The sequence below is a fragment of the Cannabis sativa genome, chromosome 9 (assembly GCF_029168945.1).
Source record: "Cannabis sativa cultivar Pink pepper isolate KNU-18-1 chromosome 9, ASM2916894v1, whole genome shotgun sequence".
Lineage (NCBI taxonomy): Eukaryota > Viridiplantae > Streptophyta > Magnoliopsida > Rosales > Cannabaceae > Cannabis > Cannabis sativa.
The window spans coordinates 29,358,752-29,430,840 of record NC_083609.1 but is presented as its reverse complement, the minus strand read 5'-3'; the positions used below and the strand labels follow the sequence as shown (position 1 = coordinate 29,430,840).

At 34.2% G+C, this 72,089-nt stretch overlaps 2 protein-coding genes across 2 annotated transcripts; both read right to left on the bottom strand.

The window, feature by feature from the left end:
- Nucleotides 1–32,224: 32,224 nt before the first annotated feature.
- LOC133031134 (uncharacterized) lies at nucleotides 32,225–33,458 on the bottom strand. The gene has a single exon (XM_061104506.1). The coding sequence runs from the start codon at nucleotides 33,333–33,335 to the stop codon at nucleotides 32,394–32,396; it is 942 nt and encodes a 313-aa protein (XP_060960489.1). The 5' UTR covers nucleotides 33,336–33,458; the 3' UTR covers nucleotides 32,225–32,393.
- A 15,745-nt stretch (nucleotides 33,459–49,203) lies between these two features.
- LOC133031346 (uncharacterized) lies at nucleotides 49,204–51,016 on the bottom strand. Its single transcript, XM_061104831.1, has 5 exons — nucleotides 50,668–51,016; nucleotides 50,287–50,532; nucleotides 50,140–50,235; nucleotides 49,664–49,924; nucleotides 49,204–49,544 (listed from the first exon to the last, which is right to left on the bottom strand). The coding sequence occupies exons 1-5, from the start codon at nucleotides 51,014–51,016 to the stop codon at nucleotides 49,204–49,206; spliced, it is 1,293 nt and encodes a 430-aa protein (XP_060960814.1).
- Between the last annotated feature and the right edge of the window lie 21,073 nt (nucleotides 51,017–72,089).

The window sequence follows — 72,089 nt, the reverse complement described above, 5'->3', positions numbered from 1 at the left end:
CATTCACACATTCTATATAAATCTCCGTAATTTATAAATTACGCTTATTTACTCACTGATAGTAAAATTTAAATTTTATGCTGAAATAAATTAGTAGGATCATAATCCCACTTATTACCTGATTAACACATAATATAAATATAAACCCTAATTAATTACCATTAGACTTATCGGGATATTACATTAATTGTAAACATAGTACTGTTAGAGAGTTCCTCTCTAACGGAGCAGTAAGAGTGGATCATGTACGCATTGATGAAAACATACTTGATCCATTAGCGAAAGGACTAGCTAAAGAGAAATTCCTTAAAACCTTAAAAGGAATGGGACTGTTGCCCTTAGAATGATGAGATACTTATAATGGTAACTTGATCTATAGACTAGAGATCCCAAGAAATAGGTTCAAATATGGTAATAATAAGTTATGATGTGATAAGAATGATATCGTGCTATTGTTATAAAAAATGTGAAGCATAAATTTCTGAAGCAATAAAAGGTTGAGATAATAGAAACTCTTAATGAGATCTACACTCTATGTGGAGTGGAGTACCGAGCAACAAGAGTACTCTTTATAGACTCATCTACGCGAATGTGGGAATGGAGCCACTTCCTATGAAATTTAGGTAAATTTTTAGAGCATTCACTACACTAAAATAGATGTGCATGGCCATTAAATCACAAGCTTTTCGACTACACCCTAGAAACGTTGTGCGTGGTACATCGTAAGAGATATAATTTAAGATTACGAGTCACTCTAGTATATTCTAAGTTGTATTCACAACGTAAATATTCAAATTGAAAGATACCTTTGTCTATGCTCAATCTTATTTCTTAGACTACTGCTCAAGAAAATATTGTTAAAAAAGTTTCAAGTGGGCGATTGTTGGAACTTTAGTGAAATTTGACAAAATCTTTGTATAAGAAGTGAACTGTGTGAGTGTATTGAGTCTCACATGGAAGAGGAATACTTCATTAGAAGTGTATAAAATGTGCAACTTTGGCACATGGGTTGGGACCCCAATGGGTACTCAGTTTTATGCGAGTGGGTGAGGACTCACACAACAGACCACCACACGCGCACGCGCCGCCGCTGCCATCCGACTGTGCCAACCCAAGCCGACGGGCAAGTGTGGACTCACTTTATATTTTAGAGAAAATTTATTTATTAAATTATTAGTTTTTATTTAATTAATTAAAATAGTTTTTAAACGAGTTTAATTAATTAGTAAGCAGACAACAGAAGAAAGACATAATTTTTCTCTTAAAAAATTATATACAATTTTATACAATTATATAACAAATGTATTCCGAGCAGTAGTATTTTATTGGGTGTGATATTTTGAAATTTCTCTATCATTCAATAAAGCTTCGATATAGTGTTGCAACTGGGTTATTTTATCCTGGGGATGATGAGGCTGCTAGTCTGCTTGCACAGTTCTGGACACTGTCGCGAACGTCTTAAAGAGAGCAACCTAGTCCACGAATTAACCCAGACTTTATTTCGGTAAACTCGTTCCTCTTTTTTTCTGTAACAACTATTTTCCACATATATATATGTATTTTACGACTTTAATAAAGTTAAAATGTAGTTATTGATAAATTAAGTACCTGCCAATAATCAAAAGAGGTGGCATATCGTTATTGATAAAAATTGTTAGAATATTAGCTGTATATTAGTTGTAAAAAATTAGGGTAACTTGTATTTAGTAATTTCCTATTTTGTAATTAGTAGTTTCCCATTTAGTCTCCTAGCTTTGTATATAAATATATACTATTTTATGGAATACAACACATAATTCTATTCACCATTCTCTACATGGTATCAGAGCATTAGGGTTAGAATTATAATTCGAAATTCGAAATTAGGGTTAAAAAAGATAGGGTTTGAGTTTAGGGTTGTTTTTCAAAAACCCTATTTGGAGTGAAATTTTTTTCTTACCGCCCACATAGAAGGACTGCCTAGCCCCCGCACTGCAAAACCCAAAATTTTGGCATCTAGATTCACCGCGCGTGGGCCCCACGCGCTGCCGTTTCCTGCTATCCAACATATCATGCGCCGACACGTGAGGGTGCATTCAGCATCGTCTTCGGTGACGGTCGACGCCCGTCACACTCCTGCCCCTTCCCTGTCCTCCTTGCATCGGTCTCTGGCGGTTCTTGGCATTTCGTGGCTTGATACTTTTGCCTTCTTTGTGTTTGGGTATCTATTCTTTTGAGTTTGCTCTCTTCCTTTTCTCTTTCAATTGTTTTTGCTTTCGAGATTATGGTAGAGATAAAATCAGATTCGAAATCAATCGTTGTTTCTGATGTGGTTCCCGTGATGTCTAAAATCATGGACCATAAATTGATTGGTTCGAATTATTTGGAATGGAGTAAGACAATTCGACTGTATCTGAGGAGTATTCACAAAGATGATCACTTGACTGATGATCCTCCCAAAGAAAAAGACGATTCAAGAAAAATATGGCTCCGTGAGGATGCTCGGTTGTTTCTTCAAATTTGAAATTTTATTGAGAATGAGGTAATTAGTTTGATTAATCATTGTGAATTGGTTAAAGAACTAATGGATTACTTGGAGTTTTTGTGTTCTAGAAAAGATAACATATCTCGCATATATGATGTTTGCAAAGCATTTTATCGTGCGGAAAAACAAGTTAAGTCTCTTATGAGTTACTCTATGGCATTTAAAAAAACATATGAAGAGCTTAATGTGTTATTGGCATTTAGTTTTGATGTGAAAGTTCAACAGCGCCAGCGAGAGCACATGGCTATTTTGAGTTTTCTTGCAGGACTCTCATCTGAATTTGACTCTGCAAAGTCACAAGTTCGCTCTGGTTCTGATGTCTCCTCTTTACAAAATGTGTTTACTCATGTTCTTCGCATAGAAACTACCTCTTCAGCTCCTCTTAATAGCGCCCTGGTGAGTCGTAACAATTCTGCACTGGGAAAAAAACTCTACTCCAAGTGGATACAAAGGAGGTAATTCACAAGGACCTGATAATCGAACACCAGATTCTGGGAGCATCATGTGCAACTATTGTATGAAACCAGGTCACACCAAGTTTGAGTGTAGGAAGTTACAGTTCAAAAATCAACAATAACACTCTACTAATGTTGCAAGCACTAGTGATGCATCTGACAAATCAGTCTTTATTTCTGCTGATGAATTCGCCAAGTTCTCAAGGTATTAGGAAACAGTTAAGTCTTCATCTCCTTCTGTCACTGCGATTGCCGATTCAGGTTACTCTAAGGCATGCCTTCTTTCCAAATCCTAAAAATGGGTCATTGATTTTGGTGCCACAGATCATATGACAGGTAATTCCAGTCTCTTTTCAACTTTTCAATCTCATAGTCCCACTTCCATTGTTACCTTAGCTGATGGATCACCATCTTTAGTTCTTGGATCTGGACTGTTATTCCTACACCTCTGCTCACTTTGTCATCAGTCTTACATTTACCTAATTTGTCTTTTAATTTGCTTTCTGTTAGTCAACTCACTCGTAATCTAAATTGTTGCATCTCATTCTTTCCTGATCATTGTGTGTTTCAGGATCTTATGACAAAGAATATTATTGGTAAAGGACATGAATTTGGTGGCTTATATGTTCTTGACCCACTTCTACCAACCTCTATTGCTTGTTCGAGTGTTGCTTCCGCTTTTGAGGCTCATTGCCGTTTGGTCATCCATCTCTTCCTTTGCTCAAGAAACTATGTCCCCCATATAGTAAGTTGTCTTCATTAGATTGTGAGTCATGTTAATTTGTCAAACATCATCGTGTTAGTTTGAGTCCTCGAGTCAATAAACGTGCTAGTGTTCCTTTTGAATTAGTTCATTCTGATGTTTTGGGTCCTTCTCCTATTTTGTCTCAACCTGGATTCATGTATTTTTTTACTTTTGTGGATGATTATTCTCGTGTAACTTGGTTATATTTAATGAAAAATTGTTCTGAGTTGTTTTCTATATTCTGTGCTTTTTGTGCTGAGATTCAAAATCAATTTAATGTATCTATTCGTACTTTGAGAAGTGATAATGCCAAAGAGTATACATCTGGTCAATTTCAATCTTACATGACCTCTAATGGCATGCTTCATGAAACTTCTTGTGTTGATACGACACCTCAAAATGGTGTCGCATAACGTAAAAACAGACATCTTCTTGAAACGGCACGTGCCCTCTTGTTTCAGATGAAAGTTCCTAAACCTTTTTGGACCGATGCAGTTTCCACGACATGCTTTCTTATTAATCGCACGCCATCCTCTGTTCTTAATGGTGAAATCTCATTTAAATTCTTTTTCCTAATAAGTCATTGTTTCCAGTTGCTCCTCGAGTATTTGGCAGTATTTGTTTTGGTCGCGATGTCCGCCCATCTGTCACCAAATTAGACCCTAAGGCACTAAAGTGTGTCTTTCTTGATTATTCTCGTCTTCAGAAAGGGCATAAGTGTTATTGTCATGATCTCAACAAATATCTTGTTTCTATTGATGTTACCTTTGTAGAAAATACACCTTATTTTTCATCTTCCACTACTCCTACTAGTGAGGGGGAGGATGATTATTTGTTGGTTTATTCTGTCACATCCTCTGTGCCTGATATATAATCTGAGGAGTCTCTTATTCCTTCACCTGCCTCGGTCATAACCCCCACAATGTACTTGATTTGTTAACTTAGACAGGAAAATTAGGAGCAAAACCTTGTAATGTTCCAATGAATCCAGCTGTGCATCTTACACGTGACGGGGAACCATTTGAAGATCCTGAGAAATATCGTAGATTGGTTGGAAAGTTGAATTATCTAACTGTGACTCGTCCAGATATTGCGTTCCCAGTTAGTGTCATTAGCCAGATTATGTCTTCTCCAATGATTCATCATTGGGCGGCACTAGAGTAAATTTTATGTTATTTGAAAGGAGCACCAAGACGAGGTATTGTTTACAAGAATCATGGACATACCCAGATTGAGTGTTTCTCTGATGCAGATTGGGCAGGCTCCAAGGTAGAAAGACGATCCACTTCAGGATATTGTGTATTTGTTGGGGGCAATTTGATCTCTTAGAAGAGTAAGAAATAAAATTTTGTGTCTAGATCCAGTGTTGAATCAGAATATAGGGCTATGGCAAAATCTGTGTGTGAGGTAATATGGATTTATCAGCTTTTGACTTAATTCGGATTTAAGACTTCTATTCTAGCAAAATTGTGGTGTGATAATCAAGCTGCTCTTCATATTGCCTCGAATCCCTTGTTCCACGAGCGAACTAAGCACATTGAGATCGATTGTCATTTTGTCCGTGAGAAAATTCAACAAGGTCTGATCTCCACAGGTTATGTGAAGACTGGAGAACATATAGGAGATATTTTTACAAAGGCTTTGAATGGGGTGCAAGTTGATTATCTTTGTAACAAGCTGGGCATGATTAACATCTATGCTCCACCTTGAGGGGGAGTGTTAGAATATTAGTTGTATATTAATTGTAAAAAATTAGGGTAACTTCTATTTAGTAGTTTCCTATTTTGTAATTAGTAGTTTCCCATTTAGTCTCTTAGCTTTGTATATAAATATATACTATTTTATGGAATACAACACATAATTCTATTCACCATTCTAAATTAATATCGGGTCCCACATAATTTGACTTAATAAATTATATAAGAAACTGCTAACCAATCACAATGAGCTATATTGGTATGGTATTGGGTATCATATGGTGTCTAATAGCAATATTCTTTTATTAGTAAGCAAAGGTTCGTTTTTTGTCAATAATTTTTTTAAATATATATAGATATATTATTGATTTCAATTACACACATAGTATTTAATTACTAAGGTAGTCTTTGGTTGGAAGTAATAAAAATATAAAAATAGAAATAAGAATTAGAATAAGAAAAGAAATGGTATGAAATTAAATTTTAAAATGTATAAAAAATTGACAAAAATATTATCAATTTTTTCTTCTATTTCGAAATAGAATAGCCATTTCACCAAAATGATAGAAAATGCATTCTATTAGAATGACATTCTAATACTTTAAAATATAACAAAATAAATAAATGGAATACAAATTGTTTTTTTTTCTTCATTTCATTCCATTTATTACCTCCAACCAAAGACCACATAAAATTTTATTATGGTGTTAAGACTTGGTAACTATAAGAAAGTATATGAGCATTGCTCTAGTACCTAACACCACCTTGAGGTAACATCTTGTAAATAGTTAGTAATATTCTATAATAGTTATTAAATTAAATTATCTGAGGTCGAATACTTAATTGCACCAATTAAAAGTTTTAAATATTTGTCTGTTTTACAAGTATAAATAATTTTTTAAATAGATTTCAATCACACAAATAATATTTAATCAGTAAAATTCTATTATAATGTTAAGACTTTGTAACTATGAGAAAATATATGAGCATTTCTATGGTGCTTTTGTTGAAATTATATTTTACCAGGAACTTAGATCTACTCACAAGTATGTTGATTTAACAACCTAAAATTGAACTTCTAAGACGATGAACTAAACACATAAAAGTTAAAAATAACTTACAGTGATGGCAGCGGGATTAAGTGTCTCCTTCCACTCAGATCTCTAACCCTTGATTCCTATCTGTAGCAGAGTATAATCAAGATCTGAGCCCGAAAGTTCTTCAGTTGGATGTGATCCTTCATAGTCTTCCAAACTATGATTGAGTTACTGAGTGATGTGTGTGGGCACTTCTCTTTACTAGGAATTTCCAAATTCTCTCTTGTTTTCTCTCTTGATCTCGTGTATAGTGATTGCACACAAAGACCTTGAAAAAGCATACCAAGAGTAGAGAGAGGGGGCGGCTATAAATAGGAAAAGGGAAGAGCACAACTTTCCTAATAAGCAGTTTCCTCTTTTACTGTGTAATTGATTAACTGCCTTATTTAGTGTGATCCACCACTTTCCTATTTTTGCTAGGCTTTGATTAGCAATTGCATGACAATTTAAATTGAAAATAATAATTGGGAAACATGCAAAGGGTGGCCGGCCATGGTGTGTATGGGCCTCACTGGAATTTTGCAGTTTCCTCAATTTTATTTCTATTTCTCCAAAAATGCCATTTTTCCAATTCTAATCATTTAAATGCCAAAACTAATTATTTAATAACTAAAATAGATTATTCAATAATACTACCATTTAAAAAATAATTATTAATTAGACATGCAAAGTCTCTTAATTAATAATTAAACCTAGAAACCCTTTTATTTATAATTTCATCCTTAAACAGTGAGAATTCACAAATTAGACATAGTCTAATTTTTATAATTATAATTGATTAATCATAAATCAATTATAGAGTCTTACAAACAGTATAGTCTCAACTAGAATGGGAACCATGGATCTATATGCTGAGCTTCCAATAAGTTGAACCAATTTACCAAGTAAATCCCTAACTTATTAATTCCTTGTTGAATCCACTCTTAGAACTTGGAATTGCACTCTCAGACTTATATAGAGCATATTATATGTTTCACGATATCAATATGCTGTCTCATTTAACCATTGTTATAATCTTAATGTGATTAAGAGATCCTCTATATAGATGATTTACATCGAGATGGGACCAATTTACCGTTTACACCCCTCAATGTATTTTGTCCCTTTGAACACTTAGTTACCTGTAAATAATGTTTTAGTGATCTAATATATAGTCACTGAAACAAGAGCTCATCCATTTACTTCTATTTAACTAAGCTCAAAGGGAATCATCACTTTACTTCTATACACCGGTAGAAGCTATAGATTTCCATATTTATGTTCAGCACTCCCACTCATTTATGCTATCATTTTCCCAAAATATACGTATCACCCTGACTCAAAAGTAGGCTTAACTAATAAATCGAAGAACATGAATAGCACTCCTGAGATTGAGCCTAAGCATATCAGGATTTAGATTCTCTTAATCTAAGATCAACTTCTGACATTGACTTGGAAAGATACAACGGTAAGTTTAAAATATCTTTGACCAAGTTCAATATCGGTCCAGTCCAATGTATACTCCATACATTCGAAACTAGTATACTTTGCCAATGTTCTGGAAAGAACATAACACTTACTCCAAGTGTAAGTATACTTCATCGCTGATTATCACATCAGTGTAAATCCAAAACACTGATGAACAGGGACCAAATCTTTTGAATCATATAATCACAATCACATTCCACTGTACTGACAATACTGTAATTGTGAATAACTATATGTTCTGGATTTAATTGATTTTGTGCATATATCAAATATATATATTAAACCATAAACATGTAACATACATGTAATCATAAATCACTTCAAAATTCTAAATTGATAACTAATCAAATTATAATAGGTTTTATTTAGGGCACAAAACTCAACAGCTTTCTAGTACCACCTTGAGGTGTGTGTTGTCTTGTAAATGGTTAATAATTTTTTTTTTTAAAGAAAGATAAATTTCATTAAGAAAAATCTGCTATTACAGAATAACTTAAAAATCATGGACAAGCATCTGTCCAAACATAATCTCCTAAACTAGTAGCAGAGGTTGCCAGAGTGTGGGCAACACCATTCGCTAATCGCATAATGGTGCTGCAAGAACCACCACCACCAACAGCTAATAAAAAATAGATATTTACTAAAATAGACTGAATACTACAATTAATATGAAGCTTATTAATCCAATCAATCGCCATAGTAGAATCACTAGTAATAAGGAATATATTGAAACCAAATTGATGTGCAATAGTCAAACTCAAACGAATAGCAAGAAACTCCACCACATTAGCAGAGAAATCACCTAACACGCATGATGACCACGCCAACCAAACCACACCCTTTGCATCCCATATCACTCCCCAATCTAACAAAGCCCCTCCCCAGCACTACCAAAGCATCCGTCGCTAAAGTAAAAGATTCAGGAGGAGGTGTCGTCCATTGAGTAGCTCGGTTTACAGCTAGATTGCATGGTCCAATCCCAAATGAAGACCTCATTGACCATACTCCTTCAACTCCACCAGATTGTTATTGGCTAAATTTAGAATAACATCCAATCTTGACTGCTTGCTCCTAAATAGTACTGAGTTCCTATCATACCACAACCACCAAAGAGTTGTGATCATCAATTTAAAAACCTCATGGGGTATCCTATCAAAGAGAAATAGGAGAATTTCCTACATTGGTTCATATACACATTGACAGAGCACCAACCGCACCCCAACTGATGCCGCTCTGGAATCAAGCCAAAACAGGAAAGTAGAGCATGCTCAGGAATTTTAGATTCTTCTCCGCAACGAGAACAACATAGAGAACCCAAACTTTTTGGGAGATAAGTTTGTGTTTCTACTGGTAAAGACAAATGGAACATACGTCAAGCAAACACTTTCACCTTTGGTGGCATATTAAGATTCCATGCTCTATTCCACCAACAAGATAACTTGGATGAATTTATGACTTTCTCCTCAACCTGGAGCGACCACGCCAAAGAGTAGCCACTCTTGACATTATAAACCCCATCTCTATTGTAGTGTCAGCACCAACCATCTTCTGTCGCACGCCTCGCTAATGGAATAGATAAAATCATGTCCACATCCATTGGTAAAAAATCTGTTGAAGCTTCCCCACATCCTAAGTACAAGATGGAAGAATAAATTCACTCACACGACAATCATCATTTGTCCTCCTCGTGATTGGCTGAAACGACATTGGACGCGGGAGCCATGGCTCCTTGAAAGCCCTAACTTTTGTTCCATTGCCAATGGACCTCCGAAGCCCGCATTTAAGTAGCTCCAATCCCCATATCAAACTCGACCAAAGATGGAAGTGTTAGCCCAAGATATGTTTCCAAGAGGGGGGGTGAATTGGAAATTTAAACTAATTTCGGAAAATTAAAACTTTTAACACAAAATTATGCAATTAGTCAATTAATCAAGTAAAAGCAAGTAGTATGGCAAGCAATATATTAAGACAAATAATTAAACTTGTAAAGTAAAGAGTTTAAGGATTAGAAAATGCAAACTCTCGATTTTTACAAGGTTTGGTAGAACTATGCCACCTACGTCCTTGGTCTTCAAAGCTATGGACCTAGCTTTGAGTTCCAATATCGAGCCAAGTTAACGGGCTTGACTAACCCTTACAACCGGGAAATTTTCACCAAGGTATTTCCAAACCTCTTACAATAGTTTCGCACCCCCGAGGACTATTAACCTCTTCTCAGTTGTTGAAGTGCCAATCTCACTATTACCGGTTGTTTACAAAACCTATACAACCTCACCTCAATCACAATATGGAAATGTGTTTGATATACAAGCTAAAATCACTCTAGAAATATGATGATACAATGGAAACCTAGAGTGAAAAGCAAGCACACTTAAGATGAATAAAATCAAATTTTGGCTCAAAGTGTGTGAAAAGTGTTTGTTTGGATTTCAAACTTGGAAGCTCCTTAATCTCACTTAGATAGGTTAGATATTTGAAATAAATGCTCAACCAACTTAATTTTTTGAGTGAAAATTGAGTTTATATAGTGTTTGAGTGAAAAATAGCCGTTTATAGCCGTTGGGCACGAAAAACGAGACTCCCTCTGGGAAAATCAGTTCACCGGTTTACAATAGGGTAACCGGTTCATGGAGAACCTAAGTTTACCTCTTGAAACCTAACCTAAATCCAGCAAGGGGAAAAAGTTCGATTTTTCACACTAAAACGGCCATAACTCTCTACTCGATTATCCGATTTCAGAAATTCAAACTTTGTTCTCTTAGTTAAACAAAATGTGATTTAGAAATTCAATCAAAAAATTTTTGAACTATCGTGTGAGAAAACTTGTTGCACAAGTTAGTGAATGAGCCAAAATTCAAATTTATAAAAACTTAGTGTGCTATGCAAATCACTTTAACAAGACTAAAGTAGATTTATACCATTTAATTTTGAGTAGTCTTGATGTAGATGAGCCTCCTAGCTTGATTTGCATGTTTTTGATCCCAAGTTGACTTTTCCCGAGAGTTGACCTTGACTTTGACTTTGACTTTGACTTTTGGGTTGACTTTTTGACTTTGGGTTTTTGAAGACCTCTTTTGAATAGGGTCTTGAGTTGTTGATCCCTTGATGAATCTTTTGCTCTTGATATGCTTGTTGAATCCATTTAGTGTTGCTTTCAAAAGTTTGGTAAAAATACCAAAATATTTATTTTCTCTTTTAAATTTGCTACAAAATCAATAAATCATTAGTAACAAATAATAATCAAATATTTGTTAATCATCAAAACAAGGAGATCTAAAAGTTTGAGTTAACAATCTCCCCCTTTTTGATGATATCAAATATTTGATTATTTTGAAAGGGAAAGAAAAATTTAAACAAGGGCTATTTACAAAAATATGGGAAAATAAAGATAAGTTTTGATATATATGGCATAAAAACTTAATTACACTAAATATGGCATTTTTTTAAAAAACTTACAAATATGGGAAAAATTCTTGAGGAATGCCATAAAAAACTTAAAATTTGTGTTTCTTTTTATTTATTTTTTCTTTTTTAAAAAAATAAAATACTAAAATAAATAAAAAATGATCTCAACTATAGATATTATTTTTTTTTACAGAAATTAAACTTGTTTTTTTTATTTAAACTACTATTTTTTTTTCTTTGTTTTTTTTTGTTAAAAACTAATTATTTCATTAAAAGCAGCATAAAAAAAAAAAAATAAAACCAGTTTCATCAACATCATCCTGAAGAAAAAACAATATAAAAAATTATAATCTAAAGATAATATAAACTTTAAAAATCAGTTTCATCAACATTGAAAGAAACTATTAATTTCATTAAAAGAATAAAAAAAATAGTTTCATTATGTTATTAGAATTTTTTTTCAAGTTACTTTTTTTATTATTTTGTTTCTAGGTTGGAAACTTACACTTATATTTTGTTATTAAATTATTGGTAGGCATTATGTGTTGTTTTGATTATATTTGTGATTAGTATTTTTTTTTTTTTTGTATATTTGTGTGTGTATGTTTTTATTTGATTGTCTGATGAAACTGGTTTCAATTAAATTTATTATTAACATTTGTATTTTGTTATGATTTTTTATAACGTCAAAACTGGTTTCACATGTCGAAACTAGTTTCACATGTTTTAACTATTCTGTAATGGGGTTGCTCAATTTTTATGATATTATTATATATTTTTTCGTTTGTATAAAACCAGTTTTATTATTGTATGATATTTTAACAATTTTTATTTTATTTTAATTAATCAGTTTCTGACATACATATTATTTTATTATTTTCATAACTGGTTTTTTTAAGTAATTAATTTTTTTTTATTGTTGTTCATAATTGAGTTTTATTCAATTTTTTATTAATTTATCTCAAGAAACTGGTTTTTATTTGTTTGTTTTTATTTTGGTTGTTTTACTAACTGGTTTCTCACATTCCACTGTTTTTTTTTTTTGTTATTCTTTTATGGTTTTTATTGCACTTTTGTCTCTTTAATTTTCTTTGTTTCTTTTTTTTCTCTTTGATTTTAATTTGTGATTCTCTTTGTTATATTTGCTGCATATTGTATGTTTAAATTAACTCTAATTTTTGAGCAAGCAAATAAAAAATTAAATGCCAAAATAAAGAATGAAGTTGGAAGTTTGATTATTAGGTATTGATATAAATTTTATATGTTCGAAACTGGTTTTTAAATTTAGTATCGTTAATTTGTAAAAGTTTAGTTATTAGGCATTGTGTATTTTTTATTATGTTATTGTTGAAACTATTTTTTTTTTTGCCTCTTTTAATGAAATAATTCGTTTATTTTAATATTGATGAAACTGGTTTTTAAAGTTATTATCGTCTTTAGATTGTAATTTTTTTCATTATCTTGTTGATGAAACTATTTTTTGTATTCTTTAAATGAAATTATTAGTTTCTTTCAATGTTGATGAAACTAGTTTTTAAAGTTTGGATTCTTTTTATATTATGATTTTTTATATTGTTTTTTTTTTCAGGATGATATTGATGAAACTGGTTTTTTTTTTTCTGCTGTTTTTAATGGAATAATTAGTTTTTAACAAAAAAAAAAAAAAACGAATAGTAGTTTAAATAAAAAAACAAGTTTAATTTTTGTAAAAAAAAATGAAATATAAAAATGTACACTTATTATATATATATATTAAGAGAAAAAAATTAGGTTGAGAAAAAAATTGAAAAAAAAAAAGAGAGACACAAAGAGAAATTAGAAAAAAAAAAATAGAGAGAGATAAGCAAAAGAAAGAAAAAAAAAGTAGCAACTGACTTAAAAGTTGAAAAGAAAAAAGAGAGCCAAAATTGACTAAAAAATATATAAAAAAGACAAAAAAAAAAAAACTTTTTGAAGTTTCAATAAGTAAAAAAGAAAAAAAAAATAATAAAAGTATAAAAGTAAAATGTTCTTGTCAAATTAAAAATGTAATGTTTGAAAAAAAAAATGTAGTATTTGGTGTAAATTTTTCAAATAAAAAGAAACCCTAAAATGTAAGTGTAAAATAAATTAAAAAAAATAAATAAAACTAATTAAGCTAAAAACAAAAACATAAAATATGGGATTGGATAATAAGTTTATAAAAATATGGCATATCAAATACCATAAAAAACTTAAATGTGAAAAAATGCCATAGAAAAGTGGCAAACCTAAAAATGCCATATTTTTCTAACTTTGTTATGAAATCCCATATTTCATGTAATTTTCACTTTAAACAAAGTAAATTGGATTAGCTCCCCCTTAATGTGTGCAAAAAAAAAAAAATTACCTTTTAATTTTACCTTGCATGAATTTGTAAACTCCCCCTCAATTTTTACTTATGATAAATGAATTAGATACCAAAAAAAAATTTGAGGTGATGCCAAAAATTAATCAATAGTTGTTCTCCCCCTTTTGATTCATCAAAAAGGGTGGCAAGGAATTCACAAAATATAAAAGAAAAGAGAAAAAAAAATAATAATAAAAATAAAAACAAAGCAACAATCCAATGCATTAAAAAAAAAACATAATATCCAAAATAACATTCAACACAACAAAAAAAATAAAACAAAGAAAAAGACCAACTAACACAAAGTCAAGAGGCATGAAGCCTTTGCACACAACCAAAAAGCAAAAAAAAAAATAAAATAAAGATGCAAAAAGAAAAAAAAGATATGCAAAAACTAGTTTGGTGGGGGGCCAAAGCGATCCATGTATGCCCTCCATTGTGTCATTTCCTCTTGCATGTTGTCAAACCCTTGCTCCATGTCTACTCTCAATGTGGTAATATCACTCCGTATGGTTGTCATCTCATGTTGAAGAGTTGAAAATTGGTTGTTCATTTCACCTCTCAAGGTGGTGAAATTGGAAGTCATGGAAGTGGTAAGGTTGGCAAAAGCTTCTTCAAGGTTAAAGTGAGGAGCTTGGGGTATTGGAGGCACTTCCTCTTCGCCTTCCTCTTCATTTTGAGCTTGGACATCTTGCTCTTCCCCTTCATCTTCACTTGGGACCAAGTGTTCATCCTCATGGACATGGGACATTGAAGTGGTGGGAATCCACTTCTTTTCCTCTTCATCGAATTTGTAGCGCATGAATTTGAATGTGATCTCACCAAGAGTGTCGGAATCCTTGGGTTCATAAACATCAATTTCATCTTCTATTGGGATTCCTAGAAGTGGGAATAAATAGCTAAGGAGATAACCATAGGGTAATGCCCTTTTTAGGGAAGGTTTAAACACTTCATGCATGGTTTTAAGGATGAGATAGCCTAGGTTAATTTGGTTTTCGCCCATTATAAGATTGTATAGGAGAACTTGATCAATGGCACTTACCTCATCTTGATGGCCTTTCCTAGGAATAAGATTAGAGCATATAAAGGCATGGACTATTTTCCCTTGAAGGGTGAGGTAGGTTCTTTTTTGTTTTAACCTAAAGGAGTTACCTACACACACATGATTATTAAAAGAGGTTAAAATTGAAAAAGGCATTATTTTTGAGGCGAGGTCTATGGTCAAGCAAGAGGCCATCTTTAGGTGCATTTAGAAAATCATTAAGCGAGTCAATAGTTAACTCAAAATGTACTCCTTTGAGATCTCCCCTAACGCTATATGGATCACATTGAAACTCAATGCAAGCATAGAAGGCTCTAACTAACCTAGGATATATATTTGTTTGAATTTCTAACAATTTTTCCCATCCCATACGCTCAATAAGAAAATTAAAGTTGACATACTCAAGGGCTTGGAGATCACATTGCTTACCATTGATGACATCCCTTTGAGAATAATCTTCCTTGAACTTCCTTGCAATTTTTCCATGTGAGAAGAGATCATGCTTTGCCTTAGTCCTTTGCTCCTTTTGTTGCATTGACACTTTTTGCCTCTTTGGTCTTGAAGAAGAGGCCATGGTGGTAGGAGGTTGAAGAGAATAAGGAGATTAGGTTTAGAGAGTGAGAATTTGAGAGGAAAAGGGTTTGAGGCTCTATTTAGGGTTAAGTTATCTGAATGGGGGGTGAGGAAGTCGTTAGTAGGGTTTTTATAGCAAAAAAATCTTTTTTTGAAAAGACTGAAACAGCCTTGGAATCGGGCCCAGCGACAAAACCGGTTTACCGGTTTATCAGGCATATGCAGAACCGGTAAATCGGTTTCTGCAGCAGGCCGATTTCCTGAAAATTGCTTGAAAACCCGTTTTGCCCAACCGTTTGACCCCAAATTTTTTTACCACCTCAAATATGACAAAACAAAATTTCTCAAACAAGAAAAACTCAAAAATGATGAAAAATGACGATTTACGGTAAGCTTTTCGAAAATTGCCAAGAAAACTAGAACCGTACCAAAAATGAGTTTTATGCAACGAAATTGAAAAATTCTTTTTCCAGCAGTTTTATAAAATAAAATGTGAGGTGTACAAACTTACGGAATCGAAAAATGTTGAAAAATGAGAGAGTTTGGCGAAAAACACTCTTTTAGGCCTAAAAATCTAAAAATTCAACAAGTGAGGTACCAAACATTTGTTTCATGCATATTTCAATCAAGATAAACCTATAGGCATACTAAATACATTCAATTTCACATATTCAAGCATATAGACACATAAGAAAATCAAATATGCAAAAATTCACATGTTCACTTGTTTAAAGACAAGTCCAAAGTTCACTAAAAATCCACATTATGACCTATAATCTTGAGTTTTCAACAAGTATGGTTCATATAGGTCAAGTATCAATAAACTTTCTCATATATGCATATAAATCTCATTAATATCACATTTGGAACAATTATGCATAAATAAGTAAGTAAAGAGATATGAAATTTTTTATAGCTAACCAACCTTATATTTCATTTAAGTTGGTCATGCCTAGCTCTCTTCTAATGAAACTAAATCTCTCATCACTAAGAGGCTTGGTGAATATATCCGCTAATTGGAATTCGGTGCTTACAAAGTCTAGCATAATATCACCTCTTTGGATATGATCTCTAAGGAAGTGGTGCCTTATGTCAATATGCTTGGCTCTAGAATGCAATATTGGATTCTTAGAGAGGTTAATGGCACTAGTGTTATCACACTTTATGGCTGTACATTCAAAATCAATATCAAAATCCTTAAGAGTTTGTTTCATCCAAAGTATTTGTGCACAACAACTACCCGCGGCTATATATTCGGCTTCGGTTGTGGATAGAGCTACCGAGTTTTGTTTCTTGCTAAACGATGACACTAAGGAATTTCCTAAAAAGTGACAAGTTCCACTAGTACTTTTTCTATCCGTCTTACAACCGGCAAAGTCGACATCCGAGTAGCTAACTATTTCAAAGTTTGAGTTCTTGGGGTACCAAAGTCCTAGATTCATTGTGCCTATCAAGTATCTAAATATTCTTTTAACGACACTTAAGTGGGATTCTTTAGGACAAGATTGGTACCTAGCACAAAGACCAACACTAAACAAAATATCCGGTCTACTAGCGGTTAAATATAATAAAGAGCCAATCATACCTCGATACTTGGTGATGTCCACATTCTTACCGCTTTCATCTTTGTCCATCTTTATGGATGTGCTCATGGGTGTATTCATGGACTTTGCATTTGCCAAGTCAAACTTTTGAAGGAGATCCTTGATGTACTTAGTTTGACCTATGAATATGCCATCCTTTTGTTGCTTGATTTGAAGTCCAAGAAAAAAGTTGAGTTCTCCCATCATGCTCATCTCAAACTCACTATGCATACACTTAGAAAATTCTTCACAAAGAGCATCATTAGTAGCACCAAAGATAATATCATCAACATAAATTTGTACTATAATAATGTCTTTGGATTTTCTTTTTATAAAAAGTGTATTATCCGCTTTTCCCATTGAAAAACCATTTGAAATAAGAAAAGTGCTTAATCTTTCATACCAAGCTCTAGGAGCTTGCTTTAAACCATATAAAGCCTTTTTCAATTTGTAAACATGGTTAGGGTATTTATGATTTTGAAAACTGGGTGGTTGAGAGACATAAACCTCTTCCATAATGTACCCATTTAAGAATGCGCTTTTTACATCCATTTGGTACAAGATAAAATTCTTGTGGCATGCAAAAGCTAACAACATTCTAATGGACTCAAGTCTTGCTACCGGGGCAAAGGTTTCCTCATAATCAATTCCTTCTTCTTGATTGTAACCTTGGGCCACTAATCTAGCCTTGTTACGCACAATGACCCCATGCTCATCTACCTTATTTCTATAGACCCATTTTGTTCCAATCACCGATTGATGTGACGGTCTTGGAACTAACTCCCAAACATTATTTCTTATAAATTGATTTATTTCTTCTTGCATAGCTAGAAGCCAAAATTCATCAACTTCGGCCTCTTTAAAATTCTTTGGTTCAATTTGAGAAATAAAAGCAATGAAATTACACAAGTTTCTAAGGGAGTTTCTAGTAGTGACACCTTGAGAAGGATCACCTAGAATTTGGTCTATAGGATGAGCACTTTTGAATTTCCACTCATGTGGAAGGTTAGAGTTCATACCTTGGCTTTCATTTACCTTTTCCACGGGTGGTTCCTCTTTGGGAGTTTGTGAAGGAGCATTGGAAGTCTCTCCAATTTCGAGATTTTGAACCTCATCTCCCAAACCTACAACATCATCATCTAAACTTTCGCTTGTAGGCGGGTTAGTCTCATCAAAAGCAACATGAATAGATTCTTCAACAACATTAGTTCTTTTGTTATAAATTCTATAAGCTTTACTATGTGTTGAATACCCTATAAAAATTCCAACATCGGATTTCGCATCAAATTTTCCAAGGTTGTCCTTGGTGTTTAAAATGTAACATTTGCATCCAAAAACTTTAAAATAGCCAATGTTGGGTTTTCTTCCTTTCCAAAGCTCATAAGGGGTTTTATTCATGTTGGGCCTAATGAAAACACGATTCAAAATATAACAAGAAGTATTGACGGCCTCGGCCCAAAAATATTTTGGTAATGAGATTTCATTTAGCATTGACCTAGCCATTTCTTGAATTGTTCTATTCTTCCTTTCGACAACTCCATTTTGTTGTGGAGTTCTTGGTGCCGAAAAGTTATGGTTAAAACCATGTTCATCACAAAACAATTCTAAGGCATCATTGTCAAACTCACCACCATGATCACTCCTAACGGAGGTAATAGAATATCCTTTTTCATTTTGCACATTTTTACAAAATTTGACAAAGTTTTCCAAAACATCACTTTTAAGAGTCAAGAAAATAACCCAAGTAAATCTTGAAAAATCATCAACAATTACAAATGCATAGTATTTACCACCAAGACTAGCAATTCTAGAAGGACCAAATAAATCAATATGAAGCAATTGCAAAGGTCTAGTAGTTGAAATTTCTTTCTTGGAATGAAAAGATGTTTTAATTTGTTTTCCAAATTGGCATGCATCACAAAGTTTATCTTTAACGAACGGAATAGATGGCAAACCAATAACAAGATCTTTTCTAACCAATTTTGAAATAGAATCCATACTAGCATGTCCTAATCTTCTATGCCACAACCAAGAATTATCATTCATAACGGTTAAACATTTATTTTTACTATCAAAAGAATCAACATCAATAACATACACATTGTCCTTCCTTACTCCAAGGAAAATAACTTCATTGGTTGAAACATTTTCAATGGAGCATTTTGAGGATTCAAACACAACACGAAAACCTATATCACATAATTGACTAATACTAAGCAAGTTATGTTTAAGATTATCAACAAGAAGCACATTTTTAATACATGGAGAGTATATGTTACCGATATCACCAATGCCCAAGATTTTTCCTTTTGAATTGTCTCCAAAAGTGACAAAGCCACTTTCCTTGCTTTTAAAGCTTGAAAATCTTGATGGATCACCGGTCATATGCTTTGAACATCCACTATCCAAGAACCATAAGCTTTGGCTCTTTCTTGTTGATTCCTACAAAAACAAGTTCATTTGTTGGCTTTTGGTACCCATATAACTTTGGGTCCATTTATGTTAGTTCTAGAACCCTTTGGTACCCATTTAGTCTTGCCTAGATATGCAAATTTCTTTACATGACAATAGGAAATAGTATGACCATCTCGGTTACAATATGTGCATGTAAAGTGAGGTAGACTAGATGATTTCACAAAGAAGTTTCTCAAAAATTTTTGTTTCTTACTAGGATCATAACCAATACCATTTTTTGAAAAACCACATGATTGGTTTCCCACCATGAGATCATAGCCTTCCTTACCTCTAGTGAAGGTATATATGTCATTTTTTAGGCTTCTCACATGGGCTTTCAAATCAATAATTTCTTTCTTATGTGAAGCACATGTAGCACATTGAGATTTAGCTATAAGTTCTTTTTAATTTATTTTCAAAATCTCAATTTCTTTTAAAAGCATGTTGGTCTTCTCTCTAAGGGTTAGGTTTTTAACAAGCAATTTACCAAAATCATCAAATAGTTCCTTAAATGAATTAGACAACTCATCATATGACATATCTAAGTTATCATCATCATTTTCGCTATCACAATCATTTTGGTTAGAAATGCTTACCCCATCATCAAGTGCCATCATGCACATGTTTGCCACTTCATTCTTTCCTTCTTCTTCGGAGTCCTCTTCGTCACTATTGAGCCAATCCGCCAACATTGCCCTTCCTTTGTATTTGTTCTTCTTTCTCATTGGACAATCCATCTTCATATGTCCGGGCTTCTTGCACTCAAAGCAAATTGGTGGATCATCTTTGCTTTTTCTTTCTTTTGAGTCACTCCCTCTTTGTGGCCTCTTCCCAAAGTTCTTTTTGAATTTCATGAACTTTTTGTATTTCTTAGAGAAGAGTGCCAAGTCTTCCATGTCACTACATAAGCTTTCCTCATCTTCTTCACTAATGGCATGGGAGGAGGAAGACTTGAATGCAATAGTCTTCTTTTTCTTCTCAACTTCCTCTTCTTCTTGAGCACTCATGAAAATTTCATGCTTCATGAGTGAGCCAATTAGTTCTTCCAAGGGAAGTGTTGAGAGATCCTTGGCTTCTTGAATGGCAACCACCTTTCCTTGATAAGCCTTGGTGAGACTTCTCAAAATCTTGGTCACCATATCCTTTTGAGTAAGTACCTTGCCAAGAGAGTTCAAACCATTAGTAATTGTAGTGAAATAAATTTGAATTTTAGTTTCCTTCATAGCACTAGTTCCTTGATGAGTAACTTCAAGCATTTTCCACATATCATAAGCGGTAGAGGCTTGTTCAATATTTTTAAAAATATCTCTATCCAAACCACATATAAGAGCATATTTAGCTTTAGCATTTTTAGAAAGCATTTTCTTATCATTTTCATCATATGCTTCATAAGTCTTAATTACTTCAACACCATTTATGACATGTTTAGCAACATAAGGACCACTAGACACAATATGCCACAAATCATAGTCAATAGATTGAAGGTAAGTTTCCATTCTAATTTTCCAATAAGGAAAATCTACTCCATTGAAGTATGGTGCTCTATTTGTGCTAAAACCTTCTAACATGTTATTTTGTGAATTACTTGGAAACGCCATGCTCTAGATTGTGAAATCTAATCAAATAATTTGAGCCCTTGCTCTGATACCAATTGTTAGCCCAAGATATGTTTCCAAGAGGGGGGTGAATTGGAAATTTAAACTAATTTCGGAAAATTAAAACTTTTAACACAAAATTATGCAATTAGTCAATTAATCAAGTAAAAGCAAGTAGTATGGCAAGCAATATATTAAGACAAATAATTAAACTTGTAAAGTAAAGAGTTTAAGGATTAGAAAATGCAAACTCTCGATTTTTACAAGGTTCGGTAGAACTATGCCACCTACGTCCTTGGTCTTCAAAGCTATGGACCTAGCTTTGAGTTCCAATATCGAGCCAAGTTAACGGGCTTGACTAACCCTTACAACCGGGAAATTTTCACCAAGGTATTTCCAAACCTCTTACAATAGTTTCGCACCCCCGAGGACTATTAACCTCTTTCTCGGATTGTTGAAGTGCCAATCTCACTATTACCGGGTTGTTTACAAAACCGGTGCCAACCTCACCTCAATCACAATATGGAAATGTGTTTGATATACAAGCTAAAATCACTCTAGAAATATGATGATACAATGGAAACCTAGAGTGAAAAGCAAGCACACTTAAGATGAATAAAATCAAATTTTGGCTCAAAGTGTGTGAAAAGTGTTTGTTTGGATTTCAAACTTGGAAGCTCCTTAATCTCACTTAGATAGGTTAGATATTTGAAATAAATGCTCAACCAACTTAATTTTTTGAGTGAAAATCGAGTTTATATAGTGTTTTAGTGAAAAATAGCCGTTTATAGCCGTTGGGCACGAAAAACGAGACTCCCTCTGGGAAAATCAGTTCACCGGTTTACAATAGGGTAACCGGTTCATGGAGAACCGGTTTACCTCTTTGAAACCGGTTAACCTAAATCCAGGCAGTGGGAAAAAGTTCGATTTTTCGCACTAAAACGGCCATAACTCTCTACTCGATTATCCGATTTCAGAAATTCAAACTTTGTTCTCTTAGTTAAACAAAATGTGATTTAGAAATTCAATCAAAAAATTTTTGAACTATCGTGTGAGAAAACTTGTTGCACAAGTTAGTGAATGAGCCAAAATTCAAATTTATAAAAACTTAGTGTGCTATGCAAATCACTTTAACAAGACTAAAGTAGATTTATACCATTTAATTTTGAGTAGTCTTGATGTAGATGAGCCTCCTAGCTTGATTTGCATGTTTTTGATCCCAAGTTGACTTTTCCCGAGAGTTGACCTTGACTTTGACTTTGACTTTGACTTTCGGGTTGACTTTTTGACTTTGGGTTTTTGAAGACCTCTTTTGAATAGGGTCTTGAGTTGTTGATCCCTTGATGAATCTTTTGCTCTTGATATGCTTGTTGAATCCATTTAGTGTTGCTTTCAAAAGTTTGGTAAAAATACCAAAATATTTATTTTCTCTTTTAAATTTGCTACAAAATCAATAAATCATTAGTAACAAATAATAATCAAATATTTGTTAATCATCAAAACAAGGAGATCTAAAAGTTTGAGTTAACAGGAAGAACCAACCTTTTCTTGTGGCCTCAAGGATAAAGCAATTTAGGAAATATTTATGTTTCAAAATTCGAGCAGGCAATGAATTTGGATATAGAAATAACCTCCATACTTACTTAGCCAAAATAGCTTGATTAAAGAGTTGAAAATCCCAAAATCCAAGCACACCCATCGCCTTAGGCTAACATAATGCTTCCCATTTCACCCAAAGAATCTTCCTTTGATCACCAGATGAACCCTACAAGAATTGTCTCACAATAGACTTTAATTTTTTACAAGTTATTGCTAGGAGCTTAAAGAACTCATCATATAAGTTGGAATATCTTGAAGAATAGATTCGGTAAGTACTTCTCGCCTGCCAGCTGAAGAGAAATTCTGCTTTCATCCCTGGACACATTTCCTTACATTCTTACAGATCCCCTCAAATACCCGCTTTTTATTTCTACCAATCACCGTAGGTAATCTAGTACTTGTCATGAGTAGCAACTTATGTCAACCCCAATACTCTCAAAACCCCATCTTGGTCCACAAATTGCATATTCGAACTAAAAGTAATAACAGACTTCTCAAAGATTATCTTCTGACCAGATGCAGCCTCATAAGTTAGAAGGATATGCTTTATAGTTTTAGTATCACCTCATTTGCCCTACCAAACACAAGACTATCATCTACAAAGAATAAATGAGTAACATGTGGTCCCGATAACACCTAAATCCCATCAGTTCAGATCTGGCCTTTGCAAGGGAGAACAATGAAGACAATGATTCTGTACAGAAGAGGAATAAATAAGGAGATAATGGACATCCCCATCGTAACCCTCTTGCTAGAATCACTCGGCCTTTAGGTTGCCCATTGATTAAAAAATTATACTTCAGGGTCATCACACAGTCCATGATAACCCTAACCCAGCCCTCAGCAAAGCCAAACTATCTTATTATACTGGCTAAGAACCTCCATTCCATCTGGTCATATGCTTTACTCAATTAAAGCTTGAGTGCCACAAATCCCCTTTTTCCATTATTTCTTTTAAACAGTGAATAAAGTAGCTCAAAACTAACCATAATATTTTCATGTATTGATCGTCCTGGAAGAAATGTACTTTAGAAAGATGAGATGAGGTGACCAAGAACACTTTTCATCCCAATGATAATGCTTTTGCAAAAATTGTATACATTACATTAGATAAAGCAATAGATCGATACTTTTTAACCAATTTTGGTTTTTATACTTTTGGTATCAACACTACGCTTGACTTATTAAGTTGTCGCACTAAAACACTATCAATTAAGATTTCAAGGCACACTTTGCTGATCCTTTCACCCACAACATCCTAAAATCTCTAAATAAATAAAGCATGATATCAGTGTGGCCCCAAAGCTTTCTTGGTACCAATGGCCTTAACAGCTTGGTGCATATCCTCCTGAGTGAACGGTTCCATTAGACGCTCATTATCAACCATCGAGATAAGTGAATTAATAACCTATTTACCACGCTGGATTTGCTCATTTTTCGGATTGGTTGTTTGAAAAATATCTGTAAAATACTACTCCACTTCACCATCAATATCTTCCTCAACACATAACTTTTGTCTAGATTTTGTCATAATCTCTGTAATAGGATTTTTCTTCTTCCTCAACGATGCTTTATTGTGAAAGTATTCCATGTTTCTATCATCCACTCTAATCTCGATCTCTGCTTCCAATAAAGCTCTTCTCTATTCATAAGGTCGTCCAATTTAAGTTGTAAAGCTTTCACCTCATCCATTCGAACATCGAGAGCATTAACATCCATGACTTTATCTATCTCTTCCCGAGTTTTCTTAACTTGCTTAGGTAGTGACCCAAACCTTTGCATATTCCAAGTTGAAAGACACTTTCCACAGTAATCATGCGACTCCCAAAGTCCTAACGGGTCAGCCACATCTAACGTACATTTTTGCCAAGCATCAATCACAATAGAACGACATTCCTCTTCATTAAGCCAATGTGGTTCAAAGCGAAACTGCCGCTTAACTTGCTCCTGATTGCGTACCACAACATTCTCTAGTTTAGCGACTATAGGACGATGATCAAAACAAAGAAAATCACCATGGGACACTTGGATTGAAAGATAGAACTCAGACCAAGCATGATTACACACAAATTGATCTACCTATTCTTGGACATGTGAAGTGCCTTGTCTTTCATTGATCCAAGTGAAGGTCGGCCCTTCGTACGCTAAATCATCTAACATACAATCATCAAGAGCTTTTTGAAATTCACTCATCGCCAAACCATCACGGTTCATCCCGCCCTTTTTTTCTTTCATAGATAATATTTCATTGAACTCCCCCACAAATTCAGAGTAGATTAAAGAAATACTTTATACAACAAAGAAGTAGCCAAGACTCCTTGCAGAGGTGAGTTTTTGGGTTGCCAAAAAATCTCGTGAATCGCCACAACTCACTCCCCGGACATTGTACTGTTGGAATTTATTTTACCAGGATCTTAGATCTACTCACAAGTATGTTGATTAACAACCTAAATATGAACTTCTAAAACGATAAAAAGAAAACACATATAAAGTTAAGAAAACCTTACATTGATTGCAGCGGAATAATATGTCTCCTTCCACTCATATCTCTAACCCTTGATTGCTTTCTGTTGCAGAGTATAATCAAGATCTGAGCCCGAATGCCCTTCAGCTGGATGTGATCCTTCACAGTCTTCCAATCTATGATTGAGGTACTGTTTGCTGTGTGTGGGCACTACTCTCTCACTAAGTATTTCGAAACTTGTATCTCTCTTGTATTGTTGTGTATTGTTCAAGCATACAAGAGGAAGAGAGTGGGCGGCTATATATAGAGAATAGGGAAGCTCAACTTTCTGAAAGAGGCAGTTTCCTGAATTACAGAGTAATTGCTTAATTGCCTTATTTAGTGTGAGCCACCACTTTCCTTTTATAGATAACTGATAGGTTTAGGTTAGTAATTATTTGACATTTAAAAAATAAAAATAATAATTGGGAAATGCAATACAAGTGGCCGACCATGGTGTGATTGAGCCTCACTTGGATTTTGTAGTTTCCACAATTTTATTTCTATTTTCCCAAAAATACCAATTTTCTAATTCTAACAATTTAAATGCCAAAACTAATTATTTAATAACTAAAATAGATTATTAAATAATATTGTCATTTAATATAATTATTAATTAGACATATAGAGTCTCTTAATTAATAAATAAACCTAGAATCTCTTTTCTTTACAATTTCATCCCTGCTTAGTGAAAATTCACAAATTAGACATAGTCTAACTTTTAGAATTATAATTGATTAATCATAAATCAATTATTGAGTCTTACAAACAGTATGGTCTCAACTAGAATGGGGACCATGGATCTATATTGCTGAGCTTCCAATAAGCTGAACCAAATTTACCAAGTAAATCCCTAACTTATTAATTCCTTGTTGAATCCACTCTTAGAACTTGGAATTGCACTCTCAGACTTATATAGAGCATTCTATATGTTCCATGATATAGATATGCTATCTCATTTAACCATTGTTATAATCTTAATGTGATCAAAGATCCTCTATATAGATGATTTACATCGAGATGGGATAAATTTACTGTTTTCATCCCTCAATGTATTTGGCCCCTTAAAATACTTAGCTACCTGTAAATGATGTTTTAGTGATCTAAGATATAGTAACTGAAACAAGAGCTCATCCATTTACTTCTATTTAACTAAGCTCAAAGGAAATCATCACTTGACTTTTATACACCAGTAGAAGCTATAGATTCTATATTTATGTTCAGCGCTCCCACTCAGTCATACTATCATGTTCCCAAAATATACGTATCACCCTGACCCAAAAGTAGGCTTAACTAATAAATCAAAGAACATGAATAGTACTCCTGAGATTGAGCCTAAGCATATCAGGAGTTATATTCTTTTAATCTAAGATCAACTACTGATATTGACTTGGAAAGATACAACGGTAAGTTTATAATATCTTGACCAAGTTCAATATCGGTCCAGTCCAATGTATACTCCATACATTCGAAACTAGTATACTTTACCAATGTCCTGGAAAGAACATAACACTTACTCCAAGTGTAAGTATACTTCATCGCTGATTATCACATCAGCATAAATCCAAAACACTGATGAAACAGGGACTTAGTCTTTTGAATCATATAATCACAATCACATTCCACTGTGTTGACAATACTGTAATTGTGAATAAATATATGTTCTGGACTTAACTGATTTTGTGCATATATATTAAACCATAAACATGAAAAATACATGTTAACATAAACCACTTCTAATCTCTTAAATTGATAACTAATCAGATTATAATGGGTTTTATTTAGGGCACAAAACCCAACATGTACAAGAGCATCAATATGTCTAGTAAAGTAGCTTTTAATAGTAACATCCCAATCATCATTCCACATCAATAAAAGTCCACCACTACTCCCTACACAATCAACATGAAAGCTATTAAAAAAATTGATGTCTTCAAATTCCTTCTGCCCAATTACCACTAAGCTTAGTCTCAGACAGGAAGACCAAGCGTGGGGAATGCTTACACACAATAGTCCGCAACATTGCACCTAAGTTCCCTAGTCCCCGGGTATTCCAGCATAAGATACTCATTGGGGCTGTCGAGTCTGCTCCGCAGACTGCGCCACTTCATCCTCAACCACCATAGGACTAACAATTGGTGGAATATTTTGTTTTACTCTTCTCTTTTCTATCTTACCATCAGTAACATTCTTTCTTTTCACACCACTAGGACACCGTATATCTTGATTTTGTTATGTAGACATCCCATCAGCTAATGAACTACTAACACCATATCCATCTAGGGAGAGTGTATGCCTCTTCCAAGTTTTCTTCTTTTGGGCTTTCACCAATGACTCAAAAGTGCTTTGAAACAACTTTCCTACCACCATCTCAGAGCAGACAACAACTTTTCCTTTATCACAACTTTTAATTTCATCATTCCCATGGGATTCGCCAATTCGATGTACCTATTCAGGAGGGCAAGGGTGATGCACCCCTAACAGTGGTGATGTATCAGCCCATAATTCATCATCAGATTACTGTAAAATTGCAGTTGAACATCTTTCGATGGAGATACTGTAAAAATAATAGGTGTACATTCCTCCTCAGTATTACGCCGAGCAGATGGCACCAAAGGGGCGCCAGGTCTCATAGTTTGGACTGAAGGGATCTCCCCAGTTACTGTCTCACTGCCCAAAGTAATGCGTATCTCCTCCTCTCGTTCACGTCTTTTTAAGACAGATGTTGTAGCAACCTTTTCCTCCGTGTTTCTTCTTGGCATAGAACTTTTAATAGCCTCCACTAATCTGCCCACTTCTCTCATGTTCATAAAATGTGACTCATCCCCAAACTTAGTTTGTTTACTTCCACCCCACTGTCTCTGAATTCTAGGCGAAGAGCTTGGAGCACACCACGACCCATAGCGTCCACTCTGAACTAGTCCTGTTTCATTAGCTTGAAAGTCTTTAAGAGGGCAATCCAAAGCTTTATGGCCAATGATACCACAATCATAACAAAATTTTGAGAGGTGCTCATATTGAAAGAGTAGAGATACCTCAGTCCCCTTCTCATCAGTGGCCACTGTTAAGCCACGTTTAAGAGGTCTAGTAATATTGATTCGCACACGAACTTTCATAACTCTATTAGCCACTCTTACATCCTCAACCTCCCCTATCAAGCTCTCCCATTCACGAGCAAACACCTCAGACATACATGCAAGCAGAACATTGGTAATTGAGATCCAAAAAGATGCATGGTCAAAAGTCATCTTAGATACCTGTCCTAATTTCATTGGCTTCGCAAAACATAATAGTTGCTTCTCAAACGTCCAAGGTCCACCACTAAAAACATACTGTCAATCCTCTTTGCTTCCAAAAAAGAATTGAAAGACATTCTTCGCACTCAATTCCTCAACCTGAAATCAATGCTTAAACTTCAAAATACTCTTCATAGCGTTCTCAAGTCTTTCTCCACTAGCCGGCTTAGGACCAATGACCTTCCCCACCAAACACACCTCCAATCTCCTTCTCCTATCTTCGAGACTATCCTTATTCAATTTGACCACAAGACCATCAGTTTCATACAAATGTAATACTTCTATCAATTTGGTCACTAACTCCAAATCCATACTTGGCTACAATCCCTTATCACACTCACCAAACACCTAACCCCGCTCAGCCCCAATTGGCCAAAATTTGCACAATTGCAACACACCCAAGTCAAACCCACACCCTTATTCACCACCGCCTACAATCCTACCCACACCATTACCATAAATTGCCACATAGCAAGCAACCCGTCAACACCCATAACCAACAGCCAAACAGACCCCCACCAACCTAGAGCCAATCAGCTATCACAACCAAATCCAAACAAAGACTCAGCCAAACAACCCGTACCTAACCAAACACCACTTCTCTAATAGAAACACAATCAAAACCCAACAAAACACTACCCAGAGCAAGGCAATCAACCCCAAAATCTAGAAATTAATGCCACGCCCCTCCAATCGGACATCCAATTGCACCTATTAACTCCATTCGTCCCTCCAATTAGATCTCCAATCACTCATCCGACCGCACCACTGCTCGCACCACTAATCGCACCATTGATCGCGCCTCCTTTTGCACCCTCTACCAACCAGAGCTCTGGCTTGCCACTCGCCTCACTAAACTAGAGCAACTGCCCCAGCCAACTTTGAGAATAGTCCCTCATCGAGAGGACCAAATTTGTCGAGATGTTGTTGTTGTCGTGGAGGAGATGTTGACGTCGAGAATGTCGTTGTCCTTCCCATAGCCGCACTAATGAAAACTATACCCTTTCAACATAGAGACGTAACCTAACGTATTCCTTTCTCAAAAAGAGATAGAAACCCTAGGAATATAAGATGGTGTGACTTTTATTAATGGTTAATGATATTGTATAATAGTAATTAAATTAAATTGTGCAGAATTCTATATTTTATTACAACAATTTAGTTAATGCTAGTCACCCCTCTTATTAATGTTTCTCTAAATACATATCTCTTTGTTTACTAAAGATAAATTAATCGTGGTCTCCAAAAAAGTAAGTAATTTTGTTATAGTGATCGGTGACTCGTTAATTTTAGTATGACCAATAAAGAAGTTTGTCTGTTAATATAAAATAGTAAGTGATTTTCTTTTTTCTTTTTTCTCTTTTATATGTAAAGAATTGACATGAGTTTGGGAAACACAAACTACCTGCATACATAGAGACACTAAAAAAAATTTTACTTTTAGTCACACTAAAGTTTATGACTAAAAGTAAAAAAGTTGTGACTAATTATAAATTATCATTTTTATGTTGTGACTAAAATATTTGTAGCTAATGGTATTAGTCACAAAAATTACAATTTGTTGTGACGAAATGTGTTTTTATTCACAATACTTGTTGTAACTAAAAGTAAATTAGTGACAACTTGTATGTCAAAAAACTATATTTTAGTCACAAGTAACTTTTTGTTGTGACTAAAAGTCATATTTAGTCACAAAAAATCTATATTGTGACTAAAAATTTGTCTCTAAAAGTAGCTATTTTTGTAGGTGAGAAGTCATATGCAATCCACAAGAGTGAGCTAATTACTTTGGGAGCTTCATTAGCCTCTTCTCTAGGACACTATAGCTAATAATGAGAGAAACCATTGCATATATATACTCTCATAATATCATGCTCGACAACGCCCCATAAAAGAAGTTCAAACTCCATGATAATATGAGTTATATATAGGGCTATACGTGAACCCAATTCTTGTTCATTTCAGCTAATAAACTGGATCAAAATTATAATCTCTTTACATACACTACAAATAACAACTATATTTAGTGACAACTTTTTAGTCACAACATAAATTTTATGTGACTAAATGCGACTTTTAGTCACAACAAAAAGTTACTAGTAAATAAACATAGTATTTAGATACAAGTTGTCACTAAATTAGTTTTGGTCACAAGTATTGTAACAAGATACACATTTAGTCACAACAAATAATTATAATTTTTATGACTAATATATACTTTTAGTCATAATATAAGAATGATGATTTATAATTAATCACATTTTTTTTTTACTTTTAGTCATAAATTTAAGTAAAATTTTTTGTAGTGATACCTACCCTGTTATAGACATTGCTATTAACAGAAGTGATAGGATATTAGCAAACAAAATTTTTGGGTTGAATCGCAAATTAGGCCGCTCTCTTTATTACGTTTGTAACACTGCCTAAGATGTGCAAGCAATTGAAGAAAGCTGGTCGTCCTCAGGATAAAATAGCCTAGTCGTATACTATATCAGAACCGCACTGAACTATAGTGAACCGTCAAATACACTCTCACATATAATATCTCAGATGAATCTTTAGTGAAAATTAAGTTTTTAGTTTTTTCAATATGAAAAAATGTGATTCTTCCATTAGTGCAATAACATAATATTGATTAATAGACTAAAAAATTAAGACGGGAATAATAATGTTTTATGAGTCGTGAGAAAAGTTATTGAACGCGTTCCATAAATTAATACGATTATGTCATCTTATTTTTTTTTTCTTATTATTAACAAACACGTGGAAACAAAATGGTTCAACCTCTTTAGTTGCAAACAAATGAAGTAGGCCAACCAAAGAGACCCAGGCTGCAAGACGATGAGCAACAAATTTAAGACAACTAAGAATCTAAACGAACTTAGCATTAAAAACCACATTGGCCTTAAGACAATATCACAGAATGTAACATGCAGCCTCCAGATAGAAGATTTATTCCTCTAAATGACGACAACAGAAATCACCTCCTGTGCCTAATACTAATCGTATTTTGTTTTAATTAGATATGTTTTCTAAAATTGAATTAAATAATAAAATAAAAAATAATTATTTTATTAAATAAATTTTTAGTAAAGAAAATAGGAGATACTTTTTTTTATTTTTAAACTTTAAAATAATTTTATTTTTTTGTATTTTACGAAATTCCACATAAAAACTCTCATAGCAATTATGGGAGCAGCCTAAATCGCAACGAAAATCCACATATATAGTAACCCACTTAAAAACCACATGCGAAACTACTGGAGCAACCTAAACAATAAATTTGAAAAAAAAAAAAATAGCATATAGTGTAATTTTCTAAAAAAAAATATTGCCTACGCCACACTGCCGAATGGACGACGAGTGTGTGGTGGGTCAAGTTTTTGTGAATCCTCACCCCTTGGAGCCCAACCCAAGTGCCAAAAGTATATCTTATATACATTTGTAGAAAGTTCCAGCACACCCTGTCACCATCACCAGTACGACCATATTGTTAGTTGATAATACTTCCTATAAACCAGAAAGAGAGAGAGACAACTCTGTCCAACAAAAGTGTTTCACTCAAGCAGTTGTATCTATACAATTTTCACCAACTAGATAAGGGATGAAAGAATCTTGGGTCAAACAAATCTGTGGAAATTCATCTTGCCCTAGCTTTAGTAATGATGAAATTATTAGCATGAAATGAAAGGGAAGGGATTCACCATGCTTGTTAATTAGGCCAAACAAGAATGATTTAATTGCTCATGGTAGAATGAAAACAAACACAATATCTATCACATTAAAAAAAGAGTTGGAAAATTAAACCATATATGATGGCAACAAGTGCAAACAAAGTTCATAAAAACTAAACAAACGTCTGAACAAACAACAGACCACATATACATAAATTAAGTAAACTAATAATTTTATGTTCTTGCTGTCTACATAAATTAAACCAAACAAAGCATATATACAATAAAAACAAATGAAATCTAATTACTTAATTTATTAAAGTTTAAGAGACAAATCAATTCCCGAAGAAGGACCCGAACGATTATTACTGGTCTTGAGGGGCTCCTTACGCCGGAAGAAATCGACACCGCTGCTGGTACTGGGACGGTTGATTTCATCAACCTTACCGGCCAAACCACCAACCCCAGTAGCAGCAGCAGTAGTAGTAATAGTATTACGAGAACGAGGAGTAGTGGCATCTAAGTTGAGTCGCTGATCATTCGAACGTTGTCCAGAGTTCAGCATTGAGGGCTGCCTTGACCAAGGGGCCATGTCGCCGCCTCGTTCACCGCCGCTGCTGCCATAATCGGTCATCCCGAACGGTCTATTGTACCAAGGGTAGGGATTAGGCTTATGATGAATCACCGAATCCATGATCCCAAGTGGGGATCTGTTATTGTAAGCTCCATAGTAAGATGACGATGAGGGATAGTATGGGTAATAGGGTGAGTAACGGTGGGGCCCAAAAGGCCCATGAGCATCAATCCCTTGGCGTCGTTTGGCCATCATACGCTCATGTTTGTGAGCGTTCTGGTGACCACCCAAGGCTTGAGACGTGGAGAATTCTCTCTTGCAAAAGTTGCACGAGAAAACCCTAGCCGGTTGAGCCAATTCCTCCGCCGCCGATGAGGGTTTATTCTCTTCTTCTTGGTTGTGGTTGGAAAGAAGAGAAGGTGCAGCGCTAACAACAAGTTGATTAGAACTGAAGAGATTCAGTTCTTTCCTTGAACCGGTGCCCTTGTCGGTGCCACTCCCACTACCAGCCGCTAGGAACGATTTATCGTTCTGGGACAGTTTCAGATCTAGAAGAAAACGGGATTTGTTTTCTGAATCTAGTACTGCAGCAGGCATGATAGACTTCATCTTGGCCAGTCTCTTCGTTTCGTCTACCTTTGAGGTCTCAGAAGGAGAAGCTTCGGAAGTACTGAATTTCTCCATGAATACAATAAGATGGAACTAGTAAAGGAGAAAGAAATAGAGAGAACTCAATACAAAATATAATGATGTTATTGATAAGTATCAACTTTTTTTTGTGAAGATTAATGAGAGATTGGTCTTCTTTTTATGGAGGGTTTGGAGTTAATGCATTGTATTCAAGCTTAGAAAGATATATCCAATTCACAGTTTTTATTTGAAAATATTTGGTAATATTCTCAAGTTGATGACTAGACAACTCAGACAAACAACAGGTACGTATAATGTGCCGGAGAAAGACTGAATAATGGTCAATGGAAGAGAGATTTCAATTAGTGTTTGAATATGCTGAGACTAAATTAATGAGTAAATGCAATAGTTATTGTGAATCAATCTAATAATGGTAGCAATTACATGGTGAAAGTATAAGGAAAGTACAGTTGTCAGTGACCAACTCATATCATTTGTGGCAATGAGGAAATCCTTTATTTCCAAATATATCTTTCTACAATTTTCAGTAACTCCCTTATTAATTATTCCAATATATCAGCATATATGATATATTATTAAACGGAAAACATAAAAAAAGGAATATCATTGTCTGAAAAATAGCCAAAATTAATTATAATAACAGTCATCTTTGTTATTGTCTACTTCGAATTGCTTACATATAATACGAAACTACATACCGACGATAATGATAGGGGTATTAATGATAAAAAGAACATAAAAAACTAACAATAATTATAAATAGCACGTATTACTTTTTGCATATATATATTTACATCTATCTTGAACTTGAACTAAAAAAATAAAACTGTTTAATTTGATACTTAAAAACAATTTGAAGATGAACTATAGGAACATTAAAGTATAGATATTCTACTTACTTTTCTTTTTTTTTTATAAAAAAAAGTATGTCATTACAAAATAAAAGAGTCATTTATAACAACATAGAAAATAATAGAATTATTATCCAACACTAAAGCTTGTTTAGCTAAACCACGAGCCACTACTACAAAAACACCCTTTAGAGGCGGTTTTTAAGCCCTTTCAGCGTCGGTTTTCGCGAAATTCGCTACCGACGCTGATCAGGGCGACGCTAAAGGGTTTATATGAACCGACGCCATAGGTACCCCTATGGCGTCGGTTATTAGCTTATAACCGACGCCATAGGGGTACCTATGGCGTCGGTTATAAGCTCATAACCGACGCCATAGGGGCTTTATCAACCGACGCCAAAAGCAAGCGATTTTCAGTTTTTTCAAATTTTTTTTTTATTTAATTATATTATTTTAATTTCATTTTAATTATATATTTAATAATTTTATATATTATTTTAATTTTATATTTATTAATTTATATATTATTTTACTTAATTTAAATTACATATTTATTTAAATTTTAAATTACATATTTATTTAATTTAATTATATATTAATTACATTTTAAATTAAATAGTAATTAAATTTGGGTAAAAACATAATTTGATTTCATAAAAGTAATTAAATATTACACAAACATGTAAAATTAGTTAAAAATATTAATAAGTTAATAAATCTAATTACAAGTTAATCTATAAAAATAACATAATGAAGAAAAATTCTTCGTCCTTTGAACCTCAATCGTCACCGTGAATCACCGCCATCAATTGTTCGATCCACTTTCGCTGTAGTGGTAACAATTACCATTTTTGGATCGTATTGCTTCTTACCACCAAGCAGTTAAAAAAATTAAAAATTTATATTAGTTTATGTATATGTATATTATATATTTGTTATTATAAAATTTATATACTATGATCAATAATTAAAACTTACGGCTTTTTGATCTTGTATGTAACGGTTGGGGTTGGCACGTGCGACGATGTCGATGATATATTTCAAAACATAAAAACCGCATTCTTGGCTTTTAGGTTGTCTTGGACGATTTGCTTGTGAAATTCCTTGCCACGGGCCAAGATGCGATGTGCGTCCCTATATACATGAATGCCTGTTTAGGAAAATTATATTAGCATTTCAATTCGTTAGTTAATTTAAATTCGTTACATAAGAAGTCATTAAATTATTACCTTAGATCATTTGTTCTATTTCTTCGGGAATTGGGCGGCCTTTTACGGGGTTTAAATGGATAATTTTCACGGCGCAACCACCACTAGCGTCCAATGCATCCTAGAAAATTATATTGGAATATAAGTAAGATAGTATAAAAATAATTTGAAGACATAATATAGAAATGAACAATTAGCACTAAAGAATTTAATAAAGTTTACCCGATATTCCAAGGAATAAAAGAACATTTGGTGGTTCTTTGTTCATTAATGATAACCAATTAGCCAATCGTCTTGCCGCATCGTCAAAAGGCCCGACTCGTTCTTCATCGGCGATCCCATTACCTTGTGAGAAGCTCCGGGTCGTAAAACTTGAAAATTTTCTCGGACGTTGATGCTCTCCCATATGTGCACCTTGCCAAAAAAAAAGTGTTAGTGCCTTATAATAATTTAACTATAATATGATATAAGGTTAATTAGATTAAAGAAGAGTATACATCATTCCAAACGACATTCCACAGTTTGCGATGTAGTTACACGTAGCAACTGCTTGCAAATCCTCTCCGAGATAAAATGATACGGGTACGCGGTGCGATGAATCCTCGGGGGACGAAATTGTGATTATATCACGTTTATCTTTGAGCCTTAGGAATTCATGAATCATCCATTTTAGCGAATTAGGGATCAACGCCATCTTCTCTTCGTGAACAACTCATCTTCCCGTGCACCACGACTTTGTGGAGAAAGCATCGGAGCTTTCCCCTTTGACGCATCACGTCTTGAGGGCGGTTGAGCGAGTGGACCCTAAACAAAAAACGGAACATAATATATATATATCAAATTTTATCTAAATTCTACGAAATTTCGGCGGCATAACGGTTGTAATTGAATGACCCCAAAAATTTTGAACATGGTTTGTATAACGACAAATAACACATATATAACGGTAGTTTGTTCATCCATCCCACGCAACACATATATTCGCAGAACCTACTTCACTACGGATGAATATTGAAGATATTCAAACTCCACTTAATCATTAATAATTAATTTCGGTTGAGAAGTTACCTCGGTTGTTAAAATTAAGTGTTTAGGCCAAGGAAGGAACATACGGTACACGTCCCTAACATATACGAACTCTTCAATTGGGGCCCAGGATTTCGGCGTCCTCTTGCGGGATTTCGAAACCATGATCGAGCATGTGAATCATCGTAATCACTGGCAATGAACTTTAATCTTACCCACATGCTCGTACAAATACCCTCGGGCCACAATATTGTCGATGTTGTCGGAAGCGAGAGATGTACTACGATTAAGGGCCGCATGGTCATCAAAATTGTATAGGATACCTTGGTCGTTGAGGAAAATGTACTCCTCGGCATAAATTTGTGGTTGTACCTCATCACCGAGGAGCGTATGGTTGTGGAACATACGCCTCACCAGCCACCTCTCCTTCTTCCTCTTGTTCGGCGGCGTTCTCTGTTGCTTAAGGGATTGGACTTCGGCTTTTAATTGTTCAATCTCCTTCGCTTGCACGAGCCACAACATCGAGACACTTCCCTTTTCTTCTGTAGAGAGCAGTTGAGATGCCACAGTCGGGAACCTACAAATCATAAAATGCAAATTAGCAACGATTTCATTTGTGTAACTAAATAAATAACATTTGAAGTAATAGCATACCCGGCGGCCACGACACGTCCGGGATGCTGCGGTGTCCGGCGCTGCGTGAGGATATCGTTTTGGCCACTGGACACGAATTTGTCCACGACTAAGCTTCTCCTCTAGTGAGCCTAATGCACGCATATATTCAAGCAATTAGTATATGAATTATATACACTAACTCATGAGTAGAACTCAATTAAGGATTAATATATACTTACTATCTTCTCGGCAATTTCCTTGTCGTAATCAGTGACAAGTTTTCTACTCTTGGTGCGAGATTTAATCCAAACACGGTGGCGGGGAGGATGCGCAGCTTCGAGATCCTTTTTCTACATAACGTTATAACAATGAAATGAGTACCAATTAAATTGTATAGCACATTAAATTTTAAGTATTACTTACCACGGCTTACGTACGTTCACCATTCCACTCAGAGCCAACTTCGATGTACGGGATTGAATTTTTGAGGAACGTTCACGTTGCACCTTACTCAATTCCTACAATGCCAAAAAAATACATTAGATACATGTACTTGTATTTAAGAGTTTATCTTAGTGTTAATATAATTAGCGTACCGAAATTCGGGAGTTAGTCGACTTTCGGCAAATTTGCACCAATCGGCGGCGTCGATCTCGGGTGCTTTTCGGGGACTTGTGCCGGTCGTCCCGGATCATTCTCTTTCAACGCGGGCATTATGATGTCTTTTGTCATCCTATTCTTGAAGTCTTTCATTAACTTCCCGGCTAGGATGAGACAATCATGTTTGAAGGTGTCGGGACAATGAACCCGTCTATTTTGAAGGAAAACAAACACGGTTAGAGTCAACATTTGGAGTAATAGAAAAACAAATCAAAATTCTAACAAATAATAGCTTACACCGAATGTCTTTCCAAACTTTATTTTTCGAGTACGGTTGACTTCTTTCCGGTTTATAAGCCAACCCTATTGTCGCCGACATCGACTCCCGAGTGGATACGAGCTTCGCGTAGCTTTTTCCACAGTATTGACCTTTATCGTTAACTTCGAGGGCCACTCTTTTGCCCTGATCCATTAGTTTGGATATTTCATTCATTTGCGTCGGCCCTCGTGTAGGTATTGTGGTTGGACACTCATTTTGCTGCTCGGAATCGGATCACGATTCGAGTTCGCCATGTCTACACCATTAACAAACAAACTTCAAAGTTAGCTACATATATAACAAGTAGTGTATATGAAATATTAAAAGCATAAACAAATTGTTAAGTATTCAGGACCATTCACAACCACAATATAAAGTAAGCTATATATCAAGTTACCAATTAGACACGTTTTCTTTTCTTTTTTTGTTTATGTTTGCCTGAATCACAATTGACCCATATTCCCTCATTGATATCGTTTCTAATGTATTCAGCGTCGTCTTCCTCAATGTTACGATCAATTCCCATGAGTTGCTCATGAATTGGTTGTCCAACAATGAAGTCATCGTAACATAAGTCAGCATTCTCCTCATCCTCTTCAGTCTCTAAGAACCTCCTCTCTGGTGTCGATAAAACAATAGACCATTTATCATTAGCCGGATCAGAAATGTAAAAAACTTGAGCTGCTTGGCTAGCCATGATGAATGGATCATTCTTGCTTCCTCTCTTACTTAAATCAACCAAAGTAAAACCAAGATCGTCAGTTTTTACTCCAACGTTGTTGTCAACCCAAGAACACTTAAAAAGTGGAATTCGGAACGCAAAATAATTGAGCTCCCATATTTCTTCAATGACCCCGTAATACGTCATAGTACCTAAAATAGGGTTTCTATCTTTTGCACTTGCAAAGTGCATAGTTTCTGCGACGATACGTATACCATTGTTGGTAATCTTAGTTTTTTACAACCATCGAACAGAGGTTTATCAGCATCACTAAGAAAATTATCAAATTTCTCAGGATCATTAAGAAATTCCTCATGTGCTTCGTTAAGCAAGTCCAATGGATAATCATCGAAATCATTACCCTCGATATCATCTACCCCCCGCTTTCCTAATGGATATGGATCATTTGGTAAATGTTCGCCATGGTAATACCAATTAGTATAACTTCTATTGAAACCTCGTAAATACACATGGTCCTTAATCATTGTAATATTCCCTTTAGATACATTACAACAATCTACACACGGACAATGAATACGATCGTGATTTGTAGAATTCTTTAAGGCAAACTCTAAAAATGCATCGAACCCTACTTGAAATCGCAGTGTGTCTCTCTCCTCACGCATCCATGATTTATCCATAACAAAAATCCTATCCAAAAAAATTCAGTATTTAGTAACTACTTATAGCTAGTTACTAATTACACAATGTAACTAACTAAGTTTCTCACAATTTATTCATATTAATTTATAAATTACTTAAATTCTCGTTTTAGATTAGTTCATATTATTAGGTTGTTTTGTTGATTAGAATGTTATTAAAATGTTAAATATTTTTAATAAATAAAATTGAGGGGAAAAATTTTTGGTAAAGCAATAAAAGTATTAACTAATATTTTCCCCTTTTAATTAACTTTTGCTCTTTATTTTCTTTGAAAAATAAAAATCCACATTGAACCTCTCAAATGAAAGAAAAAAAAAATAAAAAAAGAAGGATTTTATATGTTTATTTTGTTAATTTATTTAGTAACTAATTATATCTAGTTACTAATTACACAATGTAACTAACTAAGTCTCTCACACAATTTATTCATATTAATCTAAAAATTACTCAAATTTTCGTTTTACATTAGTTCATGTTATTAGGTTGTTTAGTTGATTAGAATGTTGGTAAAATTAAAAAGTTTTCATAAATGTGAATATTATTATTTTTTATGTGACCTAACTTCTTATTACTATGTTATAATTAACTATATTATGAATGGTTTTAGTAAGATTTATCCTAATTCTACCGAAATTTCGGCAGCATAACGGCTGTAATTGGACGTTCCCAAAAATTTTACAAGTGCCTAAAATAACAAACAAAACAGATAAACAATACAAAATTAATCCACCCATCCGACCGCAGTACATGTATTCGCAGAACCTACTTCACTACGGATGAATATTTAAGATATTCAAACTCAACTAACATGCATTGATAATTAATTATATATTAAGAAAAAGTTAGTAAAAGTATATACCTATAATTGCAAGCCCAAATACGCTACACACAAAATTATGCCGAACCCTTTATAATATAAAGAAATACAACGAAATTACAAAATTAATTATTTCATAACTTATAACTAGTTATACAAAATTGTAACAAGTTACTTAGTTACTAAATTATACATACATATATATAATCAATTATATCTCACACTATTATCTCAAAAAAATAAAATTATATCACACACTAATTCTATTTTGAAATTTTTATTTCTAAACTAATTTTTTTTTTTGAAACTAATGAAATCCCTCCAATGCCATTTTATTCACAATAAATATATATTGCAAAAAATATATAAAATACAATTACAAAATTTATTTTCATAAAAAATATACACACACTATATACACACACAATATATACACACATTATATACAAATATTCAATAAAATATACAAATACATATATATACTATACATTGTGGTATAAATTATTACCTAATAACCGCAATCCGACGACCACTTAGTAAAAAATCCGACACTATACACATAAAACACAATAATATTACTAATAAAATAAAAAAACTCAAATAATAATTTACAAAAATAAAAAATAAAACAATATACATAATACAATAAGAATAGAAGCAATATTTATACCTTAAACGAGGTTGAGATTGAACAATTTCTCAACAAAAATGGGTGGCCGGATTTCACACCCAAAATTTACTATTTGGGTTCGGATGACACTTTTAGAGGCTAAAAAATCAAAACTTTTTAGGTGTATGTTATTAAGTATCGAAAATGGAGGATTTTAAAAAAAAATGGGCTGAAATGGTTGAGAAATGAGGGAGATAGGGTGGGGAGAAGGTGGTGGAGGCGAGGGTTTTGGCTGAGAAAATGGGGTCTCTGGTTTTTCTGGGTTGCTGAGTGAAGTGGGGAGGAAGAAGGAAGGTCGAGCAAAGAGATATACTCTGATCGACCCTATGGCGTCGGTTCCTTCATAGGAGCAGCGGCATAGGGTACACGTGTCAGAAGACTGTGTACCCTATGCGAGTCGGTTCCTATGGAAGGAAGCCGGCATATAGTAGTTCGAAAAAAAAAAAACATAAAAATTTCCAACCGCCTCTAAATGGTATAATACAATTTTATACCTACGGTTTTTATCAAAAAACCGCCTCTAAATGTCAATTTCGAACATAGCGGGTATTTTCACACCCTTTAGCTTCCCTTTTTATAAATAGGGTTGAAAAAATTGCCTCTAAAGGCTAATATTGTAGTAGTGAGCAGCTTGCTTAGCATCCCGTTGAACATGAGATACACAAACATATGAAAGATACGATAATTGATTTTAAACATCATTTAACAAATCTTGAAAAGAAAAAAGTTTTCGATGTTGGATAATTTATGGCGTTTGCCAAAAGTATAGAATCAGTTTCAATGAGATCCTAATTGAAATAGAGACGTTTTGCCCAAATAAGACCATGAAACAAAAATCGACAGAGTTGATTTTCGAGATTAGTCAACAATCAGCCTCAGCAGTCGAGAGACATCAAATGCAAGAGTCGGTCGAAGAATGACTGAGTCAATGCATATGGCCTAAGGGTATTTAATCTTTGAAATCCATGCTTACAAGTCTCGGGGTACATCCGTACAACTCGGAGGTCAACCCCGTAACAACTCATGAGTAGAGTTAGTAAGATTAACTTACTAGGTTACAATTTTTAGAGGATTTTTGTAATGATATGTTCAGAATTGGATCTTGCTACAAACATAAGATTCAAAGATCTCTTTCTTATCTTTCCAACGCATCTAGAATCGTCCAATTCTGATGTATATCGAGAAAGTTATGGCCAAAATACTATGACTGTCATTGTGACAGCTTGGTATGCGAGCTGACAGCTCCCATGCAAGCTAACAAGTTGTTGTGTGACTCCCTGGATATTGTGCGACCCCATGGGGTGTTGTGCGACCCCATGGGATGTTGTGCGAACCCATGGGTCGTTGGGAGAGTCGGGGCATTTGGGTGAGTCGTGGAACCTTTATGCAAATTGTGGAGCATCTGTTCGACCCGCAGGTGAAAGAAGGAGAGGTTATACATCTGTGGATACACGTCATGTGCGGGAGAGTGTGGGAGCATGGGAGCTTGCATGTGAACCCACGAGGGGCATGCATGCAAGCCGAGTGGAGGGAGTGTGTACGAGTGGGGGGCTCGTATGCGAACCGTGTGTGCATGTGTGGGAGTGTGTGCGAGTGGAGTGAGTGCATGCAAGTGGGCGGCTCGCATGCTAGCCGTGTGTGCATGTGGAGGAGTGTGTGCAAGTGGGGGGCTCGCATGCGAGCCGTGTGTGCATGTGGGGGAGTGTGTGTTAATGTGGGGGGAGTTGAGTGTATGGGAGAAGGGTGTCAAGTGTAAGGTGGCATGGAGGGTGTGAAGATAAGGTGAGACGTGAATGCATGACGACCAGAATGATATTGAGAGAGGAATCAAAGGACAAGGCGTCCAAGGGAAGAGCGTACAATCACGCTTTCTGAAGACCTGACCAAGGGTATGCTGCAACCACTCTCCTACAACCTGTACCTAGGGACCACCACGCATGCAACCGGGGACCACGCACGTGCACCTGAAGACCACACACTGCAACCACCCTCCTACAACCTACAATTGGGGACCATCTTACACTAGACAAGGGTACAGGAAGCCAAGCTGCCTCCAACACTTGTAGCATGCAGCGGGAAAGCGACATCTTGTCCCCATGGGATCACTTTGTACACCAGGCCATTAGAGCCTATAAATACCCTCCATCTCAGATGTGAGAGGGGGTTGGAAAATCATTTGGTGCAACTCAGATATTGAATTCAATATGGAAAGGAATATTCATACATCTCTTCACCTTCATCTTTATCATATCTATATCACATTTTTGGGTAACCTTGCATTTTCCGACCACTATCTTAGTTGACGAGTTCTCACTGTCAATAGTACTATGCTACTGAAAAATTGCAGAGGTAAGCACATGAATTCCCCCAAATTTTAGATGAATGATGTGCCTTTTTACCATGGATAAAATTGTTCCTATCGGTCCAAATAAACTACATAGTGCATATGATCTGTTCAAGTTTAGATTTGGTATAAACTGAAGCCAAATAAGCAAAAGAATCACCATTCAAAAATCTTACTGCTCATTAATTAAATTCAAAACTTGCTAATTGCCACACAAATTTCGCATGCTTACAACAAAACATCACATACCCCACTGATTACCAAGCATTAGAGCATAAACTACAAGATGTTGAATCAATAATTTTCCTATAAAACAAGAAGACAGCAACTGGTATAGCATTATGAAACACCCTCCACGCAAAGATTTTAACTTTAAAAGGAAGATTCAAAATCTAAAATAATTTCCACCAAGCAGCTTGAGATGTAGAACTAGAGGAAAGAACTTGTTCCTCAAGAGAACAAGCAAAGTGATAGCCCGTCTGAATCAAATACTCAACTGAGGTACTGTGATGCCCAATCAAATTATAAGTTAGATTATTATAGGATAAAGGAATAGTAAGGATATATAATCAACATCAGTAGGGGAAAAGTCACATTATAGAAGACTGAGATTCCATTTATCTTTTTATTAGTGAAATAGTGTAATTCATTACTCCAAATATCAATTTTAAATCCTATTAGCATCCTCAATTTGAAGACCTATATTTCTCCAGCTGTACAATGTTTTTACAATTACTCTATATGACTCTCTATTACATTTAATGCTTTTCTATAACTTTATAGCGGTTGAGAACCATTCTGTATCAACTGTAGTGATATTTTTAGGCCAAACATGTACGATTCTTCTCTTAACTTCTTCTTTAGTTAAATAGATCACTTGTTCCTCCTTTTGTTCCACTGAATTCCAAAGCAGGTCATTCCGAGATCGCCATACCTGATACACAAGTGTAGCAGTTACAACATACAACACCGCTTTCTTAAATCGACTAAGTTTGGCACGCTCTATCCACCTTAGTATCGATTTTAAATCAGTTGAATCCATTCTCTAGTCCAGCCACTCTTTAATTTGCAGTAAGCATTGCAGAGAAAAACAAGTCATTGTCTCTGGTTGCTGCTTGCAGAACAAGCAGTGATCTTTAGGAATGATGCTGAAATGTTTCAGTCGTTCCCTTGTTCTGAGTCTGTTTTGGATTGCAGTCCACATAACAAAGCTATGTCGTTGGATGTTAAGTCTACTCATACTCCATGACTTCAATTTACTTTCTTTTGAGGGGAACAAACAATTTTGTAGCCATTGGAGATCTTGTAATGTGTGCTTGTGAACTGTTGTACATTCATTCTATCTCTGATTTGATCCTTGACAGAGATCAATTTTTTCCAGTACCAGGTCGCCTGTTGTGGAGCTTGATAACTCCACTAATCTTTCCCCTTTATGTAGACATAGTGAATTTATTTAATCCACAAGTTGTCTTCTTTATTCGCAATTGCCCAAACATATTTTGTCACTAATGCAATGTTCCATTCTGCTATTCTTTTAAGGCCTATTCCCCTTGCAGCCTTCGGTTGACAGACATTTTCCCATGCAATTGGCCCAGAACCAAGAGGCATGTATTGACTCTTTCAAAGATAGGCATAACAAATGGCTTCAATGTCCTTTTTGTCTTCTTTGGTGAGACCATGATTTGACTCCAATTGGAGTGAATGGACATCAACACTGAATTTACCAAAATAACCTAACCTGTTAGAGACAGATTTCTTGAACACCATGATCTTATTCTAGCTGTCATTTTTTTAGCTAGAACAATGCATTCTTTGCCAGAGATACGTTTAGCGAAAATAGGAATGCCTAAATATTTGAAAGGTACCTCTTTCTTGCTGAATCCGGAGCTATCAATGATGCGTTGAATTTCATTATCTTCCATTCCACAGCAGTAGATGAAAGATTTTGATGGATTCGGTTGCAAACCATATGAGCATGAGAAAAGCTTCAGACCTTGTAACACATAATGAATGCTTTTGAAATCTCCATGACAAAATAAGATAACATCATCTGCAAACATTAGGTGATTTCGTTTGAGCTCCGCGCATCTATCATGATATTTAAAATGTGATTTGGCTCCAATTCAAATCATTATTCTTGACAGGTACTCCATTCCAAGGACGAAGAGTAACGGTGACATAGGATCTCCTTGGCGTAGTCTCTTTTTCCCCTCAAAATATCCATGAAGAGTTCCATTGAACATCAGAGAGAATCTGGGAGTGCGAACACATGTCATTACAAGCTTCACAAATTTCATAGGAAATTGAAAAGCTTGTAAAATTTCTTCCAAGAAGTCCCAGTCTAGTGTACCATAAGCTTTCTGTAAATCAAGCTTAATCATACACCCTGCTTTAGTTGATCTCCTTCCATAATGTCTTATCAGATCTTGTGAGATATTGTGTGTGATAAATCTATCAGACTTAAAACCTCCCTGATTCTGGGCAACCAAAATAAGAAGAATGGTTTTTAGCCTTGAACGAATCAGCTTGGTTGCAGCCTTGTAGATTACATTGTAACACGCAATAGGTCTGAAATCACTAACTGTATTAGGACATCTACTTTTAAGTGTGAATACGATTGTGTTGATTTCTTTGAGAATATGTCCAAAATGTAGGAATGATAACATAGCTTCACATATATCTTAACCAATTAAGTCCCAGTTCTATTGGAAAAAATAGCTAGAGTAATCATCCGGGCCTGGTGCCTTGGTTCCAGGAATCTCAAAAAATAGCTTCTTAACTTCATCCTTTGAATACTCCTTCACCAACCATTCACCCTGTTGCTTAGTGACTAAGGGGCCATGTTTCATAACTCCAGCAATTATTGTCCTCCTATTTTCTATTTTATTACCAAGAAGTTGGTGATAAAATGAAAGAAAGGCCTCTGTAACTTGTGGTGGATCATCTACTCTTGTTCCATGTTTATCTTTAATGGAACAGTATTCTATTTTTCTTCCTTCTCTCTCTGATGTTGGCATGAAAGATCGCAGTATTTTTGTCCCCATCTTTGATCCAACTTATTTTTGATTTCTGCTGAAGGAAAGATGACAGACCCTTAAGCAAGTAACCATAATTCTGTCTAGGTCAATTAGTTCGTGTTTCATAGGCTATGCTTGTAACTTCTTTTGTACATCATACAACTCTTCTTTAGCTTGTGCAGCAGCTTCTTGAATATTAGAGTATTCCCTCTTATTCAAATCTTTGAGAGCTGCTTTTAGAATCTTAAGTTTGGAGATGACTTGAAACATCTTGGTGCCAGAAATCTGTTGGTTCCGAACTCCCTTCACTATTTCTACATACCGTGGATGGGAGGACCGCATAAAAAAAATATTTGAAAGGCTTTTTTCCACCAAGAAATTCGAGATACACAAAAATAATTGCAGGAGTATGATTGAATAGTCATTCTACTAAGAAAATGGCTTCAGCATTGGGAAATTGATTTAACCAATTCTAGTTTGCAAGTACTCTGTCGATCTTAGACCAAATTCTATCATTCCCTTGCCGTTTATTGTTCCATGTGAAGGAACTCCCACTGAATTTAATGTCTTCTAATTAGCAGTAGTTCACACAGTCAATGAAGTTTGTTGCTCCATTATATGTTACTCTCTTGCCAATTCTTTCTTCCTTGTTCAAAATCTCATTGAAGTCTCCCAAAATCATCAATGAATCTTGAGTAGCTATTGTCTTTAAATCTGACCAGAGTATCTTTCTCCCTTCCAGGTCATTGAAAGAATAAACAAAGGTAACAAAAAACATGTGCTTACCATCTAAGGTTGAGACATATAGATGAATAAGTTAACTAGTACAATTGAGAATGCTTACAGTGAAACTAGAAGGGTTCCAGGCCACTATTATTCTTCCTCCTTCATGCCATGCAATATTTGAAGTGAAACACCATCCTCAAAACATATTTACATATAAGACCCCAAGCTTTTGGGCCTTAACTCTCGTCTCGAGAAGACCAACAAGCCCAACCTTGTGAACATTTATCATGTTCTTTACTTGGTTTGGTTTGTGTTGGTTATTGATCCCTCGAACGTTCCAGCTTACAATTTTATCTATTCCGAAGAGGAGGAACTCCCCCTTCTCTTGTTTTCTCTATTGTAGGTAACACATTAGGTCCTCTTGTGGGTGACTATGTCTGCTTATGAGAAATTTCTGCTATGTCCTTTGTCCCATCATTTACACAATCAAGTATTTCGGTTACGACATTAAACGAATTTCATAATTGTGTCTCACTCATTATATCTTTGCCTTTTCCTTTTCTACCTTTACTAAATTTTTCAAAACCTTCCTCATTTATAACTTTTTCTTCTTCTGCACCAGGTGGTTTACCCTCTTTTTGACCTTCCACAGTTGTTTCTTTCCTTCCTTCTTTCGATGGTCCGTTGTTGCGTGTCCCAGGCTTTTACAGTGATTACAAAGTAGTGGTTTCCATTCATAAGTAACAGAGGCTATCACATTGTAACCATGTTCATCTTCAATGGGGATTTGAGCAGGAAAATCATGTTGTATCGATACTTATATTAGCACCCTAGGATAGCTGAGTTTGTTTCTTTCTTTAGTCACGTGATCATCTTGTAAAGGTGTCCCCAATTGCCCCACAATTTTGAATAAAGACCTTTCAGTCCAAAACTTCAAGTCTAAGTTAGGGAGTTGGATCCATATAGGAACCGTTCTAATGTCTTCTTTCTTAAAATTAACATTTGGATCCAAGCTTTCATCACTACAGGTCTGTTATTGAAGAAGACATATCCTCCATTGAGCATTTCATCTCTACTTTCCACTGTGTCAAAACGCACCATAAACACTCTGTATGACAATGATCCCACTTTATCAACTTTACCTTTCCAAACCTGCCTTATAAAACCTTCAAGAACTGATAGAGGTGGATTAGCACCAAGGACATAACACACTATAGAGGAACTCCAAAATGTACTCTAAAGTGATTTTGACCTTTTGTGTGTTACCAGAACTCTTGAAAGAATTATCCAAATTTCTCACAACATTTCCAGATCTTAAAATTTGTGGAGTAACAATGTTACCTTGTTGAATACTTGCAGGGCATTGCTGATTAGCACTCAGGAAGAATTCAAAATCCTTGTTGACCTCTTCTTGAAGTTTAATAGCCTATAATGGTGATCTTGGCGAAAGTAGAGCTTTGAACAGATCCGCCATGGTTGCATCCATTGTCGAGTTGGTTACCTACTCCTTTTCACCATCTCCTTCATCCTCCAAAAACTCAATTGATTCAATTCCCAAAACTGGATCCATTGTCTTCGTCTTACGAACATCTGTAGTAGAGGTAGGACCTCTTTTCTTAGGTTTCTTTACTTTCGATTTTAGCTTCCCCTGCCTCGCCCTTGTCTTTGCCATACCACCAGCCCTAGAGCTACACGAGAGAGAGAGAGAGAGAGAGAGAGAGAGAGAGAGAGAGAGAGATGAGGTTCCATTCATCAATAGCACTAATATAGTTAGCAACTTTGTTGTGAGGACCTATCGTATAACGCAAGGGGGTAAAGGTTGTATTTCGAGGAATCCAAAGATCAAAAGCACACCAGATATGACTACCATCACCTACTTTCAATCGCAAATTAGGTTTTAATAAATCACGACCCCAACAAATTCCCTGCCAAGTTAGACAAGACATGCCGCCTATCTGAGCATCCATGCTATGAAGAGAATGTGGATATTGGATGATTCTCCAAGCTTGTTTGGCTAGCAGGGCTTGGTTAAAATGAACAAAGGATCTGAACCCCTTACAACCATGCATTTTAGTTTTGCAAAGAAAATCCCACTTTTTCCAATGAGTCTTCTTCTTGTCAGTGTTTGAACCCCACCAAAACTTTGCCATCATTTGCTCAAGCTGACAATAAAAAGTAGATGGCAACTTAAAATAACTCATGACATATGTTGGAATAGATTAAACAACAACTTTCAAGAGAACTTCTTTCCCTCCATTTTAGAAAATCTTATCATTCCAAGGATGCATTAATTTTCATATCTTTTCTTTTATATCACCAAATAGTTACTTTTTATCTTTCACAGAATAAGCAGGTAAGCCCAAATATTTTTCATGGCATTCACTAATAGGGATACCAAGGATCTGCTGGAAAGAATATTTGGTTACTGTTGAAGTATTTAGCAAAAAGTACATTACAAATTTATCGGCATTAAGCTCTTGACCTGAAGTGCGATGGTAAATATCTAAGCCACGCTTAATAGCCCCACAAGAACGTTCATTAGCTTGACAGAAAAGCAAACTATCATCAATAAATAAAAGATGGGTTATGGATGGTGCTCTACGGGAGACAACCAATCCCTTAAGCCGTCTAAATTGTTCCTCATATTGCAAAAGTCTAGAGAGGCCTTCAGAACAAATAAGAAAGAGGTAAGGAGAAAGTGGATCCCTTTAAACCTCCTTGAGGTATTACTGAGCCCGAAACAACACCATTAATGAGAAAAAAAAAAGTGTTTTGTATGCATACAAGTCATGATGAGTGAAATCCATCTAATATTAAAACCCATTTTTCCCATAACAGCAGCTAAAAAAGACCATTCCACCCAGTCAAAAGCTTTGCTCATATCAAGTTTGAGCGCAGCATAGCCTCTGGAACCTTTCTTGCGGTGCTTCAGATAATGAACCAGTTCAAAAGCCACCAAAACATTATCAGTGATCAGTCTATTTGGAAGAAAAGTACTGTGAGTCTCATCAATGACATGGAGGAGGACTTCCTTCAAGCAAAGAACTAGCATTTTGGAAATCAATTTGTATATGACATTACAAAGACTAAAAGGGAAAAAGACTTTCATAGTGTGAGGCTTTTTGACTTTGGGAATCAAACTAATGAAAGTCTTGTTTAACTCAGCAGGATTACCACCCTCATTAAGCACATGAAGAACAAATTTTGAAACCAAACTTCCAATAATATGCCAATTATGTTGAAAAACATTGCCGATATACCATCAATACCAGGACTTTTATCAGAACCCATGGTGTTTAAAGCAAAAACAACCTCAGCCGTTGTAAATTCCTTAAGTAAAAAATCATTATGAGCATCTGTGATGGTAGTAGGAATAGTCTATAGCACATGTGATAAAGCCCAATGACCTTCCTCAGTAGCAGTGAACAATGTTTCAAAATAAGAAGATATGATGTTTGAAATCCCCTCTCGAGAAGTAACTTTATTACCATTGGAATCTTTCAAAAATTTGATCTTGTTATTGGAATTTCTAGCTGAAGCCTTAGCATGAAAAAAATTTGTATTACGATCTCCTAATTGCATCCAATCAAGACAAGACCTCTGCTGCCAATATTGCTCTGTAGTAGCCAAAAGATCATCCAAAATAGTTTGAGCTGAATGAACAACATAAGCATGGGAAGAATCAAGTTTAGTAACCTTATGGAGTTGTTTAACTCTGGTTTAAGCATCAGAAATATCAGATTTGAGTTAACCAAACTTTATTTTATGCAAAGATTGTAAACTTTTACCACAACGGTCCAAACTGTGAGCCAAATCCTCAAAAGGATTTCCATTATTACTTTGCTGCCAACATTTAGAAATAATTTCAGCACATTCAACCTCTTTCACCCATAATTTTTCAAAGCAAAAGCGAGATTTTTTCCTGGAATCTGGGTCAACAATAGGGGAAAAATTAACAGCAACCTCAAGAGCACGATAATCAAATCCATAATAGTCAAGGCGGGTGAGAGTTGGTAAGTTAAAACTATTATTCCAAACATTATTTATAAAGCACCAATCAAGTCTTTCCTTCAATGCAGTGGGATTAATCTTATATTTTAGTCCAAGTAAAATCATCACCATCAAAAGCCAATTCATTAAGAAAAATATGTCCAAGGTCGATCGAAAAGCATTCATTTGATTATCAAGATGAAGGAGACCTCCATTTTTATGAGGGTGGGAGAAAATTTTATTCAAATCCCCAATTAACATCCAAGGGTCCATAGGAGAAACATCAGCTTGTCTATTAATCAAAGCCCAAATGTATTTTTTGCTACTAGCTTCGAGAAAATCATAAACAGTTGAAAGATACCATCAAGGACCATCATCAAAGGACAAATAACAATACAAATGGTTTGTACTCATTTGAAGTAAGGTTACATTTACATTATCTTTCCATAATAACATAATTCCCCCTTTCAATCCAACCCTAGGAACTTCTAAACCATTAGAGAAATGTAAAGATTGTTTAAAATGAGTGAGAGCACTAGCAAACTCGTAGACTGGTTCCTAACCAGAAAACCAGTTATGTGGGGGTCTGCCAGGGGAGGAACCAGTCGACCGATTCTTACAGGTCCATACTGAACCGATTGATCGTTTCAGTATAGGAATCCGTAAAAACTTTCTAAACAAAGAAAATCAACCCCAAATGACTTCGAACCCTCTAGAGTACCTATACAACTCATAAGGAACTTAATTTAAGCAATAACAACAACTCCAACCCTCTGATACCAATTTCACCATGAAAGAAAAAAGCTTTGAGCTTTAAGCTCAAGCATAACACCAACCACTAATCAAGCCTAAATAGCTTAAATATCATCAAAACAACCTCAGAAAACAAAACCAACCACAATTCATACTCACAGAAAACAATCGTCAAAATTTGCATGCTCACACCACTTAAAACTACAAACTCACAAAGAAGAAGAAGGAGACTTGTTTACCTTGAATTGATTCTTAGAAATTCTGTCAAAACAAGCTATAACACCATGAATTTGAACAACCAATGTTGTAGCTTCTGCTGGGTTCAAGAGAGAGAGAGAGAGAGAGAGAGAGAGAGAGAGAGAGAGAGAGAGAGAGAGAGAGAGAGAGAGAGAGAGAGAGAGAGAGAGCACATAACAATTTTGGTTATTAGGGGCGGACCTATTCTGGCGGGAAGGTCATGCAATAATAAGGTTATTACCGGCGGATGTGGGGGCCCGCCGGTATTAATCCAATTTTTCAGATTTTTGTTTTTTTAAAATAAATAAAATAAGAATTAGCGGCGGGCATTTGGTAATACCGGCGGACAGCCCGCCGCTAATTTGAAGTTATTTGATAAGTGCGGGAAAACAGGGAGGGGGTATTTCAAAATTTATTAGCGGCGGACCAATACCGGCAGGGTCCGCCGCTATTATTATTTGCGGCAGACCAATACCGGCGGGGGGTCCGCCGCTAATGATATTATTACCGGCGGGTTAATTAATACCGGTGGACCCCGCCGGTAATAATTTGTCTATAAAAAAAAACCCCAACCCAGATACCCCATTTTCCCACTTCTCTCAATTTACATCAGCCATTTTGCCCCCTTCTCTCTCGGTTTGCAGCAACATTTCTGCTCCACCACCGGCTGTTCCACCACCGACTCTGCTCCACCACTGCTTCAGGTAACTATTTTTCCCTTTACATTTCCACTTTCTACATTTCTACAAACTTATTTTTTTTTCTGGTTGCATATTTTTTTTTTGGTTCCTCTCTCGGTTGCACTGTGGCAGTGGACCTCCTCGCACCATCACCGTCGCATCACCGTCACCGTCGGTTCTTATTTTCAAGTATGTGTTTTGTATTTATTTTTGATAGATTTTGTGTAATATATGTATGTGTTTGTAATTAGTTTGAAATTTCTAAATAAAATTAATTTTCTGTGAAATTTTGTGTTATGTAATATAAATTTCTGTTATATATTAGTTTTATATATAAATGTGTGATTTGTGATTTTTTAGGGTTTTTTATTTTGGTATGTAATATAAATTTGTGTTATATATTAGTTTTATGGTTTTTTTATTTGCTGTGATATATAAAATGTATATATTACACTTTAATATATTTTTTGTTAGTATATGTATATATTTTTTTTGTTAATATATAAAATAAATAGGTGTATTATATAAATTATATTTTTTTTGTGTAAAAGTATATGTATTATATATATTGTATTTTTTAATTTGTAAATAATTTTATATTGTATATATTATAGTTTTTATATATAAATATATGTTTTATATATTATATATTTTTTAATATATAAGTATATATATATATATCATTTTTTATATATATAAATACATATTTATTGTATATATTATTTTTTTATATATAAATACATATTTATTGTATATATTATATTTATATATAAATATATAAATATATATTTATTGTATATAATTAAAATGAAAAAAATTATTTTTATGTTATATAAATTTTTATATTTTATAAATAAAATAAATAAAACTTTTATTATATAAAATATTTTATATGTAATATTTATATATTTAATATTATATATATAAATATTTATTTAAATATGGTGTATTTAAATTTATTTTATTTAGTATTATTAGGAATTTTATTTAATTTTCTTAAATTGGTATTTTATTTATGTGTATGTGTGAAATGTATAATTTTATATATAATTGGTTTGTTGTTTACTTTTGATTGTAAGTTACCATATGATATTATGTTATGAAATTTATTTAAAATTAAAATTTTAGAAGTTTAGAAGAATAAAAATGTGACAAAAAAAAGAATTTAATATAAATTTTTAGTATGAAATTTAATTTAGATTCATATAAATATTTTAGAATTTTAAATATTAATAATGAAGTTTAATAATGAATTAATATATTTTTATATTATCATAAAAAATAATAAAAATAATTGTAGTAATTAATTTTTTTTAATTAATTCATAAATCAATTTTTATATATTTTAATAAAAAAAAATAAAAACGATTTTTTAATTTAATTTTTTGAAGAAAAATAATTAAATTAGTTAAATTAGTAAGATTTTTTTATTTAATTTTCTAAAAAAAAATAATTTAATCTTTTAAAGTTAATTTAATGTATTTAAAATAACTTACTAAGTTTACTAAAATATACTAAATGGTTAAAAAAAAAATCTTTTCAACTAAAATATTTTTTTAGTATACTTAGTAAAGTAATTTTAATATACTTAAATATAACTTCAACTATTTATTTAATTAAAAAAAATACAATAAAAATTATATATGAAAACACAATAAATAATATGGTAATGTATGAAACTTGAAATAATAATAATGCAAATTAAATATAAAATCATAAAAGACAAAGTAAATTGAAATAGCATAAAATATTCATAAAATAGCATAAAATATTCATAAAATAGCATAAAATTTTCATAAAATAGCATAAAATTTTCATAATTATTTTATTGCCATTGCTATAACTCATAAAGTTTTAAAACACTTTTAGATAACTATGGATAATTCTTGGACTTCTTGGAGAAAACGTGGTAAAGAATATTGGGAGTGTCTACAAGCATTTTTGGCAATGGCTTCAGCATATAAAAATTCTGATGGAAAAATTAAGTGTCCGTGTGTTAGATGCTTAAATACTCGATTTGAGCCTTTAAATATTGTAGAAGCCCATATATTTGATTGGGGTTTTGATAATGGTTATCAAAAGTGGATTTATCACGGGGAGCCAGAAGTAGAAGTGCCACGAAATGAAGTTTCACGAAATGAAGTTCTTGAGTCAATTTTAGATGATGAAGATGACGAGATGATTCCCATCATTGAAGATTTTATTCGACCAACAACTGAAGAAGTTCAAACCAACCTGAATCTTTTCGGTATTATGATGACTTATTTGAAGAGATTGAAGAAAATTGTACCACGGATGCCATTGGATTTCTTCACTTAACTTTTACGTGGCAAAGTTATTGCATCTTACAGTTCGTGGAAAAATACCTATTCGCGTATTTGATGAATTATTGAAATTGTTGAACCTTGCTTTTCCAAAAGGAAATAAAGTTCCATCAACATACTACGAGGCTAAAAAGAGACTGAAAAAACTAGGGTTGGGGTATGAGTCAATTCATGTGTGTGAGCATGATTCTTTGCTTATTCTATAAAGAGCATGCAACCAAAGATGCTTGTCCAATTTGTGGAAGTAGTCGATGGATTACTTGACAAAAACTAATGGAAAAAAGTGCCTCGTAAAGTGTTGCGCTATTTTCGTTGACACTAAGTTGAAAAGATTATATGGTTCAAGACATACAGCAAAATATATGGTATGGCATCATACTGGAAAATCTAAGGATGAACGACTGATGCGTCATCCGGTTGATGGATTAGCTTGGAAGGACTTTGATGCTAAACATCCTAATTTTGCCATTGAACCTAGAAATGTTCGCTTAGGTTTAGCTGCTGATGGTTTTAATCCATTTGGCAACATGAGCCTAGCTTACAGTATGTGGCCTGTTGTGTTATCGAACTATAATCTTCCACCTTGGATGTGCATGAAAGACAATAATTTCATGTGTGGCTCTTACTTATTCACTGGACCAAAATCTCCGAGTAAAGACATGGATGTATTTTTGAGGACTAGGTTGGTGGATTGAAAGAGTTGTGGGTTGATGGAGTTGATACGAGAGATTGTACGACAAACACTATGTTCAAATTGCGTGCGACCCTTTTATGGTGTTAATGATTTTCTGCTCGAAGTAGTTTGTCTGGTTGGAGTGGTCAAGGATACAAAGCTTGTCCAACATGTAACGAAGACACTACTTCAATACGAGTAATTGGCAACACATCTTATGTAGGTCACAGAAGATTCTTGCCCAGTAATCATCGATTTAGAAGGGACACCAACTTTGATGGAGAAATTGAAAGAAGACATCCACCGAGACGTTTTACTTGTGAGGAAATTACGGAACAAGTAAACAAACTTGTGCCACAAATTCCGAGGCAAACATGAGCAATTTGGAGGTGTGAAACGAACGTGTTGCGAGAAGATCAAAATTGGAGGAAAAAAAGTATCTTCATGAGCTTGAGTATTGGTGTACAAATACTTTGAAACACAATATTGATGTGATGCACGTTGAGAAGAATGTGTGTGACGATCATTGGGCACAATCTTGGACAACGATAAATCGAAAGACACAACTAACGCGAGACATGATTTGAAGAAATTAGGAATAAGGGAATGGTTGTGAATTTATGAAGATGATAATGGCAAGTTAATGAAGCACACGCCCGTATGTCCTCGAAAGTGACGAAAAATTGAAATTCTGTCAATTTATCAAGGACGTGAAGTTTCCTGATGGATTTTGCTCAAATTTGAAGAAGAAAGTGATCAATGATTTATCAAATGTTCTTGGATTGAAGTCTCACGATTGTCATGTAATTATACAAAGATTATTGGCAATTGGTGTTCGTAAGTTTCTCCCTAAAAATGTATCGACAACTATTGCTGAATTATGCAACTTTTTTAGGCAAGTATGTTCTAGAACCATAAACTTTAAAGATATGGAGGAAGCACAAAAAGACCTAATTTTGATATTGTGTAAGTTGGAGTTGATTTTCCACTCGAAGCTTTTTTGATATCATGATTCATTTGGTCTTACATTTGCACAGAAGAAGCAATTTTGGGTGGACCTGTGTTTATGAGATGGATGTACCCTTTTGAGAGGTACATGAAAAAATTGAAGAATTATGTTGGAAATAAAGCTCGTCCGAAGGGTCAATAGGCGAAAAGCTATGTTGCAGATGAGGCATTGACGTTTTGCTCTATGTATTTTAAGGGGGTAGAAACCAAATTTAACCGACTTGATCGCAATGAAGATGAAGTGATTCCTAGAATTCTTACCGTCTTCCAATCATAATGTCATCCCTTAACAAGAGCAAATATAATGCCTCTAGATAGAAAGACTCGTGAAAATGCTGAGTGGTTCATCTTTGACAATTCACCTGAAATAAGACCATATTTAGAGTAAGTTTTTTCCTTTATTAATCTATATTTAGTCTTATTCTACATAGTCTTATTTAAGATTTAACGTAATGATGATATATAACTTACAGTGAACACTTAGAAGAGATAAAACTTCAGTACCCAGATGGAGATCATAACATCTTACACAAAAAGTTTTTCCAACGATGGTTTCATAAGAAGGTGATATGAGACTGTGAATTATGATTTCACCATGATCATGATTAATTATGAGTCATTCTAATATAATCTTGTTCATTTAGATATATGATTTACACAAGCTTGGATCATTGGAGAATGGTGAAGAGTTGCTAGCTTTAGCATGTGGTTCAGATCACTTAGTAACATATTATGAAGGTATTGTAGTGAATGGCGTTCGTTACATGGTAGCTGAACGTGATAAGAAGCGTACTACTCAAAATAGTGGTGTCTCTGTGGTGGGAACAGAAGGATTCAACTATTACGGAACCCTAGAAGATGTGATGATGTTCACTTTTTGTGGTGTGTATTCAGTGACATTATTTCGGTGTAAATGGTTCAATACCAATCCACAGAGGAAGAAAACAATCATTGAGAATAACATCATTAGTATCAATGTTAGTGGTGAATGGTACAAAGATGACCCATTTATACTTGCTACTCAAGCTAAGCAAGTATTTTACCTCGATGATTTGCTTAGAGGTAGACATTGGAAAATAGTCGAGAATTTAAACCACCGACAAATTTGGGACATTGAGGAGGATGAAGATGATGAAGATGTTGTACATGATTTAAGCTCCTCAAATTTTCGGTTGACTGTTGATATAGGAGAGTTAATTTTGCAACCTGCTGATGTAGCAACAATAATTGATCCTACACAAAATTTGAATGTAAATCAACCTGATGAAAATGTTGTGGATGGTGACGTTGATGATGTAATAGATGACGAAGTAGACGAGTTGCTAATTGATCGATGTGAAGACGATATTGATTCTGAAAATGATGAGTGTGATAGTGACTATTAGTTTACTTATGTTACTAATTCGTTTGTAATAATATTATAAGTGATGAATATGATGACGTTAATTGTATTTACACTATAAATATTTTTCTTCCAACCTTTATTTATACTAATTTAGTCATACAACTTTGCTTTTAAAGAGTCATAATGTCAGCTGATGTAGCTTCTTCTCACGGGGGAGATGGTGGTGGTTTGATCCACTGATCCTAGTAGGGTGCCCTCATCTGCGAGGCGGCACCCTTTGCCAAAAGGAAAGGTCGTGGTGCTGCTACTAATATACGGCTAGAGGATCGCGGACGTAAGAACGAGGGTCCATTGCCGCTTACGCTTGATCACGCAACGGGAAAAGTAGTTGGCTTGGAGCACCAAGCTTTCATCCGGCAGTTGGGTTTCGAAGTGAGCACATTATTGCCGGGGAACTACTTGGACTTTTGTGATGTACCTCAACATCACAAGGAACAAGTTGTGCGGAGAATGAAGGTAATAAATTGATGGACATAATAAATTTTATTCATGTATAATTAAATTAAGTAATAATTTAATTCTTCAAATGTAGTATTTTTATGATATCGATGGTCATGCTGAACCCGAAAAAGTGATGAGGACTCTTTACCATGAGATGGCCAAAAGATACTCAGAACGAAAAAACATTAGGCATACTTTCTTCCAAAAATATTATGAGGGAAACCCAGATAATCTTGAGGCGGCACTCAATGCTACTCCGAGCCTTTATGTAACAAGAGAGCATTGGAAAGAGATTATTGATTTGTTTTTGAGCCCAAAATTTATAGCGCGTTCCAATCAAAACAAGCAAAACGAGAAAACTAATGAAGTACCCACTCAACTCGAGGCACAAAATCAATGGCGGCTCGAGGCGTCATGAATTTGTAAGTAGACTTCAAATAATTCATTTATTGAAATTATTTTTTTCGGAATCTAACATAGATATTATTACGAAAGAGCACGAAAAATATGTTATACCAACTTGGAGAGACGACCATACGAGGAAGGACAAAACTTGGGTCAATGATGCTGCTAAAGAGAAATTTGTGAGTTACACTAATAGTTCAATTTTTTTCTTAAAATTATCACATAATTAATTATTTAACAATATTTATTTATGCATGTTTAGGAGGAACTCACTCGAGAAATGGAGGAAGAGATGGCGAGAAGTAGGCTTCAAAGCCAATTTGGCGATGATTACGGATCTTCGCGCAGTGTCGTCGACATCCAATTCAAGGTCATGGGCAAGGTCATGGGTGACGGGAGTGACTATATTCGAGGAGTCGGTTAGAACATAGCAAAGAAGGAAAAGATCAACAACAACATCTAGCTCTTCAAACCAAAGCCGGACTCGATCTCGATCTCAGGTCTACTCTTTCTCAAGATGTTGGTATTATGGGCCGAGATGTTTCGGAGATTGCGTGAACGCTTTCCTCCGGGACGGGACACTTCGATCTGTATGACCGCGATTTGAATTCCTCCGGCAATATTTACCTACTCAACCTCGGGGTAGTGCAACATGTCCAAGGCCGCAACAACAACCTTTACGACAATGGACTCGGCAATCTCTAATGTGCAAGGAAGCGCCTCCCAATCTCCTCTTATTCCGAACATGTTTGGACGCTCCTCCCGATCTCCTCCATTTTTCTACTCGATTTTTTTGGAGGATCACGGTCCCCGACAACCCGATGTTGGGCCAATTTGGGAGTTCATCTCGGCGGCCAATGTTTTTGGGGTCCAATGCGGCAAACTTCTCGGGTCAATTTTTCGGTCCACAAAATCCATATTTTTTCACAGTCGAGTTTCGGCAACAACCCCAGAACTTCTCGCCACAATGATCTCCAAATATTTCGCAACAACAACAATCTCGAATTTAGCACAACAACGACGGACTCGACAATTTAAAATTTTATGCTCGACAACCATATTACCCATCACACGCCGTATCGCAAGCTCGGACAATGCACCAAATCACGATATTAACTTAAATGCTACGCTCAAATTTTGAAGATGATTTGTTTAATCGGGACAATATTAATTAGTGTATCTTAATTTTTTATTATGTTTGGATTTCTTTAAGTTTAAATTAATGTATGGATAATAATCTTTTAATTTTTAAATTTTAAATAATGTATGGATGATAATTTGTGGGTTTATTAATTTTAATTTTGATATTTATTAATAATATAAATTTAAAAAAGTTAATTAAATAAATATAGAAAAAATATTTCTAATATTATTTATAATATTTAATTAAATATAACTGTTTTTTAATTAAATAATTATTTATAATATTTATTAATAAAATTATTTCATTTTTATATTTTTTTTAAAAAAACCATTATTACCGGCGGACACCGCCGCAATGCTTCGATAATTAATTACACGCATATTCATGGCGGACCACCGCACGTATTAGTGATCCGTAATGGTATTAATCATTAATAGCGGCGGATGTCGATCCGTCGCTATTAATGATTAATAGCGATGGGCTATGCAAACAGTTAATGCGGCGGATGCCGCCATTGTGGAAGCTGGGCTTTAGGTGGATTTCGGCATTATTACAGTGAGATTTGTTTATTAATGGTGTTTGTTGTAGTGGAGAGAGAGAGAGTGAGAGAGAGAGAGAGAGAGAGAGAGAGAGAGAGAGAGAGAGAGAGAGAGAGAGAGAGAGAGAGAGAGAGAGAGAGAGAGAGAGAGAGAGAGAGAGAGAGAGAGAGAGAGAGAGAGAGAGAGAGAGAGAGAGAGAGATTTGAAGAGGGAAGGCTTGGTTTTTTTTTTCTAATTTTTCAAACCTAAAATAAATGAAAAATTTTAGTGTTTATCTAACATTTATTTATTAAATTTAGGTTATAAAACAAAATATTCCTCCACTAAGGACAAAGAATTCAAATGGCAAATGACTATTTTGCCCTTGCTTACATCAAAAAGTATTCTTGCCATTTAGGGGTATTTTGGTCAAACCTAATACCTTGAATATTCTTGACATTTTCAATGTCTATCTAAATTGTCCTGCTATTACTTAAAATACCAAATTATAAGTAAATGTAACTCTATCGGCCAAACATCGCGTTTTAATATTACCGGACATAAAATATGACAAATATGAAATTTCATATATAACATAAATAAACACCTTGAATTCAAATATATCTCCATGAATTCATAAATCATAAAATAAAAGTCTAATTCCAAATTAAACCCTAATTATCTGCTAATTCTCATATTAAAATTAAGCAGTCTTTACATATTGAGTTCTTGGTTGGGAAACTACATAACTTTACTCTTTAGCCAGACTTGTTAGAAAGAATCACAATAGTGCAATTTGAAGACTTTGAATTAGACAAGATTCGAGAGGAAGTATTAGCTAGTTGGGCTAAGGATTTCTCAATCTCGAATAATGGTATGTTACATTATAAGGCTTGGGTTTATGTTGCGAGTAGTGGTGAGCTCAAAAAAGAAATACTTGATGAGGCTCATACTACACCTTATTCCCTGCACCCAAGTACCATCAAAATGTACCAGGATTTGAAACTGTACTACTGGTGGTGCAAAATGAAGAAAGACGTAGTTGAATATATGATCAAGTATTTAACATGTCAGCAGATTAAGGCAAAACATCAGAGACGGGTATGGTTACTACAACCATTAATGCTTCCTGAGTGAAAGTTAGAGGATGTTATAATAGACTTTTTGGTTGGCCTACCTAGAACCACGAGAATGTATGATTTGGTATAGATCATAGTGGACAGTTTCACAAAGTCAACACACTTTTTTCTAGTAAAAACAACTTACACAGTGGACCAGTATGTGGATTTGTATGTAAAAGAGATATTACGTCTTCATGGAACTCTAAAATCCAATGTTTTAGATAGAGATTTGAAGATCATATCAATGTTTTGGGTAAGTTTTCAGAGAGTCATGGGTACAAAGCTGGAGTTTAGTGAAGCTTTTCACCCTCAGACTAATGGACAGTCTGAGAAGACGATTTAAATATCAGAAGATTCGTTACGAGCCAATGTTATGGACTTTGAAGGTTCGTGGAGTAATATTTTCTTTTGATAAAACTTTTTTACAACAACTATCAAAGTACAATGGGGATGACTCCTTACGAGATGTTGTATGGTAGAAAATATCGTCTCTCGATTCATTGGGACAAGACTAGAAAAAGAGATAAATGGGTCTTGAGTTAGTTCAGGGGACCAATGAGGTAATAGGCAAGATCAAGGCTCGGATGCTTGCTTCGCAAAGTAAGCAGAAAAGTTATTCTGATGCTAAGCATAGAGATATTGAATTTTAGGTGGGAGAACATGTATTCCTACGAGTTTCACCAATGAAATATATAAAGTGCTTTGGAAAGAAGGAAAAGTTGAGCCTTAGGTTTATAAGGCCATTCAAGATACTCGAGAAGGTTGGGCAGGTAGCGTATCGGCTAGCCTTACCACTAGTATTATCGGCTATACATAATGTATTTGATATTTCAATGTTAAGGAAATATAGACCCGACTCATGTCTTGAGTTACGAAGCCCTAGAAGTCCAATCAAATCTATTTTCTTAGGAACAACCAGTTTAAATCCTCGATAGGAAGGAAAAAGTTCTTTGGAACAAGACCATAGCATTGGTCAAAGTATTCTGGAGGAATAGCAAGGTGGAGGAAGCCACTTGGAAACTAGAGTCTAGCATGAGGAGTAAATATCCAGAATTATTCAGGTTAGATTTTAAGGAAGAAATCCTTTTAACGGGAGAAATAATTATAATGACCGTATGATTAGATTATGGATTAGTAGCGCAATTAGCATTAATTATTTGTATTTTTTGATCATGTTGGTATATATGATTGAGGGCCCCATTTTCAAAAAATAGGCATTAAAGTTATAATTTCTCAATTCTGAAGATTTTAATAAACTCTAAGTGTATTATTTATGTCATTAGTGAAATATACAATTTTTATAATTTTTGCTCGGTAATGATAGCAAATGCAACGGATGGCTAATAGAGTCACATGGGTGAGTTTAGAATCTTTTATTTTGCGAGATCTTCATATGTTGATCTTTGGAATATCGGTATTTTGTAGGATTATAGTTTTTTTATCCCTAAGCTTAAAGATAACTTAAGGGTGAAGATAAGTGCAAAAGTCGAATTTTACCCATATAATATTAGTTTATTTGAGTGGAATTCTCAGTAGTATTATCCTTATATTCTAAATTTTTAATTATTTAAGTTAGTAATAGGTATCACTTAGCTTAAAAAACACCTCACTTTAACAAAAAAAAAAGCAAAACAAGTTCAATCTCTACATTCTCTTTCTTCTACCTTCGGCTGGGGCAAACCAGGGTCTTTGCTCATCAAATTCTTAGGAATTTAGCTGTGTTTAAGGATTTGATTCAAAAAGCCTCTGTTCAGGGCATAATTTTCCATTTAGATCGACTGGCACGTTTAAATTTGAAAACGAGATAAGATTAGCATAGAATATATATATGTTTGTGTATGTGTATTATATGCATGTTGTTTATGTGATTCATATTCTACCAACACTTTTATAGTACTGATACTGAGTATATTGGTACAATGTATGATGTTTAAAGGGTACAATCTGGTGTTACCAACACTAGTACAATTAAGTACGTAGTGCATGTGGTACAACACTCGGTAGTACTCGGGGTATGGTTCAGTCCTACCAACACTAGTAAAGTAGCGGTACTTAGTTGATGTGGTACAGAGGTCGTACTTCTGTTAAGAACGTTCTTGATCATCTATTAAGCCTTATGGATAGGTGTATGGGCACCCAAATACAAGTCAATAATATATTATGTGTTGTATGCTTTTCTTACTGAGTTTGTTGACTCACAATTATTGTTTGCGTGTGTAGGTAAAGCAAAGGCTAAGGCTGAGCAGTAGTGAGTCTAGAACTTAGGGATGATTGTACATGTCAAGATGGTACGACCTAGAGAGTTCGGTCTCGGGACGACTTGAACTTTATTTTGTAGTCGTTGTGCGACATGTTTGTAAAGTTTATTTTAACTATGTAAACAAGTTTAACAAAACGGGATCCCAACTTTTTTGTACGGTTATATATTAATAATTATAAAAGTTCACAATTAATCAAAAGTTTAAATTTATCACGATTTTTTTAAAAACATTATTATTAGCAAAAGTGCGCACTGTAATTAAAAATTCACTGTAGCATGCCTAATCATTAGGGTGTTACAAGGCTCCGCCTCCTCAATCAATGTTATTTCTCGGTGATCATTTTACTATGTAAATTTGCCCTAGTTATTTCAAATATTTTTTTGAACTTGATGAGGAAGGAGAAATAGAAAAATAAAAGCTAACTTATCTTTAAAATTATAATTGTTATTAGATTTTAATTTTTTATTTAATTTTTAAATTAAAAAATAATTAAATAATTTGAACCAATCTAGAACTAATATACTGATTTGGCATTTAAAGTATTGAAAATAAGATTGAGCGTAGAGTTACTTCTATTTAGAGGTCATTCTTACTATTTTTTTATTAATTAATATTATGTGTGTAATAACTTTAAAATATAAAAAAATTATTAATTACAAATATATTAATAATTAAGTGCAAAAGAAAAATAATTACTTAAATATCCTTGCTTAGTAACAAATTGTAAAAAGCTATTTAATAATTATTAGTAATTTAATTTTTATTAAGATTTTCTAAAGAAATAAAATATCAAGTTACTATTAGGTTACAAAGTTAATTAATTTTTTTTTATTTTTAAAATAATCACAACTATTCAATAGTAATTGAATGGCTAAAAATAAATGTAACCATAGTAATTAACATCCTCCATCCATATATATATATATAAGTGAGATTCATACAAAAAGAAATACAAACAATTTAAAAACTATAAAAATTTAAATAATTAAACATATAAATTTTTTTATGCTTATATTAAATGTTCTTTATTGATGAAACATCAATTATTTTTCTCTATAAATGAATTTGTTTAGGACTTAGGATTTTAATTTTATAAGCATATGTGGTGTAATTATTAAAATAAAAGTTAAATTAATCTCATCATTTAAAATTATATATTTTGGTAATTCTTTACAAAGATAAAAACATAATTAAGTTTTTCATTTAAAATAAGATATACTTACAATTTATTGTGGTGCAAATATATATAATTTCTCCTTTTAATATTTATTATTGATATAAAAAGATCATGTAACTACTCTTTTAAAACTGAATAATTGTTTATTTCCTATATATATAAGAGGTAAAGATTTGTGAGAAGATGAGATTTTTTTGGAATGGAAAACTCCATAATTGAGTTCAGACATTTAAACAGAGACAAAACAATAAAATTGAGCCATGAACTAAGTAGATTTAAAATATGAACCAAATAAAAAATCTTTGGCCTTCATATATTTTTTTATCACTTTATTTCTTGAATCAATACTGTAGTCTAATTATTATCTTCTTAGATTAAATAAAAAAAAATGCTTTAATATACTAGACATCACTTCTTTCTATGCCATCAAATAAGTTAATTTTTATCATAATTGCATTCTATATTCAAAATTGTGTCCTAGTATGATATATAAATTTGAAGTTTCAAACTATCACCACCACTACCACCAACCCATCCCACAACCACCACTTGCAAATCGAGCTCCGCCGGTGATGAGATAGAGAGAGAGCGGAATCGGGAGATGGAGAAAGACAAAGAGTGAGATTAGGAGTGGGACAGTGTGTGTGATAAAGAGAGCGTATTAGGGTTAGGTTTATTTGATTGGGTATTTTGTGTGGTTATTTTTAAGCTCATTTGCTTTCCTTTAAAATCCATGCAAATGGGCTTAGTGTGTCAGTTGAGCTTAATATTTGCGTCGGAATATTAGTAATGGACAATATTACCTTTTCAATACTAATCGATGCAAAAAAAATTTAACTAATTGATTGTGTCAGGTTTAGGGTCGATATATTAACCGGCGCAAAAATACTATTTTAGTGTAGTGTTGAAATTATTTATTATTTTAAAATACATTTTAATTTAACTTTATAGTAACTGTTAAAATTACTTTTGTGACAAAATGATATTGTAATGTGTTTATCATAGTAAAAATTAACATTATTTAATAGCAAAGAGTGAATCGCAACAAATCTTACAAAGACTTTTCTGTTAAATATTTATATAGTAAATTAAATATTACAAAATAAACTATGTACTCAAAACTTTTTTCAGCTATTACAACAAAAGATAAATAAATAAAAAATAAAAAAAATGGAATAATTTTGTTTCCATAAATTTTCAATTATTCCGGATCTCGACTTTATAATCTGTATTGAGTTTGTAGTGCCTTCAATATAATGGGCAAAGAAAAAGATTAAACTTGAAAGTAAGGATGACTAATAATAAATTTGTAAAATGAAATAATTAATATAGTTAAATAAGTATATTATTAACAGAAAAATAAAAATAAGACGTGATATTTAAACCTTTCATTTTTTGGTGGGCGAACTTTTTTACTTATTTATTTATTTTGAAATATAACTCTGATTTTTTAAGTCCCTGTAATGAGATTAATTTACTCTTTATCTTTCAAAAGTAAAATAGTATTACTTACCAAAATAGGGGCTCAATTATAGGTAAGTATAAAGTCATGATAATTTGCCTTTAAATACCTGATTTATATATAGTAACTATTTAAAATATATATAGTTAATTTTATTTAATAGTTTGTTTTATTTTAGTTATATGAAGATTTCAACCCAATATTTAATGTGTTGTGGATGTATGGTGTTGAAGACTGCATTTTAGATTTAATAATAATCAGATATGTTGTGAAAAAAATATATCACATTCACATGAAAGAAGAAATAGACATTTAATATCTCTATGAAAAGAATTAGAGATTTTGAATTAATTAATTTTTATTGAATATTGAGTTAGCTGAGTACTTTTATATGATTGTGCCAATGGGAAAGAGTCAATAAAGATATCAACCGTTGTATAAATTCAAATCTTTTATATGATTTGTATAAATTCAAATCTTAATACATTAATGATGGTGATATAAAAGTAAATCAATCTCCCATTATCACCACACATTTTGATTCTAAAACAGACTGAGTTATATTGATGCGCATACTACTATTAATTGCATTATATATTATTTGTTTTAGGATAAATAATATATTTACTCTCTGAATTATTTATTTATTTTTAGTTTTTTACCCCATTATATTCAGCGTTGCTAAAAAAATTTCTAAATTCTATGATTGCGATTAGTAATATTTTTAACAAATTTTTACATGAAAAATCCATTTTACACAATTTATTACAAAAACACCCCTACACGCCTATATTAACTTTTTTACTTACCATGTTTGTTTTATTACAAAAATACCACTTAGTCATCATTTCATGCACATACACGTGTGCTATCCCCATCACTCATCAATCAAATCCCACTCTCTTCCCTCTCTTTTTTCATTTGTTTTCAATTTTATTTTCGATTTTTCCTTTCTGTTTCTAAGTTCATTTAAAGATCAAGTAACCTCCATTCATAAGATTAACCACCCATTATTGATCACGTTTTTTCCCTCTCGTTTTTTGTTCATCCACAAAATTTCAACTCCCACTTAGCCCACAATTTCTCAACTGGTTTTCCCTCTCAGTTTCATTTTTTTTCAAATTTATTTATAAGATGGAAATCACTCGTTCATCATCATCGCCTTCTCCAGTTCTCAAACAAAAATCGAAAATGGGCAAGAAATCTTTGGCCAACAAATCCAAGGGTAAACGCCCGATCCTTGAAGACTATGATTCTGATTTTGATGCTCCACTGCCCAAGCGTGGGAGACCCCATTCTTCGAAGAAAACGAAGCTCAACGTGGAGGAGCACACGGTTCCAGAAATTTGTGGGAAAAAATCTCTGGCCTCTGCTGAAGATCGAACTCAGGTTGGTTTTACGTTTCATTATCGTTTCCCCCTTTTCCAACATTTACACTTTCCCCTGATTTTGGCGTTTTTTTGTTCATTCTGCTTTGTGTAATTTTAGGGTTTCATTTGCACATTTCGTTTTATGTTTTTTAATTTTTTAGTTATTTATTGTTGGTTTTGAACAATTTATTTGGTTCTTCTCTGGGTGTGGTTTTTAAATTTGATTTTGTTTTCTTTATTTTTAGTGTTTTTTTGTGCTTTTAGGTTCTGTGTTTTGTTTTTCGTTTTTAGTGTGTACAATCAGTCGTATGTAGTTTCTTATTAGTTATTTTATAGTTTAATAATGGTTTGTTTGATGTGTTTTCGATTTTCATTAGGTTTAGTTGTTTGCTGTTATTTTTTAGGTTTCAAAACGATTTTCAGATCTTTGCTCTATATTTTTGTATAGTTGTATCTGTTTTGTAGTTTGTTTGTTGTTTGTATATAGTTTTATTGTAGTTTTCCTACTGTATTATTCACTATTAATAATTTTTTGTGTTGTTATGTTTGATGTGTTTTTCGAGTTTCTTTAGGGTTAGTTGTTTGCTGTTATTTTTTAGGTTTCAAAACGATTTCAGGTCTTTGCTGTTTATTTTTGTGTAGTTGTATTTGATTAGTAGTTTGTTTGTAGTTTGTTTATAGTTTTATTAAAGTTTTCATACTGTTTTATTCACGATTAATAATTTATTGTGGCCATTTTCGTTATGTTGCAGGTTTGGGACTACAAATTTAGTCCTTCTGATTTTTATAGATCTAAGTGTGTATGCACCAGTGTTTTTTCCGTGATAGATAATATTAAGAACACTTTATCTGTTAATTTTCTTTCTATGTTTCGTGAAACTCAGTTTGGGCATTTTCTGGATATGCCTGAGTTTTTTTTTCATCTGCAAGTCGTACATAGTTTATTACTAAGGGAAGTTTTCCAGCCCAATCCTAAAGAGTTTTGGGCTAAGGTTGCTGGCCGTTGCATACGGTTTAGTGCCGAGGAATTTTACTTGATTTCTGGAATAGATTATTTCGGTGATTGCAACAAGTTGTTGTTTTCACAGGAAACAAATCAGTTGGTAGAAACCTGTTTCCGTGGTGTAAAAACTATTGACCACAAAGCCATCGAGGATGCTTTTTTGGGTAGTCGGTGGGGTTTGGATGAGTCTCTTGGTTTGAAAATGGCTGTTTTGTATTTCATTCAGTGTTTTCTTCTTAGCAATACTCCTGATAAAGAAGTATCTAGGTTTGATCTAGATGTTGTGGATAGCGGTCGGTGGGACGAGTATTGTTGGGGTAGGGAATCATTTGAATTGACAATTGATTCATTCAAAGGTAGGATCCAGCATGGGATTATTATGAAAAATAGGAAGGCAGAGAAGGGAGGCCAGTATGATGGCTGGTATAGGGCTTTGGGATGTCCTTGGGTTTTCACGGTTTGGTTTTATGAATGTTGTCTTGCACTGGGGAACTCTTTTTGTAAGAGAGTTTCATCTTCTATTCCAAGGATTCTGAACTGGAGCAACACCATTGTCACCAAAAATCCAACTCTTCGAGACTTGAAGGGCAAGATTTTTGATTTGCCTTTGGACAAGGTAATTTACAGTTTCTTTACTGTTTTTTTTTTCAGTTTTATTTATGTTGTTAATTTTTATTTTTTTCAATTGTTTTAATATTTCTCATATTATGTTTGATTATGCTGTTCAGTTGAAGATCAAAAACATGTGTCCTACTGATGAAGAGAGGCAGAAGCTTCAACTTGACGGTTTATTTCTCGATGAGTCTATTGATGACCGTGGTGTAGCGAAGCAATCCTTTGAGAGTGGGTCATCTTCAAAGAAGTCTGATTCAGCGGATATTGATTTGATGAAATCTAAGTTGGAGATGGTCATTTCGAATCAATCATCATTGGCCGAGGACTTCATATCCTTGAGGTGCTTTGTTGATCTTAATTTCAAGTCCGTAATGACTGTAAATAAGGATATCCAGGAGAAGGTTAATGCCATTCATCGTCATCCTTCTGATGAGGTATTTATTCATATTTTATTGTTTAGGTTTTTTCATATTTTTTTGTAAGTTTCTTTACTGTTTCATTTAAGTTTCATTTATGTTGTTTGATGCAGGGAAATTCATCGGATGAATTAGTAACTCAAGATTCTGATGATGATGCTGATGATGATGATGATGATGATGATGATGATGAGGATGATGAGAAGCAACTGCCTGATCCAGAAAATATTGATTCCGACTCCGACGATGGTGGGGAGTTGGTTAAAGTTGGTGGTGATGCTGATGATGATGACAAGGCTGTTACTGATGTTGCCCCTGCTGATGTGAATCCATCTGAGGCTGTTGGAGGGAGTGATAAAAATGCTAAGGATGTTGAGAAGCCAAAGGGCGATGAGTCTCGATTGAAGTGGGACGATTTCTTTGATGGGTTAAGCCAGCTTGAAATAGATGATGATCAAGTTGTGTTGGCTGGCTTGGAGGCTGTTGGTAAAATCCATGTAAGTGTATTTTTAATTGTTTGCAAGAAAATTAGGTTTCTTTTTGGTTGCTCAATAGTTTCTAGTTTGTTTTGCAACTGTTTTAATGCATTCTTTCTTTTTTAGGTCCCCGCAATCAATCCAGATGTTGTTGTTCAAAAGTCAGATGCCCTTCATACTGATGAAGAAACTGAGGACACTGTCTCTGATACACCTCTGTTGGATAAGAGGAAGCGTGCTCCGGCCTTGAAATCTCCTTTTGTTGATTTCGGGTCTGCTGATGTGGGGAGCACTCCAATGGAGCTTATGTCCTCAGGTTCTCAATCAGCTGCGGATGATAGGGATTTTAAAATGGTGACTTATGTGAAGGGCCTTTATGCTCTTAATGATTCGTTCGCTGATCCCGTATCTCCCGAGATTGAGGCAAAATTTGACGCTTGGATTGGTGAAGGATTGCTTAAACATCCTAGGTGACTGTTTTTATTAAATCCGTTTTTGTATTATGTTTTATTTTTAATTTTATTCTGGTTTTAATGCTATTTTTTTGTTGTTTCTTTGTTGTTTTAGGCATTACAATTGTTATGAAGATGGCGCAAAGAAATTTACCCCGGGTTTTAGGCTAGGTGTTGATTATGTTGAGGATAAAACTTGGTTTTATCATTTGGCTACATGCGACATGTTTATAAATGACTCGGTAAAGTTTCCAATTTCTATTGTAGTTATGATAGTTTGTTTTCAGTTGCTTTATAAATGTTTTTAAGTTTTGATACTGTATTACAGTTTTTTAACAATTGTTCAACCTTTTCATTTGTGTTTCTGTGTTGTTTTTTTTTTCAGCATATGAACACCATATTCTATTACCTTCGGAAAAAAGGTAAATATTCTTCCGCTGTGACGTTGAATTTTGCAACTACTGATTGTCTCTTTGATGATTCCATCCAAGCTTTGTACCACAAATATAACAAAGCCAAGTTAATGAAGACTAAGATGTCACACATTCACGCTGCCCACCCAATAGCGCATTACATCCGAGGTATGCGCATTCCCTGTTCCAAGCCTTGGTATGAAGCCGATCATGTGTTATTCATCATCAATCTAAGAAGGGAAAGTCATTGGGTGTTTGGTCGTCTTGACTTGAATGAAGGGATTTTGTTTCTGTATAATTCTTTGAGGACTGCGAAAATGAATGCTGCAGCTAGGAATGCCATGAAGGCTTATTTGTTGGAAATTATTTTACCAGGATCTTAGATCTACTCACAAGTATGTTTATTAACATCCTAAATAAGAACTTTCTAAAACGATAAATTAAACACATATAAAGTTTAGGAAACCTTACATTGGGTGCAGCGGAATATAATGACTCCTTCCGTTCAGATATCTAGCCCTTGATTCCTTTCTGTAGCAGAGCATTATCAATATCTGAACCTGGATCTCTTTCTCTGAATCTTTGATGCTGAATCTCCTTTGCTGATGATCTTTCTTCACGATCTTCCTCACTATGATTGAGGTAACACTTGATGTGTGTGGGCACTACTCTAATCACTAAGGATTTCAAAATTCAAAGGAAGAAGAAGAGAGAGAGTGGTCAGTTAAAGATAGGGAGAGAGAAGGCTCAGTTTTTCTGATTCAGAAAGTCTGAAGAAAAGTGTAATTTTCCTGAAGCCTTCACTATCTATTTATAGCATTCCACTAGGGTTAGATTTGAATTATATGGCATTAAAATAATGAAAA

Coding starts and splice junctions, on each gene's coding strand:
- LOC133031134 (XM_061104506.1), bottom strand. CDS start 33,335: ATGGAGAAATTCAGTACTTCCGAAGCTTCTCCTTCTGAGACCTCAAAG.
- LOC133031346 (XM_061104831.1), bottom strand. CDS start 51,016: ATGAATTGGCTTTTGATGGTGATGATTTTACTTGGACTAAAATATAAG. Junction 50,236..50,286: donor GTTCACTGCTACTGAGGAAG/GTCATTGGGCTT, acceptor CTACCATCACAG/ATGCTCATAATGATTTTTTA. Junction 49,925..50,139: donor TAAAAGTCCTGGTATTGATG/GTATATCGGCAA, acceptor CCAAAATGCTAG/TTCTTTGCTTGAAGGAAGTC.